General features: G+C 49.2%; 1 protein-coding gene across 4 annotated transcripts; it reads right to left on the bottom strand.

The window, feature by feature from the left end:
- Nucleotides 1-49,496: 49,496 nt before the first annotated feature.
- LOC147119685 (targeting protein for Xklp2-B-like) lies at nt 49,497-68,957 on the bottom strand. 4 transcript variants are annotated; one of them, XM_085985193.1, is made up of 8 exons: nt 68,857-68,957; nt 68,222-68,364; nt 65,978-66,083; nt 60,565-60,659; nt 57,999-58,138; nt 54,670-54,818; nt 51,065-51,242; nt 49,497-50,204 (listed from the first exon to the last, which is right to left on the bottom strand). In XM_085985193.1, the coding sequence occupies exons 5-8, from the start codon at nt 58,105-58,107 to the stop codon at nt 50,152-50,154; spliced, it is 489 nt and encodes a 162-aa protein (XP_085841319.1). In that variant the 5' UTR covers nt 58,108-58,138; nt 60,565-60,659; nt 65,978-66,083; nt 68,222-68,364; nt 68,857-68,957; the 3' UTR covers nt 49,497-50,151. The 4 variants fall into 4 exon arrangements, with proteins under 4 accessions (XP_085841319.1, XP_085841320.1, XP_085841318.1 ...); XM_085985194.1 differs by lacking the exon at nt 68,857-68,957 and adding an exon at nt 68,782-68,844 and having other exon boundaries at nt 60,565-60,725; XM_085985192.1 differs by lacking the exon at nt 68,857-68,957 and adding an exon at nt 68,782-68,844.
- Nucleotides 68,958-71,596: the final 2,639 nt, after the last annotated feature.

The raw sequence follows: 71,596 nt of genomic DNA, 5'->3' as shown, positions 1-71,596 counted from the left end.
TGGGGAGCGACTACGCGCGGGTCCTGGGGGAATGTTTGGCGACCAGGGAGATGCCCCTCTCTTGGCGCAGGGCGGTGATTGTCCTGCTGCCAAAAAGGGGCGATCTCCGCCTCCTTAAGAACTGGCGCCCGGTCTCCCTCCTCAGCACGGATTACAAAATTTTTGCCAGGTCCATGTCTGCTCGCCTTGGTGCCGTGCTGGCCCACATGATCCACCCCGACCAGTCCTACACGGTCCCGGGCCGGCCTATCCATGATAACATCCATCTGGTCCGGGACCTGGTCCACCATTCCCAGAGGGCTGGTCTGTCAGTCGCCTTCCTTTCCCTGGATCAGGAGAAGGCGTTTGACAGGGTGGATCACGAGTATCTTTTCGGGACTCTGCAAGCATTCGGATTCGGGACGCATTTTGTCGCCCGGATCAGACTTCTGTACGCTGCCGCAGAGTGTCTGATTAAAGTTAACGGGTCCTTGATGGCGCCCCTTCGCTTCGGGAGGTGGTTGCGTCAGGGATGCCCCATATCCGGCCAGTTATATGCCATTTGCGTAGAGCCTTTCCTGCGCCTCTTGCGGAAGAGGTTGACGGGACTGGCTCTGCAAGGGCCGGGCATGGAGGTGGTCCTTTCGGCTTATGCCGATGACGTGCTCCTCATGGTCACGGATCCCGTTGACTTGCGGAGGATGCGGGAATGCCAACAGATTTACTCGGACGCATCCTCCGCCAGGATCAACTGGGGGAAATGTTCTGGATTCCTGGTGGGTCAGTTGCAGGTGGACTCCCTGCCGGAGGAGTTCAGGCCCTTCGCCTGGAGCACTACGCACCTCCTCTACTTGGGAGTCTATCTCTGCCCTGCCGAGGACGCCTGGCCGGCGAACTGGCACGAGTTGGAGGCCAAAGTCGTCACTCGCTTAGGACGCTGGACATGATTGCTCCGAGTGTTCTCCTACAGGGGTCGGGCGTTGGTCATATACCAACTGGTGGCCGCCATGTTGTGTTACCGGTTGGTTACTCTGATCCCTCCCCCTGCGTTTGTCGCCAAGATACAGAAGAAGCTCGTCGATTTCTTCTGGAACAACAGGATGCACTGGGTCGCTGCCGCAGTTCTGTGTCTCCCGCTTAGGGAGGGCGGTCAGGCGCTGGTGTGCCTTCGCACCCAGGCTGCGACTTTCCGTCTTCAGGCGCTGCAAAGATACATGTACGTTGAGAATCCTCCAAGATGGTGTGCGCTGCCGACGTATTTTTTCCGCCAGCTGCGCGGCCTCAAATATGACACGCAGCTCCTGTTTGTGAAAGTGGGTGGCACGCGTGCCAGCCTGCGAGAGCTGCCTGTCTTCTATCAGGAACTGCTATGGGTTTGGAACCAGGTCGCTTCCAGGCGCAGCTCTCCCCGACAGGAATGGTGGCTGTCCTTCGGGAGCCACTGTTCAGGAATCCGCACCTCCACGTCCACAGCTTCGGGTGGCTGGCGGAGCGCAGAGCTGTGTCTGGCAAGGTGACTCGAGTCGGGGACCTGCTCGATGGCGGAGGAGCGGGCGGGATGGCGCCGGAGGAGTTGGCGAGGCGCATGTCTTGGGTCAACGTCCAGTTCGCGGCCGATGCCATCGAGTCGATAAAGGCGAAAGTGCGCCCCGGCACCACTAGGCGTATCGAGGCGGCTCAAGCGTGTGGGGCGATCCCTTCTGAGCTTTCCCCCGTTCGGACGGAATTCCTTGTCGGCGCCCAGCCCCGAACCCCCCCTCGGGAACCGGCGCCTCACAACTTGAGCCATCTCGTGGAAATACCCTCCGTGCCTTTTCAATCCGCACGGAGGGATTTCCTTTACTGGCTGCTCCTGCACACCTTCCACTTTGCCATCTTCGCCTGCCATCCGGACACGCCGTGGCGTGCCGTTTTACCTTCCAACGGAGGCGGTGATCCCCAGTGGGGGGTCTCTCTATGCGGGAGTCCTCCCTTGTTCTATTGGGGACTTGGCCTGGAGGGTGTTGCACAGGGCAGTCCCGTTCAATAAGTTCTTAAGTAGGTTTATGGACTCCCAGTCCGCCTGTTTGTTCTGCGGTCTGGAGGAGTCCGTATTTCATATATATATCGATTGTGAGAGGTTGCAGCCCCTCTTCCATTATTTGAAGGGGCTGCTCCTCAAGTTTTGGTTGCACTTCAGTCCCACGCTCTTGATCTACGGTCACCCGGTGCGGAGGGGAGTGGGCGGGTTGGAGGACCTCCTCGTGGGTCTGCTCCTGGGCCTGGATAAGAAAGCCATTAATTGGTCCAGGCAGCGGGCGGTCGAGGGGGTCGTCTGGCCGGATTGCCTCCCTCTCTTCCGTGGCCATGTTCGCGCCCGGGTGGCCCTGGAGATGGAGCACGCGGTGTCCGCCGGCGCGCTCGATCACTTCCGTGACCGGTGGGCGCCGCAGGGACTGGAGTGCATAATTGGGCTGGAGAACAACATTTTAATTTCATTCTTAAGGTTTATTTCAAGTTTTAATGGTTTTATTTACAGTTTTATTTGTCTAATTTATGTTTTCTCAAAAAGAGGATCAAACAACAATCATTGCAACAAGTGCCCGTTGGGAAGCTAGCCGCAGATTTTATAACTTTTCGGTCCTTCGGGACGGGAAGTATGTGGTGTGCTTCCTGCAAGAAACCCACACCGTTCTGGGAGACGAGGCCACGTGGCTCCTGGAGTGGCAAGGAGGGGTCAGCATGAGTCACCTCTCCAGTGTTTCCAGTGGGGTGGCTATCTTGCTGGCCCCGCATTTTCAGCCGGAGATCTTGGGGGTCAAGGAGCTCGTGCCGGGCCGCTTGCTCCAGGTCACTGTTCGCCTGGGGGGCGTGCCACTCCATCTAGTGAACGTGTACGCCCCTCAGACTGGTGCGCAGCAAGCGCGCTTCTTTGAAGAAGTGTCCACTCTTCTGGGCTCCATCGACGCGGGCGAGTGCGTCATCCTCGGGGGGGATTTTAACTGCACCCTCGAGGCAAAGGACCGCACGGGCGGCCTGCGGAGCCCGGCGGCGATGGAGAAGTTGAGAGACCTGGTCGGGTCCCTTGACTTGGTGGACGTCTGGCGAAATCTCCATCCCAACTCCAGCGCCTTCACTTGCGTGATGTCTGGGAGAGGAGCGTCCAGAATCGACCACCTCTACATTTCCTGGGCATACGTCTCCTGCATTCCGGCGGCTTCCATGCGGCCGGTGCCATGCACGGACCACCACCTGGTGTGGGTGGAGCTCGTTCCGCTGTGCGCGTGGGGGGGGCGCGTACTGGCACTTTAACAACCTGCTGCTAGAGGACGCACGGTTCCGGGATTCGTTTAGTCGGTTCTGGGCCGGCTGGAGAAGGAAGCAGGGGTCTTCCCCTCATTGAGGCTATGGTGGGACGTGGGCAAGGCTCACGTCCATCTCGTCTGTCAGGAGTATGCGAGGGGGTCGACCAAGAGGCGGGAGGCCCGGGTCGGGCGGTTGGAGAAGGAGGTGCTCAACCTGGAGTCCTGTCTCGGTCAAGGCGTTGAGGACCCGGCCCTGCGGTTGGTGCACGAAGATAAGAAGGGCGCGCTGAAGGACCTGCAGCTTGTCGGTCCTGAGGCGCGTACGTAAGGTCGTGGATCCAGTTCCTGCGGGACCTGGACCGCGGCTCCCCCTTCTTCTACTCGCTGGAAAAAAGACGGGGTGTCTGTAAGCAGCTCTTGGAGCTGCTGGCCGACGACGGATCTCTGGCCTCGGATCCGGAGGGAATCCGCACGGAGACCCGTGCCTATTACGGGGCTCTGTTCTCTCTGGATCCGTCCAGCGAGGATGCGCGCACAGTTTTGTGGGAGGAGCTGTCGAAGGTCGACCTGGAGGGCGCCGAAAAATTGGACGCTCCTCTGAGTCTGGAGGAGCTGACCGGCGCCCTCCGCCAGCTCTCTAGGGGGAAGTCCCCGGGGCTGGACGGGCTGACCGTGGAGTTCCACAGGTCGTTCTCAGACGTCTTGGGGGGCAACTACGCTCGGGTCCTGGGGGAAAGTTTGGCGACCGGGGAGATGCCCCCCACTTGGCGCAGGGCGGTGATTGTCCTGCTGCTTAAGAAGGGCGATCTCCGCCTCCTTAAGAACTGGCGCCCGGTCTCCCTCCTCAGCACGGATTACAAAATTTTTGCCAGGGCCATGTCTGCTCGCCTTGGCGCCGTGCTGGCCCACATGATCCACCCCGACCAGTCCTACACGGTCCCGGGCCAGTCTATCCATGATAACATCCATCTGGTCCGGGACCTGGTCCACCATTCCCAGAGGGCTGGTCTGTCAGTCGCCTTCCTTTCCCTGGATCAGGAGAAGGCGTTTGACAGGGTGGATCACGAGTATCTTTTCGGGACTCTGCAAGCATTCGGATTCGGGACGCATTTTGTCGCCCGGATCAGACTTCTGTACGCTGCCGCAGAGTGTCTGATTAAAGTTAACGGGTCCTTGATGGCGCCCCTTCGCTTCGGGAGGTGGTTGCGTCAGGGATGCCCCATATCCGGCCAGTTATATGCCATTTGCGTAGAGCCTTTCCTGCGCCTCTTGCGGAAGAGGTTGACGGGACTGGCTCTGCAAGGGCCGGGCATGGAGGTGGTCCTTTCGGCTTATGCCGATGACGTGCTCCTCATGGTCACGGATCCCGTTGACTTGCGGAGGATGCGGGAATGCCAACAGATTTACTCGGACGCATCCTCCGCCAGGATCAACTGGGGGAAATGTTCTGGATTCCTGGTGGGTCAGTTGCAGGTGGACTCCCTGCCGGAGGAGTTCAGGCCCTTCGCCTGGAGCACTACGCACCTCCTCTACTTGGGAGTCTATCTCTGCCCTGCCGAGGACGCCTGGCCGGCGAACTGGCACGAGTTGGAGGCCAAAGTCGTCACTCGCTTAGGACGCTGGACATGATTGCTCCGAGTGTTCTCCTACAGGGGTCGGGCGTTGGTCATATACCAACTGGTGGCCGCCATGTTGTGTTACCGGTTGGTTACTCTGATCCCTCCCCCTGCGTTTGTCGCCAAGATACAGAAGAAGCTCGTCGATTTCTTCTGGAACAACAGGATGCACTGGGTCGCTGCCGCAGTTCTGTGTCTCCCGCTTAGGGAGGGCGGTCAGGCGCTGGTGTGCCTTCGCACCCAGGCTGCGACTTTCCGTCTTCAGGCGCTGCAAAGATACATGTACGTTGAGAATCCTCCAAGATGGTGTGCGCTGCCGACGTATTTTTTCCGCCAGCTGCGCGGCCTCAAATATGACACGCAGCTCCTGTTTGTGAAAGTGGGTGGCACGCGTGCCAGCCTGCGAGAGCTGCCTGTCTTCTATCAGGAACTGCTATGGGTTTGGAACCAGGTCGCTTCCAGGCGCAGCTCTCCCCGACAGGAATGGTGGCTGTCCTTCGGGAGCCACTGTTCAGGAATCCGCACCTCCACGTCCACAGCTTCGGGTGGCTGGCGGAGCGCAGAGCTGTGTCTGGCAAGGTGACTCGAGTCGGGGACCTGCTCGATGGCGGAGGAGCGGGCAGGATGGCGCCGGAGGAGTTGGCGAGGCGCATGTCTTGGGTCAACGTCCAGTTCGCGGCCGATGCCATCGAGTCGATAAAGGCGAAAGTGCGCCCCGGCACCACTAGGCGTATCGAGGCGGCTCAAGCGTGTGGGGCGATCCCTTCTGAGCTTTCCCCCGTTCGGACGGAATTCCTTGTCGGCGCCCAGCCCCGAACCCCCCCTCGGGAACCGGCGCCTCACAACTTGAGCCATCTCGTGGAAATACCCTCCGTGCCTTTTCAATCCGCACGGAGGGATTTCCTTTACTGGCTGCTCCTGCACACCTTCCACTTTGCCATCTTCGCCTGCCATCCGGACACGCCGTGGCGTGCCGTTTTACCTTCCAACGGAGGCGGTGATCCCCAGTGGGGGGTCTCTCTATGCGGGAGTCCTCCCTTGTTCTATTGGGGACTTGGCCTGGAGGGTGTTGCACAGGGCAGTCCCGTTCAATAAGTTCTTAAGTAGGTTTACGGACTCCCAGTCCGCCTGTTTGTTCTGCGGTCTGGAGGAGTCCGTATTTCATATATATATCGATTGTGAGAGGTTGCAGCCCCTCTTCCATTATTTGAAGGGGCTGCTCCTCAAGTTTTGGTTGCACTTCAGTCCCACGCTCTTGATCTACGGTCACCCGGTGCGGAGGGGAGTGGGCGGGTTGGAGGACCTCCTCGTGGGTCTGCTCCTGGGCCTGGATAAGAAAGCCATTAATTGGTCCAGGCAGCGGGCGGTCGAGGGGGTCGTCTGGCCGGATTGCCTCCCTCTCTTCCGTGGCCATGTTCGCGCCCGGGTGGCCCTGGAGATGGAGCACGCGGTGTCCGCCGGCGCGCTCGATCACTTCCGTGACCGGTGGGCGCCGCAGGGACTGGAGTGCATAATTGGGCTGGAGAACAACATTTTAATTTCATTCTTAAGGTTTATTTCAAGTTTTAATGGTTTTATTTACAGTTTTATTTGTCTAATTTATGTTTTCTCAAAAAGAGGATCAAACAACAATCATTGCAACAAGTGCCCGTTGGGAAGCTAGCCGCAGATTTTATAACTTTTCGGTCCTTCGGGACGGGAAGTATGTGGTGTGCTTCCTGCAAGAAACCCACACCGTTCTGGGAGACGAGGCCACGTGGCTCCTGGAGTGGCAAGGAGGGGTCAGCATGAGTCACCTCTCCAGTGTTTCCAGTGGGGTGGCTATCTTGCTGGCCCCGCATTTTCAGCCGGAGATCTTGGGGGTCAAGGAGCTCGTGCCGGGCCGCTTGCTCCAGGTCACTGTTCGCCTGGGGGGCGTGCCACTCCATCTAGTGAACGTGTACGCCCCTCAGACTGGTGCGCAGCAAGCGCGCTTCTTTGAAGAAGTGTCCACTCTTCTGGGCTCCATCGACGCGGGCGAGTGCGTCATCCTCGGGGGGGATTTTAACTGCACCCTCGAGGCAAAGGACCGCACGGGCGGCCTGCGGAGCCCGGCGGCGATGGAGAAGTTGAGAGACCTGGTCGGGTCCCTTGACTTGGTGGACGTCTGGCGAAATCTCCATCCCAACTCCAGCGCCTTCACTTGCGTGATGTCTGGGAGAGGAGCGTCCAGAATCGACCACCTCTACATTTCCTGGGCATACGTCTCCTGCATTCCGGCGGCTTCCATGCGGCCGGTGCCATGCACGGACCACCACCTGGTGTGGGTGGAGCTCGTTCCGCTGTGCGCGTGGGGGGGGCGCGTACTGGCACTTTAACAACCTGCTGCTAGAGGACGCACGGTTCCGGGATTCGTTTAGTCGGTTCTGGGCCGGCTGGAGAAGGAAGCAGGGGTCTTCCCCTCATTGAGGCTATGGTGGGACGTGGGCAAGGCTCACGTCCATCTCGTCTGTCAGGAGTATGCGAGGGGGTCGACCAAGAGGCGGGAGGCCCGGGTCGGGCGGTTGGAGAAGGAGGTGCTCAACCTGGAGTCCTGTCTCGGTCAAGGCGTTGAGGACCCGGCCCTGCGGTTGGTGCACGAAGATAAGAAGGGCGCGCTGAAGGACCTGCAGCTTGTCGGTCCTGAGGCGCGTACGTAAGGTCGTGGATCCAGTTCCTGCGGGACCTGGACCGCGGCTCCCCCTTCTTCTACTCGCTGGAAAAAAGACGGGGTGTCTGTAAGCAGCTCTTGGAGCTGCTGGCCGACGACGGATCTCTGGCCTCGGATCCGGAGGGAATCCGCACGGAGACCCGTGCCTATTACGGGGCTCTGTTCTCTCTGGATCCGTCCAGCGAGGATGCGCGCACAGTTTTGTGGGAGGAGCTGTCGAAGGTCGGCCTGGAGGGCGCCGAAAAATTGGACGCTCCTCTGAGTCTGGAGGAGCTGACCGGCGCCCTCCGCCAGCTCTCTAGGGGGAAGTCCCCGGGGCTGGACGGGCTGACCGTGGAGTTCCACAGGTCGTTCTCAGACGTCTTGGGGGGCAACTACGCTCGGGTCCTGGGGGAAAGTTTGGCGACCGGGGAGATGCCCCCCACTTGGCGCAGGGCGGTGATTGTCCTGCTGCTTAAGAAGGGCGATCTCCGCCTCCTTAAGAACTGGCGCCCGGTCTCCCTCCTCAGCACGGATTACAAAATTTTTGCCAGGGCCATGTCTGCTCGCCTTGGCGCCGTGCTGGCCCACATGATCCACCCCGACCACTCCTACACGGTCCCGGGCCAGTCTATCCATGATAACATCCATCTGGTCTGCGACCTGGTCCACCATTCCCAGAGGGCTGGTCTGTCGGTCGCCTTCCTTTCCCTGGATCAGGAGAAAGCGTTCGACAGGGTGGATCACGAGTATCTTTTCGGGACTCTGCGCGCATTTGGGTTCGGGACGCATTTTGTCGCCCGGATCCAACTTCTTTACGCTGCCACGTAATGTCTGATTAAAGTTAACGGGTCCTTGATGGCGCCCCTTCGCTTCAGGAGTGGGTGCGTCAGGGATGCCCCATGTCCGGCCAGTTATATGCCATTTGCGTAGAGCCTTTCCTGCGCCTCTTGCGGAAGAGGATGGCGGGACTGGCTCTGCAAGGGCCGGGCATGGAGGTGGTCCTCTCGGCTTACGCCGATGACGTGCTCCTCATGGTCACGGATCCCGTTGACTTGTGGAGGATGCGGGAATGCCAGCAGATTTACTCGGACGCTTCCTCCGCCAGGATCAACTGGGGGAAATGTTCCGGACTCCTGGTGGGTCAGTGGCGGGTGGACTCCCTGCCGGAGGAGTTCAGGCCATTCGCCTGGAGCACTACGCACATCCTCTACTTGGGAGTCTACCTCAGCCCGGCCGAGGACGCCTGGCCGGCGAACTGGCACGAGTTGGAGGCCAAAGTCGCCACTCACTTAGGACGCTGGACAGGATTGCTCCGAGAGTTGTCCTACAGGGGTCGGACGTTGGTCATAAACCAACTGGTGGCCGCCATGTTGTTGTACCGGTTGGTTACTCTGATCCCTCCCCCTGCGTTTGTCGCCAAGATACAGAAGAAGCTCGTCGACTTCTTCTGGAACAATAGGATGCACTGGGTCTCTGCCGTGGTTCTCAGTCTCCCGCTTAGGGAGGGCGGTCAGGCGCTGGTGTGCCTTCGCACCCAGGCTGCGACTTTCCATCTTCAGATGCTGCAGAGATACCTGTACGTTGAGATTCCTCCAAGATGGTGTGCGCTGGCGACGTATTTCTTCCGCCAGCTGCGTGGCCTCAATTATGACACGCAGCTCCTGTTTGTGAATGTGGGTGGCATGCATGCCAGCCTGCGAGAGCTGCCTGTCTTCTACCAGGAACTGCTATGGGTTTGGAATCAGGTCGCTTCCAGGCGCAGCTCTCCCCCGACAGGAATGGTGGCTGTCATTCGGGAGCCACTGTTCAGGAATCCGCACATCCACGTCCGCAGGTTCGGGTGGCTGGCGGAGCACAGAGCTGTGGCTGGCAAGGTGACTCGAGTCGGGGACCTGCTCGATGGCAGAGGAGCGGGCTGGATGGAGCCGGAGGAGTTGGCGAGGCGCATGTCTTGGGTCAACGTTCAGCTCGCGGCCGATGCCATCGACTCGATAAAGGCGAAAGTGCGCCCCGGCACCACTAGGCGTATCGAGGTGGCTCAGGCGTGTGGGGTGATCCCGTCTGAGATTTCCCCCGTTCGGACAGAATTCCTTGTCGGCGCCTATCCCCGAACCCCCCCTCGGGAGCCGGCGCCTCACAACTTGAGCTGTCTCGAGGAAATACCCTCCGTGCCTTTTCATTCCGCACGGAGGGGTTTCCTGCACGGGCTGCTCCTGCACACCTTCCACTTTGCCATCTTCGCCTGCCGTCCGGACACGCCGTGGCGTGCCGTTTTACCTTCCGACGGATGTGGAGGTCCCCAATGGGGGGGCTCTCTATGCGGGAGTCCTCCCTTGTTCTATTGGGGACTTGGCCTGGAAGGTGTTGCACAGGGCAGTCCCTTGCAATAGGTTCTTAAGTAGGTTTACGGACTCCCAGACCGCCTGTTTGTTCTGCGATCTGGAGGAGTCCGTATTTCATATATATATCGAGTGTGAGAGGTTGCAGCCCCTCTTCCATTATTTGAAGGGGCTGCTCCTCAAGTTTTGGTTGCACTTCAGTCCCACGCTCTTGATCTATGGTCACCCGGTGCGGAGGGGAGCGGGCGGTTTGGAGGACCTCCTCGTGGGTCTGCTCCTGGGCCTGGCAAAGAAAGCCATTAATTGGTCCAGGCAGCGGGCGGTCGAGGGGGTCGTCCGGCCGGATTGCCTCCCTCTCTTCCGTAGCCATGTTCGCACCTGGGTGGCCCTGGAGATGGAGCAAGCGGTGTCCGCCGGCGCGCTCTATCACTTTCGTGACCGGTGGGCGCTGCGGGGACTGGAGTGCATAATTGGGTTGGAAAACCAAATTTTAATTTGATTCTTAAGGTTTATTTGAAGTTTTAATGGTTTATTTACAGTTTTTATTTGTCTAAATTTATGTTTTCACAAAAAGAGGATCAAACAACAATCATCGCAAAAAGTGCCTGTTGGGAAGCTAGCCGCAGATTTAATAACTTTTCGGTCCTTCAGGAAGGGAAGTATGCGGTGTGCTTCCTGCAAGAAACCCACACCGTTCCGGGAGATGAGGCCACGTGGCTCCTGGAGTGGCAAGGAGGGGTCAGCATGAGTCACCTCTCCAGTGTTTCCAGTGGGGTGGCTATCTTGCTGGCCCCGCATTTTCAGCCGGAGATCTTGGGGGTCAAGGAGCTCGTGCCGGGCCACTTGCTCCAGGTCACTGTTCGCCTGGGGGGCGTGCCGCTCCATCTAGTGAACGTGTATGCCCCTCAGACCGGTGCGCAGCTAGCGCGCTTCTTTGAAGAAGTGTCCACTCTTCTGGGCGCCATCGACGCGGGCGAGTGCGCCATCCTCGGGGGGGATTTTAACTGCACCCTCGAGGCAAAGGACCGCACGGGCGGCCTGCGAAATCCGGCGGCGATGGAGAAGTTGAGGGACCTGGTCGGGTCCCTCGACTTGGTGGACGTCTGGCGAAATCTCCATCCCGACTCCAGCGCCTTCACTTGCGTGAGGTCTGGGAGAGGAGCGTCCAGAATCGACCGCCTCTACATTTCCCGAGCTTACGTCTCCTGCGTTCCGGCGGCTTCCATGCGGGAGTGCCATGCGCGGACCACCACCTGGTGTGGGCGGAGCTCGTTCCGCTGCGCACGTGGGGGTGTCCGCGTACTGGCACTTTAACAACTTGCTGCTGGAGGACGCATGGTTCCGGGATTCGTTTAGTTGGTTCTGGGCCTGCTGGAGAAGGAAGCAGGGGGGCTTCCCCTCCTTGAGGCTATGGTGGGACGTGGGCAAGGCTCACTTCCGTCTCTTCTGTCAGGAGTATGCGAGGGGGTCGACCAAGAGGCGGGAGGCCCGGGTCGGGCGGTTGGAGAAGGAGGTGCTCGACCTGGAGTCCCGTCTCGATCAAGGCGTCGAGGACCCGGCCCTGCAGTTGGTGTACGAAGAGAAGAAGGGCGCGCTGAAGGACCTGCAGCTCGTCGGGTCCCGAGGGGCGTTCGTGAGGTCGCGGATCCAGTTCCTGCGGGACCTGGAACGCGGCTCCCTCTTCTTCTACTCGCTGGAAAAAAGACGGGGGGTCCGTAAGCAGCTCTTGGAGCTGCTGGCCGACGACGGATCTCTGGTCTCAGATCCGGAGGGAATCCGCGTGGAGACCCGCCCCTAATAAGGGGCTCTGTTCTCTCCGGATCCGTCCAGCGAGGGTGCGTGCAGTGTTTTATGGGAGGACCTGCCGAAGGTCGGCCTGGAGGGTGCCGAAAAATTGGACGCTCCTCTGACTCTGGAGGAGCTGACCGGCGCCCTCCACCAGCTCTCTAGGGGGAAGTCCCCGGGTCTGGACGGGCTGACCGTGGAGTTCCACAGGGCGTTCTGGGACGTCTTGGGGGGCGACCAAGCGCGGGTCCTGGGGGAATGTTTGGCGACCGGGGAGATGCCCCTCTCTTGGCGCAGGGCGGTGATTGTCCTGCTGCCTAAGAAGGGCGATCTCCGCCTCCTTAAGAACTGGCGCCCGTTCTCCCTCCTCAGCACGGATTACAAAATTTTTGCCAGGGCCATGTCTGCTCACCTTTGTGCCGTGCTGGCCCACATGATCCACCCCGACCAGTCCTACATGGTCCCGGGCCGGTCTATCCATGATAACATCCATCTGGACCGCGACCTGGTCCACCATTCCCAGAGGGCTGGTCTGTCTGTCGCCTTCCTTTCCCTGGATCAGGAGAAGGCATTCGACAGGGTGGATCACGAGTATCTTTTCGGGACTCTGTGCGCATTCGAGTTCGGGATGCATTTTTTCGCCCAGATCCGACTTCTGTACGCTGCCGCGGAGTGTCTGATTAAAGTTAACGGGTCCTTGACGGCGCCCTTTCGCTTCTGGAGGGGGTTGCATCAGGGATGCCCCATGTCCGGCCAGTTATATGCCATTTGCATAGAGCCTTTCCTGCGCCTCTTGCGGAAGAGGTTGGCGGGACTGGCTCTGCAAGGGCCGGGCGTGGAGGTGGTCCTCTCGGCTTACGCCGATGACGTGCTCCTCATGGTCACAGATCCCGTTGACTTGCGGAGGATGCGGGAATGCCAGCAGATTTACTCGGACGCATCCTCCGCCAGTATCAACTGGAGGAAATGTTCCAGACTCCTGGTGGGTCAGTGGAGGGTGGACTCCCTGCCGGAGGTGTTCAGTCCCTTCGTCTGGAGCACTACGCACCTCCTCTACTTGGGAGTCTACCTCAGCCCGGCCGAGGACGCCTGGCTGGCGAACTGGCATGAGTTGGAGGCCAAAGTCGCCACTCGCTGAGGACGCTGGACAGGATTGCTCCGAGTGTTGTCCTACAGGGGTTGGGCGTTGGTCATAAACCAACTGGTGGCCGCCATGTTGTGGTACCGGTTGGTTACTCTGATCCCTCCCCCTGCGTTTGTCGCCAAGATACAGAAGAATCTCGTCGACTTTTTCTGGAACAACAGGATGCACTGGGTCTCTGCCGCAGTTCTGAGTCTCCCGCTTTGGGAGGGTGGTCAGGCGCTGATGTGCCTTCGCACCCAGGCTGCGACTTTCCATCTTCAGACGCTGCAGAGATATCTGTATGTTGAGATTCCTCCAAGATGGTGTGCGCTGGCGACGTATTTCTTCTGCCAGCTGCGCGGCCTCAATTATGACACGCAGCTCCTGTTTGTGAATGTGGGTGGCACGTGTGCCAGCCTGCGAAAGCTGCCTGTCTTCTACCAGGAACTGCTATGGATTTGGAATCAGGTTGCTTCCAGGCGCAGCTCTCCCCCGACAGGAATGGTGGCTGTCCTTCGGGAGCCACTGTTCAGGAATCCGCACCTCCACGTCCGCAGGTTCGGGTGGCTGGTGGAGCGTAGAGCTGTGGCTGGCAAGGTGACTCGAGTCGGGGACCTGCTCGATGGCGGAGGAGCAGGCTGGATGGCGCCGGAGGAGTTGGCGAGGCGCATGTCTTGGGTCAACGTCCAGCTCGCGGCCGATGCCATCGAGTCGATAAATGTGAAAGTGCGCCCCGGCACCACTAGGCGTATCGAGGCGGCTCAGGCGCATGGGGTGATCCCATCTGAGCTTTCCCCCGTTCGGACGGTATTCCTTGTCGGCGCCCAGCCCCGAACCCCCCTCGGGAGCCGGCGCCTCACAACTTGAGCCGTCTCGAGGAAATACCCTCCGTGCCTTTTCATTCCGCACGGAGGGGTTTCCTGTACGGGCTGCTCCTGCACACCTTCCACTTTGCCATCTTTGCCTGCCGTCCGGACACGCCGTGGCGTGCCGTTTTACCTTCCGACGGAGGCGGAGGTCCCCAATGGGGGGCTCTCTATGCGGGAGTCCTCCCTTGTTCTATTGGGGACTTGGCCTGGAGGGTGTTGCACAGGGCAGTCCCGTGCAATAGGTTCTTAAGTAGGTTCACAGACTCCAGACCACCTGTTTATTCTGCGGTCTGGAGGAGTCCGTGTTTCATGTATACATTGAGTGTGAGAGGTTGCAGCTCCTCTTTCATTATTTGAAGGGGCTGCTCCTCAAGTTTTGGCTGCACTTCAGCCCCACGCTCTTGATCTACGCTCACCCGGTGTGGAGGGGAGCGCGCAGGTTGGAGGACCTCCTCGTGGGTCTGCTCCTGGGCCTGGCTAAGAAAGTCATTAATTGGCCCAGGCAGCGGGCGGTCGAGGGGGTCGTCTGGCCGGATTGCCTCCCTTTCTTCCGCGGCTATGTTCGCGCCCGGGTGGCCCTGGAGATGGAGCACGCGGTGTCCGCCGGCGCGCTCGATCACTTCCGTGACCGGTCGGCGCCGCGGGGACTGGAGTGCATAATTGGGCTGGAGAACCAAATTTTAATTTGATTTCCAAGGGTTTATTTGAAGTTTTTTTTTAACGGTTTATTTACAGTTTTATTGTTGATATTACTTGGTTCTTTAAAAAGAGGAACAAGTGCCCGTTTTAGGGCACTCTTTTAGTTTGGACCAAAAAAAGCCCAAATTGGACTGTAAATGAACAAAATTTCAACTAAAACTTAACAAATCAAATTAAAATTTGGTTTGTCCGTTTTAGGGCAACACTTATATTTTGTTTAATTTGTTTATGGGCTGTGGGCGTCACCGACAAGGCCAGCATTTATTGCCCATCCCTAGTTGCTATTGAGAAGGTGGTAGTGAGCCGCCTGCTTGAACCGCTGCAGTCTGTGTGGTGAAGGTACTCCCACAGTGCTGTTCCTCTTTTGATTGGACCAAGCAAAATAAACTGTAACGAATAAAACTTTAAATAAACCTTAACAAATCAAATTAAAATTTGGTTGTCCAAATCAATTATGCACTCCAGTCCCCGTGGCGCCCACCGGTCGCGGAAGCCCACAGTGCTGTTAGGGAGGGAGTTCCAAGATTTTAACCCAGCAACGATAAAGGTTCGGCGATATAATTCTCTGCCTGTTTAAAGGGGCAGTGTCTCTGTGCCTGTTTAAAGGGAGAGTGTCTCTGTGTCTGTTTAAAGGGGCAGTGTCTCTGTGTCTGTTTAAAGGGTAAGTGTCTCTGTGTCTGTTTAAAGGGGCAGTGTCTCTGTGTCTGTTTAAAGGGGCAGTGTCTCTGTGTCTGTTTAAAGGGGCAGTGTCTCTGTGTCTGTTTAAAGGGGCAGTGTCTCTGTGTCTGTTTAAAGGGGCAGTATCTCTGTGTCTGTTTAAAGGGAAAGTGTCTCTGTGTCTGTTTAAAGGGTCAGTGTCTCTGTGTCTGTTTAAAGGGGCAGTGTCTCTGTGACTGTTTAAAGGGGCAGTATCTCTGTGTCTGTTTAAAGGGGCAGTGTCTCTGTGTCTGTTTAAAGGGGCAGTGTCTCTGTGTCTGTTTAAAGGGGCAGTGTCTCTGTGTCTGTTTAAAGGGGCAGTGTCTCTGTGTCTCTTTAAAGGGACAATGTCATAGGGCCATAGAGACATAATGGCACAGAAAGAGGCCATTCGGCCCATCGAGTCCATGCCGGCTCTCTGTACAGCAGTCCAGTCAGTCCCATTCCCCCGCTCTATCACCGTAGCCCTGCAAGTTTATTTCCCTCAAGTGCCTATCCAGTCCCCCCTTGAAAACATTGGGTGTCTCCGCTTCCACCACTTCCGTCGGCAGCGAGTTCCAGGATCTCATCACTCGCTGCATAAAAAAGTTTTCCCTCACATCCCGACTGTAACTCTTGCCAAAACCTTAAATCTGTGTCCCCTAGTCTTTGTACCATCAGCTAGTGGGAACAGCCTATCCAAACCCATCATAATCTTGTACACCTCTATCAAATCACCCCTCAACCTCCTTTGCTCTAATGAAAACAAATCCCGCTTTTCCGACCTGTCCTTGTAGCTAACATCCCCATCCCCGGAACCATTCTGGTAAATCTCCTCTGCACCCTCTCAAGTTCATTCATGTCCTCCCGAAATTGTGGTGACCAGAACTGGACACAATACTCCAGTTGTGGCCTAACCAGCGTTTTATAAAGATTCAGCATAACTTCTCTACTTTTCTACTCAATACCTCTATTTATTAAGCCCAAGATCCCATATGCTTTGTTAACCACTCTCTCAATATGTCCTGCCACCTTCAGGGGCCTATGCACATGAACTCCCAGGTCCCTCTGTCCCTGCACACTCTTTAAAACTGTGCCATTAAGTGTATATTGCCTCTCCCTGTTCTTTCTGCCAAAATGCATCACCTCACACTTCTCTGTATTAAATTCCATATGCCACGTGTCTGCCCATTCTGCTAGCCTTTCTATGTCCTGATGCAGTCGATTGTTATTATCCTCACTGTTTGCCACACCCCCAAGTTTGGTGTCATCAGCAAATTTAGAAATTCTACTCTGTATTCCAATATCCAGATCATTAATTTATATCAAAAAAGCAGTGGTCCCATTTCTGACCCTTGGGGAACACCACTGTCTACCTTCCTCAAGTCTGAAAGACAGCTATTTACCACAACTAGCTATTTTCTGTCCTTAAGCCAATTCCTTATGCAAGCTGCCACTGACCTACCTATTCCATGAGCCTCAATTTTGTTAACCAGCCTTCTATTTGGTACTTTGTCAAACGCCTTCCGAAAATCCATGTAGACAACATCCACTGCATTCCCTTCAACGATCCTCCCTGTTACTTCATCAAAAAATTCAATTAGTGTAGTCAAACACGATCTTCCTTTTACAAACCCGTGTTGACTCTCCTTAAGTAGCTTAAACCTCTCCAAGTGCCCGTTAATATTTTCCTTGATTATTGTTTCTAAAACTTTACCCACTACTGATGTTAAACTGACTGGCCTGCAGTTACTAGGATTGTTCTTACACCCTTTCTTGAAGAATGGTGTCACATTTGCCAGGTTCCAATCCTCAGGCACCTCCCCCACATCCAGGGAAAATTGGAAAATTATAGCAAGCACTTCCGTTCTCCACTCCCCCAATTCCCTTAGCATTCTGAGATGCAAGCCATCTGGACCAGGCGACTTATCCACTCTAAGCATACCCAGCCCTTCTAGTACATCCTGTCTGTCAATTTTCACAATTATAAGGCACAGAAGCAGGCCATTCGATCCAACCAGTCCATTTCATTGTTTGTGCTCCACTAGAGCCTCCTCCCGCCTTTCCTCATCTAAATCTATCTGCATAACCCTCTGCTCCCCTCTCACTCATATATATGTCTGCTTCACTATCTGAGGAGTTGTGAATGGAGCTGAGTACTACAACTATGAGTGAACAGGCCCATTCCTGACGTTATGATGGAGGGAACATATGAGCCGGAGCAGGCTGCTTAGCCCCACGAGCCTGTTCCTCCATTCAATGAGATCATGGCTGACCTGTGACCTAACGCTGTCGACCTGCCTTTACCCCATATCCCTTAATAGTTTTGGTTAACAAAAATATATCAATCTCAGTTTAAACTTAACAAATAACCTAGTAACAATTGCTGATTGTGGAAGGGAGTTCCTAATTCCTACAACCTTTGCATGTAGAAATGTTTCCTAACTTCCCACCTTGAAAGGCTTGGCTTTAATTTTTAGGCTATAACCTTTTTCTATTACCTAGAACCTTAACAAATTAAATTAAAATTTCATTGGCCGGGGTGATAATGCACTCAACTGGTCCAGACAGTGGGCGGTCGAGGGGGCCCGACTGCCTGCCTCTCTCTTCCACAGCCATGTTCGCGCCCGGGTGGCCTTGGAGATGGAGCACGTGGTGTCCACCGGCATGCTTGAGGCCTTCCATGACCGGTGGGTGCCACGGGGACTGGAGTGCAACATCCCCTCGGCCAATTACATTTTAATTTAATTTGTTAAGGTACTTTTAAAGTTTTATTAGTTACAGTCTATTGGTTTTAATGTACCCATCAGAAGAGTACACACACCTCAGACACATCTCACAGCTCCTCAACCATGTGAGGCATCACACACACACACAAACACACACACACACACACACACACACACACACACACACACACACACACAAAAACACGCCTGCCAATACACTCCTTCACAATCGCCAGTCTTTTTCTGTTCCAGGAAAAGCAAGCACATGGCAAGCAACAGCAGGAGCCGACCGGGAGAGGGGAAGCAAGACTCCAGAGATCACTTCCTTTGAGGAGGCAGTGCTGGACGTGATCGGGAGGGGCTTGGCAGGCATTGGGGCCAGAGGCAGAGCAGAGGGCATCTCGCAGAGAGGTAGGTGGCCACTGCAGCTTCCTTGCAGATGCAAGCGTATTCCTTAACTCTAATCGCCCAAAAGAGATCCTCGCTTCCCGCTTTACATTGTAGATTCCCAGGAATCTCACACCCCCAATCTCTGTCTCTCTCACTCCCAGTCTCTCTCTCTCTCACTCCCAATCCCTCTCTCTCTCACACTCCCAATCTCTCTGTCACACTCCCAATCTCTCTCTCTGATACTCCCAATCTCTCTCTCTCTCTCACACTCCCAATCTCTCTCTCTCACACTCCCAATCTCTCTCTCTCACACTCCCAATCTCTCTCTCTCTCACACTCCCAATCTCTAACTCACTCACACTCCCAATCTCTCTCTCTCACACTCCCAATCTCTCTCTCTCTCACTCCCAGTCTCTCTCTCTCACACTCCCAATCTCTCTCTCTCACTCCCAATCTCTCTCTCTCTCTCACTCCCAATCTCTCTCTCTCTCACACTCCCAATCTCTCTCTCTCACACTCCCAATCTCTCTCTCTCTCACACTCCCTATCTCTCTCTCTCTCACACTCCCAATCTCTCTCTCTCACACTCCCAGTCTCTCTCTCTCTCACACTCCCAAGCTCTCTCTCACACTCCCATTCTCCCTCTCTCTCTCACACACCCAATCTCTCTCTCTCTCTCACACTCCCAGTCTCTCTCTCTCTCACATTCCTAATCTCTCTCTCTCACACCCCCAATCTCTCTCTCCCTCACTCCCAGTCTCTCTCTCTCTCACTCCCAATCTCTCTCTCTCTCACACTCGCAATCTCTCTGTCACACTCCCAATCTCTCTCTCTCACACTCCCAATCTCTCTCCCTCTCACACACCCAATCTCTCTCTCTCTCACACTCTCAATCTCTCTCTCTAACTCCCAGTCTCTCTCCCTCACACTCCCAATCTCTCTCTCTCTCACACTCCCAATCTCTCTCTCACACTCCCAGTCTCTCTCTCTCACACTCCCAATCTCTCTCTCTCACACTCCCAATCTCTCTCTCTCACACCCCCAATCTCACTCTCTCTCTCTCAATCCCAATCTCTCTCTCTCTCACACTCCCAATCTCTCTCTCTGACACTCCCAATCTCTCTCTCTCTCACACTCCCAATCTCTCTCTCTGACACTCCCAATCTCTCTCTCTCTCTCACACTCCCAATCTCTCTCTCTCACACTCCCAATCTCTCTCTCTCACACTCCCAATCTCTCTCTCTCTCACACTCCCAATCTCTAACTCTCTTACACTCCCAACCTCTCTCTCTCACACTCCCAATCCCTCTCTCTCTCACACCCAGTCTCTTTCACTCACACTCCCAATCTCTCTCTCTCACTCCCAATCTCTCTCTCTCTCACACTCCGAATCTCTCTCTCTCTCTCACACTCACAATCTCTCTCTCTCTCATACTCCCAATCTCTCTCTCTCTCTCACTCCCAGTCTCTCTCTCTCACACACCCAATCTCTCTCTCTCACTCCCAATCTCTCTCTCTCTCACACTCCCAATCTCTCTCTCTCTCACTTCCAGTCTCTGTCTCTCTCACACTCCCAATCCCTCCCTCTCAATCCCAGTCTCTCTCTCTCTCACACTCCCAATCTCTCTCTCTCTCACTCCCAATCTCTCTTTCTCTCACACTCCCAAACTCTCTCTCTCTCACACTCCCAATCTCTCTCTCACACTCCCAATCTCTCTCTCTCTCACACTACTATTCTCTCTCTCTCTCACACTCCCAGCCTCTCTCTCTCTCACACTCCCAATGTCTCTCTCTCACACTCCCAATCTCTCTCTCTCACACTCCCATTCTCTCTCTCTCTCACACTCCCATTTTCTCTCTCTCTCACACACTCCCAATCTCTCTCACTCACACCCCCAATCTCTCTCTCTCTCACTCCCAGTCTCTCTCTCTGTCACTCCCAATCTCTCTCTCTCTCACACTCCCAATCTCTCTGTCAAACTCCCAATCTCTCTCTCTCACACTCCCAATCTCTCTCTCTCTCACACACCAATCTCTCTCTCTCTCACACTCCCAATCTCTCTCCCTCTCACACACCCAATCTCTCTCTCTCTCACACTCCCAATCTCTCTCTCTCACTCCCAGTCTCTCTTCCTCACACTCCCAATCTCTCTCTCTCTCACACTCCCAATCTTTCTCTCACAATCCCAGTCTCTCTCTCTCACACTCCCAATCTCTCTCTCTCACACTCCCAATCACTCTCTCTCACACCCCCAATCTCACTCTATCTCTCTCAATCCCAGTCTCTCTCTCTCTCACACTCCCAATCTCTCTCTCTGACACTCCCAACCTCTCTCTCTCTCACACTCCCAATCTCTCTCTCTGACACTCCCAATCTCTCTCTCTCTCTCACACTCCCAATCTCTCTCTCTCACACTCCCAATCTCCCTCTCTCACACTCCCAATCTCTCTCTCTCTCACACTCCCAATCTCATATCTCTTACACTCCCAACCTCTCTCTCTCACACTCCCAATCCCTCTCTCTCTCACACCCACTCTTTCACTCACACTCCCAATCTCTCTCTCTCACTCCGAATCTCTCTCTCTCTCACACTCCGAATCTCTCTCTCTCTCTCTCACTCCCAATCTCTCTCTCTCTCACACTCCCAATCTCTCTCTTTCTCATACTCCCAATCTCTCTCTCTCTCTCACTCCCAGTCTCTCTCTCACACTCCCAATCTCTCTCTCTCACTCCCAATCTCTCTCTCTCTCACACTCCCAATCTCTCTCTCTCTCACTCCCAGTCTCTGTCTCTCTCACACTCCCAATCCCTCCCTCTCACTCCCAGTCTCTCTCTCTCTCACACTCCCAATCTCTCTCTCTCTCACTCCCAATCTCTCTCTCTCTCACATTCCCAATCTCTCTCTCTCTCACACTCCCAATCTCTCTCTCACACTCCCAATCTCTCTCTCTCTCACACTACTATTCTCTCTCTCTCTCACACTCCCAGCCTCTCTCTCTCTCACACTCCCAATGTCTCTCTCTCACACTCCCATTCTCTCTCTCTCTCACACTCCCATTCTCTCTCTCTCTCACACACTCCCAATCTCTCTCTCTCACACCCCCAATCTCTCTCTCTCTCACTCCCAGTCTCTCTCTCTGTCACTCCCAATCTCTCTCTCTCTCACGCTCCCAATCTCTCTGTCAAACTCCCAATCTCTCTCTCTCACACTCCCAATCTCTCTCTCTCACACTCCCAATCTCTCTCTCTCTCACACTCCCAATCTCTCTCTCTCACTCCCAGTCTCTCTCCCTCACACTCCCAATCTCTCTCTCTCACACTCCCAATCTCGCTCTCTCACACCCCCAATCTCTCTGTCTCGCTCTCACTCCCATTCTCTCTCTCTCTCTCATACTCCCAATCTCTCTCTCTGACACTCCCAATCTCTCTCCCTCTCACACTCCCAATCTCTCTCTCTGACACTCAAATCACTCTCTCTCTCTCACACTCCCAATCTCTCTCTCTCTCACTCCCAGTCTCTCTCTCTCTCACACTCCCAATGTCTCTCTCTCTCACTCCTAAACTCTCTCTCTCTCACACTCCCAATCTCTCTCTCGCTCACACTCCCAATCTCTCTCTCTCACACTCCCAATCTCTCTCTCTCTCACACTCCCATTCTCTCTCTCTCTCTCTCTCACACTCCCAATCACTCTCTCTCTCTCACACTCCCAATCTCTTTCGCTCTCACTCCCAGTCTCTCTCTCTCTCACACTCCCAGTCTCTCTCTCACACTCCCAATCTCTCTCTCTCACACCCCCAATCTCTCTCTCATTCATTCCCAGTCTCTCTCTCTCTCACTCCCAGGGTTATAAACCCCATGTACAGTCTCAGGGTTAGAATCCCCATGTACAGTCCCAGGTTTAGAATCCCCATATACAGTCCCAGGGTTGGAATCCCCATGTACAGTCCCAGGGCTGGAATCCCCATGTAGTGTCCCAGGGTTGGAATCCCCATGTACAGTCCCAGAGTTAGAATCTCCATGTGCAGTCCCATGTTTGGAATCCCCATGTACAGTCCCAGGGTTGGATCCCCATGTACAGTCCCAGGTTTGGAATCCCCATGTACAGTCCCAGGGTTAGAATCCCCATGTACAGTCCCAGGGTTAGAATCCCCATGTACAGTCCCAGGTTTAGAATCCCCATGTACAGTCCCAGGGTTAGAATCCCCATGTACAGTCCCAGGGCTGGAATCCCCATGTGCAGTCCCCGGGCTGGAATCCCCATGGACAATCCCAGGGTTAGAATCCCCATGTACAATCCCAGGGTTAGAATCCCCATGTACAGTCCCAGGGTTGAAATCCCCATGTACAGTCCCAGGGTTGGAATCCCTCAGCAACACTGATTGTGGTTCTCAGGCCCCGAGTCAGAGCCAGCGGATGTGTGCCCAGGATACTGGCACCATTTACCCCAGGGTGCAGCGCCTCCCCCAGACAAGAAACATGACAACTTGCATTTATACAGCAGAGGGAGCAATTCAGAGCCAGTTAGCATCACAGTGGGTGGTGGATGTGGAACTCGGTCCCTGGCCTCCTTTGTGGGGCTTTCTTGTTGCAGCAGTTTGAGCTGGAGTGGAGAGGGGGGAGAATCTGCTGGGTTTAACCCCCAGTACCTCTGAGCCCAGTGGGACCCAACAATTTCCAATGTGAGACTGTAAAGGGAGTTGGATTCTAGGGGAGATTAATTTGCTAAACAGACATTGTCTGTGCAGTGTAAAAGATTATCGTTTTAGGAACAAGTATTTCTGTAGAGGCCTTCAATCCATTTTATATGTACAGATTTTTAAAATTAATTCGATGTGGGTGTCACTAGCAGGGCCAGCAGATATTGCCAGTCCCCAGTTGCCCGTTGAGAAGGTGATGCTGGGCCTTCTTCTTGAACCTCTGCAGTCCGTGTGGTGAAGGTACTCTCAGAATGCTGTTCGGTGAGGAGTTCCAGTATTTTCACCCAGCGACGATGTAGGAACGGCGATATATGCCCAAATCAGGACAGTGTGTGACTTGGAGGGGAACTGGGAGATGATGATGTTCTCATGCACCTGGTGGCCTTGTCCTTCTGGGTGGTGGAGGTCACGTGTTTGGGCGGGTCTGTCAAAGTTCTAGTCGAGTTGCAGATTTATAAAGTCACTCTCCTTCACCCCTCCCCCTCCCACCTCACTCTCTCTCCTCCCATAGAGGCCAGAGTCTTGTGTAGGCCCAGACCGGGTGGCGGGTTCCCTTCCCTGAAGGGCATTAGTGAACCAGTTGGGTTTTTACGACAATCCGGCAGCTTTCAATATCACTTTTTTCTAATGCCGGACCCACAAATTCCCAGATGCATTGAGCTCAATTTCACAACTTGCGTTTGTGTTTTTGTGGATTCTCTCCCACCCTCCCTTTTTCCTCTTTGAAATTAATTCTACAGGGTATTAGAAGAGGTGGCTTTTCAGATGGGAAACTCAAACCAAACTTCATTTTAAGATCTGACAGAGTCGCTTAATTCATCAGGACCTTTGAGCATGGAAGCAGAAAGCACCGTTCAGAGCAGGGAGAAACTGTACACGTGTTCTGTGTGTGGACGAGGCTTCAGCCGATCCTCCGGCCTGTCGAGACACAAGCGCAGTCACACCGGGGAGAAACCATGTAAATGTGGTTCCATGGGAAGCAATTCAACTACCCGTCTGAGCTGAATACACCAGGGAGAGGCCATTCACCTGCACTGAGTGTGGGAAGGGATTCACTAATTCATCCCACCTGCTGCAGCACTGGCGAGTTCACACTGACGAGAGACCTTTTAAATGCCCGGACTGTGGGAAGTGCTATAAAAGTTCCGGGGAACTGATGTGCCATCAACATGTTCACACTGATGAGAGACCGTTCAGGTGCTCTCACTGCGGAACTGGGTTCAGGCGATCATCTGACCTCACTGTACACCAGCGCACTCATACTGGGGAGAGACCGTTCACCTGCTCCGAGTGTGGAAAGGGATTCACTCAGTCATCCTCCCTGGTGACACACCAGCGAGTTCACATTGGGGAGAGGCCGTTCACCTGCACTGATGTGGGAAGGGATTCACTCAGTCATCCAACCTGCTGAAACACCAGCGAGTTCACAAGTGACTGCAGGGGTTGGATTCTGATGTTTTTGCAGCTGTTAATCACATCCAGGACTGAACCATGTTCATTCTGACAGTCGGGGTTTCTTTCTGCTGATATTAAACTCCAGCCCAGTTACAGGGGTTATTAATATTCTGGAATATGTCAAATAAATCAGCTTTGCTTTAAACACATTGTTGTAGATTTTTGTCATTCCCACCTGAGTGTTTAGCATCACCTGGCTGGTGCTCAGAAAGGACAATCTGGGGGTAGGATCGTACGGCGGGAACAGAACTACAGCTTGGACAGAGTCCTTCAGGGCCACACTGAGAGGGGCAAACGGCACTTTGGTCTTTCTCGTCTCTCTTCACTGACAGCAATGTCCCTGTGTGGGTTAATCTTGAGGCCTGTAATGAATGTGTCATTGTTCCATTACTGTTTTGCTGCTAATCTTTGATTCCAGTTTACCCAGGCCAGATCCGTTCACATCCCACTGAAATAGGCCTTCCCCCAGTTAAACATTTTTACTCTAGATTGCTCCCTATCCTTTTCAACAGCTAATCTAAACCTTATGATACTCTGATCACTGTTCCCTAAATATTCACCTACTGACACTTGCTCCACTTGACCCACCTCATTCCCCAGAACCAGATCCAGCAATGCCTCCTCCCTCATTGGGCCAGAAACATACTGATGAAGAAAGTTCTCCTGAACACACTTCAGAAATTCTTCCCCTTCTCTGCCCTTAACACTATTATGATCCCAGTCTATATTAGGATAGTTGAAGTCCCCCATTATCACTGCTCTATAGTTGTTGCACCTCTCTGTATTTTCTCTGCAAATTTGCTCCTACATATCTTTCCCACTATTTGGTGGTCTATAGAATACACCTAGTAGTGTAATGGCACCTCTATTTCTTCTTAACTCCAGCCATATAGATTATGTCCTTGACCCCTCCAGGACATCCTCCCTCTCCAGCAGTGTAACATTCTCCTTAACCAATACTGCCACACCAGCAAACCTTCCCACGAGGATATTGGTCCCGGCTCTGTTGAGCTGCATCCTGTCCGGCCTGTACAGATCCCACCTCCTCCAGAATCGGCCGCAATTCCTCAGGAATCTGAAGCCCTCCATCCTGCACTGTCTCTCCAGCCACACATTCATCTGCCCTATCCTCCTATTTCTATACTCACTCACGCGTGGCACTGGGAGTAATCCAGAGATTACTACCTTTGAGATTCTGCTTTTTAATCTCTTTCCCAGCTCCCTAAAATCTATCTGCAGGATCTCATCCCTCTTTCTACCTACGTTGTTGGTACTGATATGGACAACAACCTCTGGGTGTTCACACTCCCCCCCTCAGAGTGTCCTGCATCCACTCAGTGACATCCTTAACCCTGGCACCAGGGAGGCAACATACCATACTGGAGTCAGGTCTGCAGCTGCAGAAACGCCTGTCTGCTCCGCTAACTATTGAATCCCCTCCCACTATTGCTTTCCCTGTCTTCCTCCTCCACCCCTGTGCAGCTGAGACACCTGTGGTGCCATGGACTTGGCTCTGGCTGTACTCCACAGAGGAACCATCGCCCTCAACAGTACTCAGCACAGAATACTGGTTGGAGAGCGAGATGCACTCCAGGGACTCCTGCACTACCTGCCTGGTCCTCCTCTTCTGTTTAGCAGTCACCCATTCCCTCTCTGCCTGCAGACTCATTAGCTGCGGGGTGACCACCTGCTGAAACATGCTATCCACACAGCTCTCAGCCTCATGGATGCACCGCAGTGACCCCAGCTGCTGCTCATGCTCCGAAACCCAGAGCTCGATCTCCTCCAGCTGATGACACCTCCTGCACACGTGGTTGTCCAGGACATGGGAAGCATCCTGGAGTTCCCACTATTTTGTTTTATTCGTTCATAAGATGTGGGCTGCGCTTGCAAGGCCAGCATTTATTGCTCATCCCTAGTTGCCCTTGAGAAGGTGGTGGTGAGCCACCTTCTTGAACCGCTGCAGTCCGTGTGGTGAAGGTACTCCCACAGTGCTGTTAGGGAGGGAGTTCCAGGATTTTGAAACAGTGACGATGAAGGATCGGCCGATATACTTCTAATTCAGGATGGTGTGTGACTTGGAGGGTAACTTGGAGGTGGTGGTGTTCCCATGCACCTGCTGCCCTTGTCCTTCTAGGTGGAAGCGGTTGCGGGTTTGGGAGGTACTGCCAAAGAAGCCTTGGCGAGTTGCTGCAGTGCATCTTGTAGATGGTACACACTGCAGCCACGGTACGCCAGTGGTGGAGGGAGTGAATGTTTAAGGTGGTGGATAGGGTGCCAATCAAGTGGGCTGCTTTGGTGTCGAGCTTCTTGAGTGTTGTTGGAGCTGCACTCATCCAGGCAAGTGGAGAGTATTCCAGCACACTCCTGAATTGTGCCTTTTAGATGGTGGAAAGGCACAGGATGTGCATCCGCTGGACCAAGTTACTCTGCCGTGCCTTTAATTATTCGACTATTAACTAACTTTTTTTAAGTAACTTAACAGTGGAAAGGGTTAACTCCTTTGCAGGCTTTTGAAGGTGGAGCAAAACATTATCAGCCTTACGCAATTGCGTCACTTCACGTAAATAAAAAAAAAACTTTCCCGATCGAATAAGACAGTTGTGTTTTCACACTTTAACTAAACACGAACACCTGGGCTTCATTGGTCAGATTCCCTTTCTCAGCTGCCCGCTTGGCTGCCTCGTCTGCCCATGCATTGCCCTGTTCCTTGGATTGCTTTAATGTACGGTTCATGCGTTCCACCATGCCCGAACTTTGCGGACGATAGGGTATGTGGAACTTTTGTTTAATTCCCATTAGTTTACATATATCCTTCAGTATTTTGCCCGTGAAGTGCGTTCCTTGGTCGGAATCTATTTGTAAGGGCATCCCCCTTTGATCAAATCCTGTATAGTCGGGCCATTTCTGCATATTCTAGGATAAAGTTCTGGCAATTATTAAATAGCCCTAATACCTACTTGACCCCCCTCCCCTCTCTGGCGCGGTCCCTTCCTGCTGCCATCTCTAGCTGCTTGTAAGTACGGGATATTAATTGTACCATGGAGGCCTTAGAGGCGGATTTAAAACCCACTCAAGTGGCATACGCCGGAAAGGGTGAATATTGCGTTACAACTAATTTGAAAATGTTTAAATATGCCAATCTAACTTGTGATATTCCAAGTTCAGAGTTCTGCTCCACTCCGGAAATCCCGGTACGGATTGGACACGAGGAATTGGTGGAGATACACCAGCATAACCTCACCACCTTACAAGTTTCTGAAGATATCAAGAAAGACTTAAAAGACTATCAGAACACATTTGGGTATCCGATACCCTGTTGCCCGAACACTTGAAAGTATTGAAAATGGAGATATGCCTCTCCCAGAAGGTTTATTATAACCTACAACAGAACAATAAAAACATTAAGCATGACATTGATCAAATTAAAGTCACCGCTTGGTGGGATGACCTTTGGAGTTGGGGGCTGAATATACAGATCCATCCTTGGATTAGATTAATCTCACATGTATTAGTAGTAGTGCAGTTTGTTATAATGTGCTTCTTGATTTTCAAGGCCTGTAATAAATGTCATAGGCAGAGGATGAAAAGTTTGGCTAAGGCAGTAAAGCAGAGACTGGGTGAGAATGTCCCCAGTGCCTCTTTGATGTCAACAAAGGACACGTCTGAGTGGTACCGGGAGTAGTATATACCGGGGTAAGGTGCATATAAAAGGGGAGACAATCATAGTTTGATAGGACTTTCAGATGTTCTGTCTCTCTTCCACCCGGACTGGTGGCCACCATGAAGGGAATCTGGTTAAGATGAGGTACAGCATCCTGCATATAGGTGACAGATAGGGGTTGGCTACCTTGGGCTTAGCCAAGGGCCAAAAGAGGGGATTGTTAGGATAAAATTTGGTTTAAAAGATATAAAGGGGTCCTCAATATTCAACCGGTATAAAACTGTCTGAAAGGTAACATTTAGTCTTGTTAGCTGGAAAACAAAATGCAAAGCACCATGGGATACTTGGCTATATTAATTTTTTTTAAACTAACAAGTAGATGACCAAGGACATTCCAAAGCTCCGCTCGTAAATTACTCCGAGTACATGCTTGGAGGAGGCCTCTTGAAAGAGATAAGGCACAAAGGCACATTGATGAGACCTTTGCAGACAGGTCTTAGAGAATAGTCAGCTGGCCCTTTTTGACGAGGGCTTTGTTCAGCAAGGCCATGTCGTGCTGAAGATGCCTGCCTCCCTATTTTGATAACAAGAATAAGAGATAAGCTAATGAATGCGAAGTTAGAATGATGCCTTTGCAGCCCATAAGCTTTTTACTGATGTATTCAGGGGGTACTCGAGTTCGAAGGACAGGCTTAGTAGTTGATTGATTAACCATGTAAACCAATGAAGTATCAATATTCCCATGTATACGCCCCCCATTAGTAATAAGTGGGTGTTGTCTAATAAACTGTATAAACTAAGCTGTATTGTCACTTTTCCTCTGAGAACGGAGCCTCCAGCTGGGGTTGGCTGAGGTGGTTCTCCCATGTGCACTCGTAATAAACTGGGTAACACCTGAATCTGTTAGTTCTGTTTTACCATCCAGATTTTCCTCACTTACACTAGGGTAAAGGGAAAGGAGGGGGAGGGAATTTCTGAAATGTGTTCATGAGAATTTCCTGGAACAGTATGTTCTTGGCCCAACTAGGAAGGAGGCATCGCTGGATCTGGTGCTGGGGAATGAGGTGGGCCAGGTCGACCAAGTGTCTGTGGGAGAACACTTGGGTACGAGTGATCATCGTATCATAAGATTTAGATTAGCAATGGAGAGGAGCAAGGAACAATCTGGAGTGGAATAGGGCTAACTTTAATGGGATGCGAAAGGATCTAGCCAGGGTAAAATGGAACTAAAGAGTGACAGGAAAAACTGTAATGGAACAATGGGTGGTCTTTAATGAGGAGATGTTCCAAGTACAATTTCAAAATGCACATCATTATAAAATACATTTCCTGATTCAATTACTTCTAGTCCATATAATCAATTTTAATTTCACAAACAAATTATGCCCAGACTATGTGATTTTACAAAGAAGACAAAAGTAACAATTGTGTTTGGATGCGAGTCATTTATCCTCCCCTTCGAGCAATGTGTCTTGGAAAATAGGATTACACAGGATATACGGCACAGAAACACACCATTCGGCCCAACCAGTCCATGCCGGCTTTTATTCTCCACTCGAGCCTCCTCCCGTCTTTCCCCATCTAACTCTATCAGCATAACCCTCTATTCCCTTCTCCCTCATATACTTGTCTCGCCTCCCCTTAAATGCATCTATACTATTCGCCTCAACCACTCCCTGTGGTAGCGAGTTCCACATTCTCCCCACTCTCTGGGTAAAGAAGTTTCTCCTGAATTCCCTATTTGATTTCTTGGTGACTATCTTATATTGATGGCCTCTAGTTATGCTCTTCCCCACAAGTGGAAACACTCTCTCTCTATCTACTCTAGCAAAACCTTTCATAATTTTAAAGACCTTTCATGAAATTAGGTCACCCCTCAGTCTTTTTTCAAGAGAAAAGAGACCCAGCCTGCCCATCCTTTCCTGACAGGTATACCCTCTCATTTCTGGTATTACCCTTGTAAATCCTCTCTGCACCCTCTCCAGTGCCTCTATATCCTTTTTATAATATGGCGACCAGAATTGTACGCAGTGCTCCAAGTGTGGTCTAACCAAGGTTCGATACAAGTTTAGCATAACTTCACTACTTTTCCATTCTATAACAATTCAATTCTATAACAATCGATCCCAATAATTTAACCCAATAGGTTAAAGTCTTAAGTCCAATTTTGTCAGCATGCTGCAACATTCGATGTCTGCAGATAACGAGAGATAAATTCTTAAAACTGCTGGATCTCTTGCTCTGCCATCAACCTCTTATCAAACTGGAGCTGGCATTGCCTAATATCGTCGTCTCTGGCTACTGCACAGTCCAGAGACACAAGTCTGCATTTTCTTCAACACACATCAACAACATTAGAAGCAGGTAAAAACACTGGCCTTCCTGGGGCAGCACAAACCACTAGTCTCCAGACTTTTCTTATCCCAACATCATATTTCTGATTGAAATATTCTATGATGAAAATATCCAAGGCCAGTTGGTTGCAAACACCAGCTGTTGCTCAGTGAAATCTCTCTCTCTCTCTGATGATACCAACCACATTTTCCCCAATATCAAATGAACTAAACATGAACACCTTCCAGAAGTTGAATTAACCGAGGTCCATATGTCAACACCCCTCTCATCATCCATTCACTTCAGTTGAAAGGAAACCGACGGATTGGACCAGTCAGGATTTGAAAGATATTTACAACAGATTCTAGATGTTCTTAGAGTTGGGATCTTTCTCTATTCTGTCCACTCGAGGAGTTAGATAACAGACTTTCTCCTGTGAATATAGAGCTGGGGTATTGTGCCATGAGGTGTTCACTTGTTCATCTTGTTGACTCTAAATCTTTGCCAATTATTTGATGTGATCTGTTTAATTGTACGTAATTTTTAAAAATACACTTACTGAGAGGATTCAAATTTAAATTGAAAGCAGGCTTGCAGGCGTGATACTCTATTCACACATCAAAGGTGAGAGAGATGCTGTTGGACACACGCTAAGTCCAGTAGCTGAACGTGATTAACAGACTGGGTTTTGTGTTTAGTAATCTCGGGCGTGTTACCGAGACCTTCCCTGGATACCAAGGCTGGAGAGGCACTCTGGAAGGTATGGGGAGCTGGGACTTGTCCATGAGAGTAACCGAAGGTAGGAGAACTGAAATAATCTCGAGTTAGAAAGGAGAAAAGGCCCAAAAATGGAGCAGTTGGTAACAGGACATCAATTAGTCTCCTCTTGGAGACATCAAATATCGCCACACTGTGTTATTTGAAATATCAAAATACTAAACTCCAGCCCAGTTATAGGGGTTATTAACAGCAGCAGAAACAAACTCCAACTGTCAGAATGGACATGATTCAGTCGGATGTGATTGAAAGCAGCAATAACAGCAGAATCCAACCCCGGTCACTTGTGAACTCGCTGGTTTCTCAGTAGGTGGGATGAAGTAGTGAATCCTTTCCCACAGTTGGAGCAGGTGAACGGCCTCTCCCCAGCGTGACTGCGCCAATGAATTTCCAGATTAGACGACAAATGAATTCCTTCCCACAGTGCCCACATTTCCACGGTTTCTCCGTGGTGCGGGTGTCCTTGTGTCTCTCCAGGTTGGACTATCAATTGAAGGCTCGTCCACACACAGAGCGTGTGAACGGTTTCTCCCCGCTGTGAACGGTGCGATGTTTTTCCAGGCTGTGTAACTGGTTAAAGCTCTTTCTACAGTCAGTGCACTGGAACACTCTCACTCGGGTGTGTGTGTCTCGGTGCTTTTCCAGTCACATTGATGTTTGAAATCTTTTCCCAGACAGAACAGACAAACAATTCTCCTTCCAAATTCAAAGGCCGACGATATTCAGGTCCTGATGAATCGAGTGACTGCCAGATCTTGACATGATGTTTGGTTCAAGATTCCGTCTGCAAATCCTCCCCTTCTAATACCCTGTAAAAGGAGTTTACAACACTCATCACTGTAAGTGCAGGGCAGAAATTCAGAACAGACAATTCTAGTTTCTATGGAACATTCTTTCCTCTCTTGTTCCCCCAAAGCTGTAAATCCCCGTCCCACACATTGTCCCTCCGCCCTGTGCTAAAATACAAAACAATCACACATCTCAGGACAGTTTGTCTTTTGCTCCCCACTCTCTCCTCGCCTGAAGGTGCTGACTCTGGCTGGGTTCAGTTCTTCACTCACTGGTTCCCTTCCCTCTCCTCCCCTGAAGGTGCTGACTCTGGCTGGGTTCAGTTCTACAGTCACTGAGTCCCCTCTCTCCCTCTGGTTAACAAAATGGAGGCTCTTGGAACAGGTTGGTTAGTGGCAGCTTGGATAAGGAATTGGCTTAAGGACAGAAAACAGCGAGTTGTGGTAAATGGCTGCTTTTCAGCCTGGAGGATGGTAGACAGTGATGTTCCCCAATGGTCAGTACTATATATAAATGACCTGGATATTGGAATACAAAGTAGAATTTCTAAATTTGCCAATGACACCAAACATGGGGGGTCTGGCAAACAGTGAGGGTGATACCAATCGACTGCAACGGACATACATAGAAAGGGTAACAGAATGGGCAGACAAGTGGCAGATGGAATTTAATACAGAGAAGTGCGAGGTGATGCACTTTGGTAGCAGGAACAGGGAGAGGCAATATACACTTAATGGCACAATTTTAACGAGTGTGCAGGGACAGAGGGACCTGGGAGTTAATGTGCATAGGTCCCTGAAGGTGACAGGACATATTCAGAGAGTGGTTAACAAAGCATATGGGATCTTGGGTTTCATAAATAGAGGTATTGAGTACAAAAGTAGAGAAGTTATGGTGAATCTGTATCTTTATAAAGTGCTGGTTAGGCCACAACTGGAGTATTGCATTCAGTTCTGGTCACCACACTTTAGGAAGGATGTGAAGGCCCTTGAGAGGGTGCAGACGAGATTTACCAGAATGGTTCCGGGGATGGGGTATGTTAGCTACAAGGACAGGTTGGAGAAGCTGGATTTGTTTTAACTGGAGCAAAGGAAGTTGAGGGGTGATTTGATAGAGGTGTACAAGATTATGACGGGTTTGGATAGGCTAGACGGGGAAAGGCTGTTCCCACTAGTTGATGGTACAAGGACTAGGGAAGACAGATTTAAGGTTTTGGGCAAGAGATACAGGGGGGACGTGAGGAAAAACTTTTTACGTAGAAAGTGGTGATGATCTGGAACTCGCTGCCAATGAAAGTGGTGGAAGCAGACACACTCAATGTTTTCAAGGGGAGACTGGATAGACACTAGAGGGAAATAAACTTGCAGGGCTACAGGGATAGAGCAGGGCAAAGGGACTGCTCTACAGAGAGCCGGCACGGACTCGATGGGCCGAATGGCCTCATTCTGCGCCGTTATAACATTACTCCACCCCTGAAGGTGCTGGATCTGGCTGTGTTCAGTTCTGCACTCACTGGTTCCCCCCCTCACCTCCCCGAAGGCAGATTATTATCTGAACGGCAATAGATTGGGGGAAGGGGAAGTGCAACGAGACCTGGGTGTCCTTGTGCGCCAGTCGGTGAAGGGAAGCATGCAGGTGCAGCAGGCGGTTAAGAAGGCAAATGGTATGTTGGCCTTCGTAGCGAGAGGGTTCGAGTACAGGAACAAGGATGACTTGCTACAGTTGTACAGGGCCTTGGTGAGACCACATCTTGAGTATTGTGTGCAGTTTTGGTCGCCTTATCTGAGGAAGGAAGTTCTTGCCATGGAGGGAGTGCAGTGAAGATTCACCAGGCTGATACCTGCGATGGCAGGGATGACGTATGAGGAGAGATTGGGTCGAGTGGGCTTATACTCGCTGGAGCTTAGAAGAATGACAAGGGATCTCATTGAAACTTATAAAATACTAACAGGACTAGACAGACTAGATGCAGGAAGGATGTTCCCGATGGTCGGGGAGTCCAGAACCAGGGGTCACAGTCTAAGGATAAGGGGTTAGCCATTTAGGACAGAGATGAGGAGGAATTTCTGCACCCAGAGAGTGGTGAACCTCTGGAATTCTCTGCTACAGAAGGCAGTAGAGGCCAATGCATTAAATATATTCAAGAAGGAGTTGGATATATTTCTTAAGGCTAAAGGGATCAAGGGATATGGAGAGAAGGCAGGAACGGGGTACTGAATTTGGTCAGCCATAATCTCATTGAATGGCGGAGCAGGCTCGAGGGGCCGAATGGCCTACTCTTTTTCCTATCTTCTATGTTTCTATGAAGGTTATGACTCTGGCTGGGTTCAGTTCTACACTCAGTGATTCCCCTCCCTCTCCTCCCCTGAAGGTGCTGCCTCTGGCTGGGTTCAGTTCACTAAGTGGGATGCTGAAGCCCCGTCCACTAATGGGTCCTTTACAAAAATGGCCGCGCACACACTCTACCGCTTGATGAAGCAAGTCTGCGACAAACACATCTGCAGCTTTCCTTTACAAAGATGGCCGCAATCAGCCTCGGCCTATTAGCAGGAAAAAGCCCCGGAGTTGCCGCCTACACCAGGTGTTTATGAAGCCCTCCCACCGAGTGCGTTACCTCCCTGCGCCCCACTGAATCGTAATCGACGCAAAAATCGCATCTCCCGCCTTTGTCCACTTCTGTACCCGCACAGCTCGTCTCAGTGACACTGCGCATGCGCCGAATATTGGCGGGTAGTGCGCCTGCGCACTGTGCTCTTCCAGTTGTTATCAGGCACATTCTCCCCCGAAGGGCATGCTGGGGACAAGCCCCGCCATTGAAAGTGCCAATTCGTGAATGGAGAATGAGTTTCCGTGATCCGAGAGAGAGAAAATTAATCAGTAATTCACACAGAAACCCACTTTGCCATGGTTCTGTCCTGGATGTGATTAACAGAATCCAAACCCCTGCAGTCACCTGTGAACTCACTGGAGTCTCAGCAGGTGGGGTGAATTTCTTCCCACACACAGGCTATTGAAACCGCCTCTCTCCAGCATCAATGCGCTGATCGTGCATCAGCTTCTTTGAACTTTGAAAGCTTTTCTCACATTCAGAGTATTTACAGCAACAGTTCTCAATGTGGACACTCTGGAGTGTCAACAGGTGGGACAACGGAGTGAATCCCTTCCCACACGTGACATTTCTAAACGGTCTCGCTCAGGTGTGACTGTGCTGGTGTGTCAGTAAATGGGATGGTCGATGGAATCACTTTCCACATACAGAGCAGTGAATAGATTCTCCCCCTTATGAACATGTTAGTGTTGGAATGGATGAGATAAGTGAATGACTAAAGATGCTGAGGAGAAAAGACAAGGAAGCAGTGCAGGAAAGTGATTGGGGTAAGGATAACCAGATTGTGTCAGGAAGGGACAGTGCGTACAGACAAAGGAGTGCATTAACAAATAGGGTCCGGGTAAGAAAAAATACTAATAAGACAAATAGGGGCATAGTACAAAAAAATGTTAAGATGTCTAAAAATGTTAAAAGGACAAATTTAAAGGCACTATATCTGAATGCACGAAGCATTCGTAATAAGGTAGACGAATTAACAGCGCAAACAGATACAATATAATTGCGATTATGGAGACATAGCTGCAGGGTTACCAAGGCTGGGAGCTGAATATCCAAGGATATTCGATATTTAGGAAGGATAGGCGAAAAGGAAAAGGAGGTGGGGTGGCCTTGTTAGTAAAGGATGAATTCAGAGCACTAGTGAGAAAGGATATTGGCACAGAAAATCAAGATGTAGAATCAGTCTGGGTGGAGCTAAGAAGCAGCAAGGGGCAGAAAACATTGGTGGGAGTTGTCTATAGGCCTCCAAACAGTAGTGGTAATGTAGGGGATGGCATAAAACAGGAAATGAGAGATGCATGTAACAAGGGTACTACAGTAATCAGCGTGACTTTAATCTACATCGAGACTGGCCAAACCAAATTAGCAATACTACTGTAGAGGATGAATTCCTGGAGTGTGTACGAGATGTTTTTTTAGACTAGTACATTGAGGAGCCAACTAGGGAACAGGCAATCCAAGATTGGGTATTGTGCAATGAAAAGGGGTTGATTAATAATCTTGTTGTGCGGGGTCCTTTAGGGAAGAGTGACCATAACATGATAGAATTCTTCATTAAGATGGAAAGTGAAGAGGTCCAATCCGAAACTAGGGTCCTAAATCTAAACAAAGGAAACTACGAAGGTATGAGGAGTGAGTTGGCTATGATAGATTGGGGAGCTTCATTAAAAAGCATGATGGTGGATAGGCAATGGCTAACATTTAGGAACGAATGCATGAATTGCAACAGTTATACATTCCTTTCTGGCGCAAAATCACAAAAGGAAAAGTGGCCCAACCATGGCTAACAAAAGAAATTAAGGATGGTATTAGATCCAAAGAGAAGTCATATAAAGCTGCCAGAAAAAGTAGCAAGCCTGAGGATTGGGGACAGTTTAGAGTTCAGCAAAAAAGGAACAAGAGATTGACTGAGAGGGGAAAGATAGAGTATAAGAGTAAACTTGCAAGGAACATAAAAGCAGACTGTAAAAGCTTCTACACGTATGTAAAAAGAGAAAGATTAGTGAAGACAAATGTAGGCCCCTTACAGTCAGAAACTGGAGAATTTATAATGGGGAACAAGGAAATGTAGGAACAATTAAACAAATACTTTGGTTCGGTCTTCACAGAAGAGGACACAAATAACTTCCCAGAAATGCTAGGGAACCAAGGGTTTAGTGAAATGGAGGAATTAAAGGAAATTAGTATTAGTAAAAAAAGTGTGCTGGAGAAATTAATGGGACTGAAAGCTGATAAATCCCCAGGGCATGATAATCCACACCCCAGAGTACCAAAAGAGGTAGCCATGGAAATACTGGATACATTGGTTGTCCTCTTCCAAAATTCCATAGATTATGGAACAGTTCCTGCAGGTTGCAGGGTGGCAAATGTAACCCCACTATTTAAAAAAGGAAGAGAGAAAACAGGGAACTACAGACCGGTTAGCCTAACATCAGTAGTAGGGAATGGCTAGAGTCTATTATAAAGCATGTGATAACAGTACACTTAAAAAATATCAGCAGGATTAGACAAAGTCAACATGGATATATGAAAGGGAAATCTTGTTTGACAAACCTACTGGAGATTTTTGAAGATGTAACTGGTAGAATAGATAAGGGAGAACCAGTGGATGTGGTGTATTTGGATTTTCAGAAGGCCTTTGATAAAGTCCCACATAAGAAGTTAGTGTGCAAAACTAAACACCTCGGATTGGGGTTAATATACTGGCATGGATTGAAAATTGGTTAACAGACAGGAAACAGAGAGTAGGAATAAATGGGTCTTTTTCAGGGTGGCAGGCGGTGACTAGTGGGGTACCGCAGGGATCAGTGCTTGGGCCCCAGCTATTCACAATACATATCAATGATTTGGATGAGGGAACCAAATGTAATATTTCCAAGTTTGCTGATGACACGAAACTAGGTGGGATTATAAGTTGTGAGGAGGTTGAAGAGAGGCTGCAATGTGATTTAGACAAGTTGAGTGAGTGGGAAATTACAAGGCAAATGCAGTATAACGTGGATAAATGTGAAGTTATCCACTTCGGTAGGAAAAACAGAAAGGCAGAGTTTTATTTAAATGGTGCTAGATTGGGAAATGCTGATGGAGAAAGGGACCTGGGTGTCTTTGTACACCAGTCACTGAAAGCAAACACAGGTTCAGCAAGCAGTTAGGAAGGCAAATGGTATGTTGGCCTTCATTACAAGAGGATGAGAGTACAGGAGCAAGGATGTCTTACTACAGTTATACAGGGCCTTGGTAAGACCACACCTGGAGTACTGTGTGCAGTTTTGGTCTCCTGACCTAAGAAAGGATATAATTGCCATAGAGAGAGTGCAGCGAAGGTTCACCAGACTGATTCCTGGGATGGCAGGACTGTCGTATGAGGAGAGATTGGGTCGACTAGGCCTGTATTCACTAGAGTTTAGAAGAATGAAAGGGGATCTCACTGAAACGTATACAATTCTGACAGGGCTAGACAGACAGGATGCAGGGAGGATGTTTCTCCTGGCTGGGGGGTCTAGAACGAGGGGTCACGGTCTCAGGATACGGGGTAGGACATTTAGGACATGAGATGAGGAGAAATGTCTTCACTCAGAGGTGGTGAACCTGTGGAATTCTCTACCACAGAAGGGTGTGGAGGCCAAGTCACTGAATATATTTCAGAAGGAGATAGATAGATTTCTAGACACAAAAGGCATCAAGGGGTATGGGGAGTGAGCGGGAATATGGTATTAGACAGAGGATCAGCCATGATCATAGTGAATGGCAGAGCAGGCTCGAAGGACCGAATGGCCTACTCCTGCTCCTAATTTTCTGTTACATGTCAAGCTTTAATTTGAGTGTCCATTTACCAAATACACTAACCATGATGACAGAAGGCTATTATAAAATTGACAAATGCGTTTCTTTCACCCATTCCAGGACTCCCCAGATGAGCCATGGGGGATTTCCTGCTCTTTATTACAGGGGGTCACGGCTGCTAGCTGCCGGTGCAAAGATGAGGTCAAGGCCCACCTTGATATTCGGCTCCCTTGTGCACATGACAATCCATCCTCCCGCAAGAAGCGAGACTCCCTCCTTAGCCAACCCCCGAAGGGATATTGTAAACGATTGAAAATTGACTACACAGGCGAGCTGCCCCAGACGGCATGGGCAAATAAATATTTTCTAGTTACTGTTGATTATTTCCTTTCGTGGGTCGAAGCTATTCCTTTTCGTCACTGTACTGCTTTAGCGACTGCGAAAGCACTTCTTGAACAAGCTCTTTCGCGGTGATGTATAACACAGGCAACAGACAGCGACTGAAATAAAACTGAGAGCTGGGAGACTCGCCATCTTCTGGAAGGACCTGTAAATGACTTGTAGGGACACGTACACCTAAAAGATTTATCGGGTGGATTGAAACTCCCGATTATTCCTACTGTTAAGCTTTTCTTCTGTATCTTTGCCTTTCTATTTATGTACTTGAATGTGTGTTGAATTTGTAGTCTGCGGTGCTAAGAGAAATGATACACGATTTTACTAATCACAAGTCAGGTTATTTAGATGAATTAACAGCGACAGTGCGGGAAGATGATAGGACGGTGCGGGAAGATGATGGGACGGTGCGGGAAGATGATGGGACAGTGCTCGAACAATTACAGGGCTGGCCTAAAAGAATAAACAGGCAGACAGGGGATGGTGCTACAGAACAAGCAGGGTCAGTGACTGAACTGGCAGAAGGGGTCGGGCAGATTAGCAATAAAATTAATACAGTATGAATATCTGGAAATCAGATGGGGATATGGATCGGGGCAATGTGCGAAGATTCAGATCGGTGTATGATACCATGGAGCCTTGCAAGAGGAATGACATTATTTTGGGACTGAATCCTGGGACAACAGCAATACATAGAATTAGAAAGAACAGAAACAGACCATTCGGCCCAACTAGTCTGTGCTGCTGTTTATGATTCACACCAGTCTCCTCCCATTGCATCGACCTCATCTCAACCTCTCAGCATATCTTTCTATTCCTGTTTCGCTCGTGTACTCGTCTCTTTCCCTTTGAAAGCATTTAAGCTATTTGTCTCAACGTCTTCCTGTGGCAGCGAGTTCCACTTTCTAACCACACAGTAAAGATATTTCTCCTTATTTCCCTATTTGATTTATTAGCTCTTTTATTTATGGCCCCTTGTTTTGTATTCTCCCACAAGTGGAAGCGTTCTCTCCACCTCTCACCAAGCCATTCATAATTTAAAGACGTCGATCAGGTCTCTTCTGAAGAGAAAACCACAACCTGTTCATTCTTTCCAATAGCTAATCTCAGTTCTGGTGCCAACCTTGCAAATGTTTTTGGCACTTCCTGAAGCGAGGAACATAAGAAATAGGAGCAGGAGTTGGTCATTTGACCCTTGGAGCCTGGTCCGCCATTCAATAAGGTCATGGCTGATCATCTACCTCATCGCCACTTTCCTTCACTATCCGCATATCCCTCGATTCCATTAATACTCAAAAATCTATCGATCTCGGTCTTGAATCTACTCAATGATGAGCCTTCACAGCCCTCTGGGTTAGAGATTCCCAAAGATTCACCACCCTGAGTGAAGACATTTCTCCGCATCTCAGTCTCCGAATAAAGGGTCAGCCATTTAGGACTGTGACCCCTGGTTCTAGAGTCCCCAGCCAGGGGGAAGATCCTCCTGCATCTACCCTGTCAGACTTCAATGAGATCACCTGTGATTACAGCTTATGAGAAACTCTACACGCACGGGGCCCTTCATGTGGTCAACATTCTCGCTTACACCAACCAGAATGACTAAAATTGGAGATTAGATATTGCTGCCTGCAAGGGCCCACAATGTCACAGAAATTCAAGTAAACATTGCCCCCGACAGAAGCAGACTGTTGTAAGTGACGGGAATGTTAGCACGGACAGGAAACTAGGCTTCGAGAATGCAACCAGGTTATTTTGGAGCCTCAAGTTGGGAAATGCAAGTATAGGTGTAGAAAGTAGAAAACCCATGGTGAGCTTTGTAAATATGTCCACATATTAACACGAATCAGCTGCCGGTTATACAGGGACAGGCCTGGAAAAGGTGGAAACATTCTCATTAGCCATCCAATAGAAAATATAGCAAATCAGACAGAGACAGGAGAACTTATAATGGGGAATGAGGAAATGGCAGAGGAATTAAATACTTTGTTTGTCTTCAGTGGAAGACAAAAAAAACTCCCAGAAATACGAGAAAACCACAGGTATAGCAAGAATGAAGAAGTTAAAGAAATTAGTAAAAAAAAAATAGTACTAGCAAAATTAATGGGACTAAAAATCGATAAATCCCAAGGACCGGATGACCTACATCCTAGGGTTTTGAAAGAGGTGGCCGTTAGTATAGTGGACGCATTAGTTGTCATCTTCCAAAATTCTATAGATACTGGAACGATTCCTGCAGATTGGAGGATAGCAAATGTAACCCCGCTATTTACAAAAGGAGGGAGAGAGAAAACGGGGGAACTACAGACCTGTTAGCCTCACATCAGTAGTTGGGAAAATGCTGGAATCGGTCATAAAGGATGCAATATCTGTGCACTTAGAAACTAATAGTAAGATTGGGCAGAGTCAACATGGATTTATGAAAGGGAAGTCCTGTTTGACAAACCTATTGGAGGATGTAACTAGTGGAGTAGACAAAGGGGAACCGGTAGATGTGGCATATTTGGATTTTCAAAAGGCCTTCGATAAGGTCACAAGAGGTTGGTGAACAACATTAGGGCACATGGATTTGGGGGTAATATACTAGCATGGATTGAAAATTGGTTAACAGACAAAACAAAGTAGGGATAAATGGGTCTTTCAGGATGGCAGGCTGTGAATAGTGGGGTACCGCATGGAGCGGTGCTTGGGCCCCAGCTATTACAATCTATCAATGATTTGGATGAGGGGGACAATCTGTATCAATGATTTGGATGAGGGGGACTAAGTGTAACAATTCCAAATTTGCTGCTGATGAAGTTAGGTGGCAGTGTCAGTTGAGGATGTGAAGAGGCTTCAAGGGGATCTCGACAGGCTCAGTGAGTGGGCAAAAACATGGCAGATGGAATATAATGTGGATAAACCTTGGTAGAAAAAAAAAGGCACAGTATTTCCTAAATGGCAAAAGATTGGGAAATGCAGATGCTCAAAAGGGACCTGGCTGTCCTTGTACATGAGTCACTGAAAGTGAATGTGCAGGTGCAGCAAGCCATTAGGAAGGCAAATGATATGCTGGCCTTCATTACAAGAGGATTTGTGTACAAGAGTAAAGAAGTCTTACTCCAATTAGATAGGGCCTTGGTGAGACCACACCTGGAGTACTGTCTATAATTTTGGTCTCCTTACCCAAGGAAGGATCTACTTGCCCGAGGAAGTGCAACGAAGGTTCACGAAATTGATTCCTGGGATGGTGGGACTGTCGTATTAGAAGAGATTGAGTAAACGAGGCTTGTATTCTCTTGAATTCAGAAGAATGAGGGGGGATCTCATTGAAGTGTACAAAATTATTACAGGGCTTGATAGGGTGGATGCTGGGAGAATGTTTCCCTTGGCTGGAGAGTCTAGAACCAGGGGCCACTCAGGACTGAGATGAGAAAACATTTCTTCAGAGGGTGGTGAATCTTTGGAATTCTCGGGAGGCTCAGTCATGTGTATATTCAAAACAGAAGTCGATAGATTTCTGACTAGTAAGAGCATCAAGGGATATGGCGATAGGGCCGGTGAATGGAATTGAGGCAGATCAGCCATGATCTCATTGAATGGCAGAGCAGGCTCGAAGGGCTGAATAGCCTACTCCTGCTCCTATTTCTTCTCTTGTGACTGTGATGTGGGATGAATAGGCTTGTTTTAGGAATTTACTGGGAAGAGATAAAATGGACATAACCCATCCACGGTTACTCGTTAGTGATTAAACAGAGGTCACTGTGCAGGCGACATTGCATTTCCTACATTGCAACAGTGACTAGACGTCAAAAAGTGTTTCATTGGCTGTGAAATTCTTTAGGACGTCCCCCGGTCGTGAAAGGCGCGATACAAGTGCAAATCTTTAGGCCTGTTGGAGAGAAAGTACACTGACATAATAGCGTTAACCCAGGACCAAATTAACCATATACAAAAGGTAGAGCTCCTGGGGGGGTGGGACTGTGTTAGTCTTAGCAGTTAATGACGACACACTGTCTAGCTGCTGACGGGAGTCACTGGTATGTGATTTATAATGTTAGAACTGGTATTTACCTCATACACGGCGTATAATGGGTTAGGTTATTATCTCAGTGACGATTTAATATACGGTGCTCACTAGAGTTTCAATGTTTCCTATTAGAGGTAAAGTATGTACAGCAATACTCCCCCCAATCTCTCCCATTGTGACATTTTATTTGGAGGAAGTAAGTGGGAAGGAGACTGGTTGGGCTGCTGATCAACCTGGAGACAAATGGATGTGGAGAGGGACTGTACGTTCTGACACCGCTCTCATTTACAGACGCTCCCTGAACCATAATTTCTGCTTTCCAAGTGTTTATCTTAAAAAAACTGCATTGAAAGCCAGTGTGCTGTTCGGCAGTGTCGTGGTCATGTCACTAATAATCCAGATAACGGGTTTAAAATCGCACTAGGCTTGTGAATTTGAGTCCAGTTTATAATAAAAGTTGACATCCGAAAAAAACTGACCACGATGCTGTCAGATTGTCGTAACTACCCAAATGGTTCGCTAATGTCTTTTAGGAAAAGGAAGCTGCCGTCCTTACCTGGTCTGGCCTATGTGATTCCAGTCTCAGCAACACGGCTGGTCTCGGAAGTGCCCCAGCAAGCCATTCAGTTGCATCACATCGCGGCAAATACCACCGTCACTGGGTCAAACAGCGCTGTGGGAGCACCTTCACCACAGGGACTGCAGCGGTTCAAGGCGGCAGCCCATCACCACCTGCTCAGGGCAACAATTACCTGCCTTGCTTGTGACACCCTTATCCCGAGAATGACACGAACATAAGAAATAAGGGTAGGAATAGGCCATTCGGCCCCCGAGCCTGCTCCGCCATTCAATAAGATCATGGCTGATCGGATCTTAGCCTCAACTCCACTTCCCAGCCCCAACTCCCCATAACCCTCGACTCCCTTCCTATTCAGAAATCTGTATCTCCACTTGAAAAGAAATCCACCAACTCCACCACCACAGCTCTCTGGGGTAGAGAATGCCAAAGATTTGCGACCCTCAGAAATCCCTCCTCAGTTTTAAATGGGCGACTCCTTATTCTGAAACTATGCCCCCTAGTTCTGGATTCCCCACGAGGGGAGCATCCTCGCTGCATCTACCTTGTCAAGCCCTCAGAATCTTACGTTTTAATAAGATCATGTAGGAACGGGCGTTCCTATCTGAATAAGGTATTCGACTCGATGAATCAAATCAACAGTTTTTAATGAATGAAGTTAACAGGGAAACTACAGAAGAAACGGTACACAGGTCTATTCAGCTTGCTGGGCACTCGACGACGACTGGAAGATTCTGGAAGCTGACGTCATGAGGTCATCGCGTTCTTCGCGCCACTGGTGGTCACGTGATCAGCGTCATGACGTCATCACGGAGTGCAGGAAAACAATACAGTAGTTAACAGGCAGTTTGAAGGTGCAGTCCGCAGCTGCAGTACACTGTAGTTAAAGGGATTATTACTAATTGTAACAGGCGCCCCCCCCAGAATCCACTTTAATGGACATTGTCAACCGAGTAGGAGGCTTAATGATCCTGGCTGAACGGCGATAAAACTCCGGCAGCGGAAACGGGACGTTAGTAGAAGAAGCAGTGCCGGATTGCGGCAGAAACGGTGTCTCGGGCGGGGCAGAAATGGTAGGCTGGGGTGCAGCTGCATCAGAGGCCGGATCGGGCTGTCCGACAGCGGGCTGGTGCACGGCTGGTCTGGCGGCCGGCCGCGGTGAGGCAGCCACGACAGGCTCACTCTGATCCAGGTGGGCTGGTTTGAGCCGGTCGATAGAGACGGTATCAGACTTTCCGACTTCGACTGAAAAACTTTTCCCCCGATGAGATGACACGAAAAGGTCCGATATACTGTGGCTTGAGTGGGTCTCTGTGACCATCCTGTCGAATAAAGACAGACATAGTCCGAACTCATGAGCTCTGTCGGGATGCGAGGCCTCTGTGTCAGGCTGTGAGGTTGGGATGGGCAGGAAATTCCTAGCCGCCGCCTGATGAAGTAGGAGCTGTTGAGCTGCGGACCATGGTTCGGTGTGCGGAGGGAGAAAATCACCTGGCACCCAGAGTGTCTGGCCATAAACCAGTTCAGCCGATGAAGACTGAAAATCCTCCTTTGGTGCTATCCGGAGGCCTAGCATCACCCATGGGAGCCTGTCCACCTAGTTGGGGCCCTCAAGTTGGCTGGATTGACAATAAGGCAGTGTTGGCTGAGTCGGGCGAAAAGTGTACGTAAATGTGCCATGTGAGCTGTCGTATCCTTGCTGGCTATTAGGATGTCATCCAAATATACAAAAATGAAGGGCAGGTCCCGTAATGGAGTCCATCAAACGCTGGAATGCTTGCGCTGCGTTTTTCAGACCGAATGGCATGCGGAGGAACTCAAAAAGGCCGAACAGAGTGATGACTGCTGTTTTGGGGACGTGTGGAGGGTGCACCGGAACTTGGCGATATCCACGAACTAGATCCACTTTAGAAAATAGTGTTACCAGCCAGATGTGCCGAAAATCTTGGATGTGGGGAATAGGGTACCTGTCCGGTGTCATGGCGTCATTTAAGAGTCTGTAATCCCTGCAAGGTCGCCATCCGCCACCTGGTTTGGGTAAAATATGCAGTGGGGAGGACCAAGGGCTGTCCGAACGCTGGATGATCCAGAGGTGCTCCATGGTCTGGAACTCAGCCTGTGCAGCTGCCAGCTTCTAATCACCATGCCTGAGCATAAACGGATGCTCCGGTCGTGGAGATATGGTGCTCCACCCTGTGCCGTGTGCTTGCAGCCCAAAAAAAGTGGGCCTGGTGAGCTCCGGGAATTCGCCGAGCAGACGCGTAAACCTGTCTTGCGATAGAACCGCACAGGCCACGGCGGTGCTGCGGTGGCAGGGCACTGCGTGGAAAGTGGATGCATTAATGAGTCAGCAGTGTTGGACGTCGACCAGCAGACGGTTGGCACAGAAAAAAAATCAGCCCCCAGGATGGCCTGCGAGACCTTAGCTGTAATAAAGTCGCAGACAAAACGCTGACCGGCGAAGGTTAAGTTTACCGTCCCTTTCCCGAACGTACGCATGGCAGCGCCATTTATTGCCACGAGGGAAGGCCCCTGGCCACCAGATAGTAGGTCCAGCTTTGAAGCTGGGAGGATGCTGCACTGTGAACCAGTGTTGCACAGGAATCGTTGGCCCATAACGGAATCCATAACATAAATGAGTTTGCCCGCTGAGCCCGCCCCCATAACTAACTTGCTGTGCTTTAGACCTTGTCGTCCATCCGGGAGGACGCGGGCTTGTTGGAGTGGTTTTTTTTTTCTTGAGGGAAACTGCAAGGAGGCCGGCAGCATCGAGCATTGGCGCCAAAACGGGCGTGGTACGCGCACCATCCTGCTGGGGGAGGGCTGGGCTTCGCTCGCATGGGGGACAGGCACCTCGTGGCTCCACAACATTGCTGAGTAACAGTAAATATCTTGTCCGCCTCTGCAGCGAGTTCAGCACCGTCTGTGATGGCAGTGTTGGCCAAGGCCACCTGAACCGGTTCGGGAAGCTGGCAGAGGAAAAGCTCACGGAATAAAAAATATTGGAGTTCCATGCCCAACAGCGTGAGCATTTGACTCATCAGCTCTGACGGTTTTGAGTCCGAGGCCGGGCATGGAAATAAGCTTGCGTGCCCGCTCCGACTCAAGATCAAATACCTGTAGCAAACGGGCTTCAAGCACTTCGTACTTGCCCTCCTCCGGTGGGCTTCCAAGGATGCTGATGACCCGCGAGGCCGTGGCACTGTCGAGAGCGGCGGCACTGTCGAGAGCGGCAACCACATAACGGGTCACATCCGCTGTGACCTCCCTGAGAGCGCACGGTGCTTCTGCCTGGAAAAACCATGCTGTTGGATGCTGTTCCCAGAACTGCAGCAGTTTAAGGGCGATGGCGTTCGTGTTCATCCTCGACTAAATTTGTCCGCCGAGATCGGGGTCACCAATGTAGGAACAGAGGTTCCTATCTGAATAAAGGTATTCGACTCGATGAATCAAATCAACAGGTTTTAATGAACAGCGAAGTTAACAGGGAAACTACAGGAGAAACAGTACACAGGTCTAGTCAGCTTGCTGGGTACTCGACGACTACTGGAAGATTCTGGAAGCTGACGTCATGACGTTCTTCACGCCACTGGCGGTCACGTGATTGGCGTCATCACGTGGAGTGCAGGAAAACACAATACAGTAGTTAACAGGCAGTTTAAAGGTGCAGTCCGCAGCTGCACTACACTAGTTAAAGGGATTATTACTAATTGTTCTGAGACCCTTGGTGGCGCCGCCACAATCACATCTTTCTTGTAAACTCCAACGATTATAGGCCCAAACCGCTCAAATTTCTCAAGACAACCCCTTCAACTCAGGAATTAACTTAAAGAACCTTCTCTGAACTGCCTCCAATGCAAATATATCCCTCCTTAAATAAAGAGACCCAAATGCCATTAAAGTCAAAACAATTTGCCTTTATATAGCGCACATAACAGTCAAAGGTCCCAAGGCGCTTCACATGAGTGGCATCAAACAATTTGACTTCGAGCCACAGAAATATTAGGACATGTGAGAAAAGCTTGGTCAAAGAGGTAGGTTTTACGGAGCCGCTTAATCAATGAGAAATAACCAGAAAGGTGGAGGGGATTAGGGAGGGTGTTCCAAAGCTTAGGGCCTAGGCAACTGAAGGCACGTCCGCCAATTGTGGAAGGATAAAAATTGGGTGTACAAGAGCGCACAGATCTCAGGGTAGCAGAGGGGTTTTAATAAACAAGGGTGAGAATTTTAAATCGAGGCGTTGCCAGACCGGGAGCCAATGCAGATCAGAGGTCACAGGGGCGATGAGTGAAGGGGGCTTGCTGAGAGTTGGGATAGTCAAAAGATTGTGGGTTCAAATCTAGGCTGCTACTCTAGTGCAGGACTGAGGCATTGCTGCACTGTTGGAGGTGCTGTTCATCTGAGAGCGGGCCTGGCCTCAGTTTGACGGAAAATGATCCTATGGCACCATTTTGAAGAACGAGGGAGTAATCCGCGGTGTCCTGGTCAATATTTCTCAGTCAAGATCACTTACGGATTATCTTGTAATTATCACATTGCGGTGCGCAAATTGACTGCCGCATTTTCTACAATACAACAGCTCAAAAGCGCTTTTAGACTGTCCCGAGGTAGCGGAAGGCGCTATATGAAATGAAAGTCAAATAAGGCGCCGAGATTGCGAACGGTTTGGTTCCGCCTCATTCAAAGCCGTCAGGGGGAGTGATGGAGTGGGTTGGCAACCGCAGATTGGGGATTCAGTCTGGCCAGTATTACAGGAAAAATGTTTGAGCATATGCTTGATGTCAGACAAGCAGCGTGACAGCTCAGTCAGGAAGGTTCGAGGGGTACCACTGCGTATCGTCAGGGTAAATGCGATACCGGCACATTTGACTGGGTTTTGAATCTGGCGGTGCTGGGCCGGCAGGGGTCCACCTGCATAAAGGCCCACGCACACCAGGGGGCGCAGGAGGTTCGCAAGCGTCTCTGGGGTCACGTGGGCCAGGCCAACCATTGACAAAGGGGGATTCCCATTGCGCTCATGGGAATCCATTTACATAGGGAACCCTCCACAAGCAAACAGAAATCCTCAAAAATAATTAAACACTGAAATAAAAGTAAATCGGGTTCAAAATGTATTACCATGTAAACAGAAAAAAACTAACCAGGAAAAAATTGACCTAATTTTAAATGTAAGCAAATGTAAATAGTTATAAAATTTGTATTTAACAATTATTTAAAGCCTTATGCAGTTGCAAGAAGGCGCAAGGGTTTTGTGGGTATTGGCTGGGCCGTTGTTGGGCGAATCAGAAAGTTACAGCACGGAAAGAGGCCATTTCAGCCCATCGTGTCCGTGCCGGCCAACAAAGAGCTATCCAGCCTAATCCCACTTCCCAGCTCTTGGTCCGTAGCCCTGCAGGTTACAGCATTCCAAGTGCACATCCAAGTACTTTTTAAAAAGTGTGTTTAGTGTTCCTGTCTCTACCACCCTTTCAGGCAGTGAGTTCCAGACCCCCACGACCCTCTGGGCGAAGACATTTCCCCTCAAATCCCCTCTAAGCCTTCCCCCAATTACTTTAAAACTGTCTCCCCTGGTTTCTGACCCCTCTTCTATCCACTTTTAGGCCCCTCAATTTTATACACCTCAATAAATGCCCAACCCTGTCCCAGCGTAAGTGAATTTCTAGCAGATGGGCACCATTGCATGTGGAAAGCTGGAACTTGTGGGGCGCTTATGACACCATACGCACGCTGCCAGCCCTGTGAAACCCTGCAACATAATGAGAAGGAGCGGGGGGCCGGGGGGGGGGGGGTGGGGGTGTGTGGGAGAAGGAGGTCCAGCACTCGAGGTAATAATGCTTTGTTATTAAAGGTTAAAGGCAGGTGGCAGCAGCGGTTCAGACTGATGATTGAATATGGAACACTGACCGTGCTGGGACTGGGGACCCGAGTCCTGAGTTAGCCCATTAAACTCGGTGAATCGGCTGGGCCTCCATTGCCAGCGGGGCGAGTCCGTGAACAGGAGGAGCGGCCTAATGAGGCCAGGTCCGCAGGAAAGGAGGGAGGGGGGGCAGGAAAAAAAGTCACATTATTCCAAAACTGGACATTCCCGAAATCTGTTAATGCACCACCGGATATTCGCAATACAACACGATCTAACTCAGAGTTTAACCAGCTCCGGCCCAGTCTCATTTGCTATTCCTGCGACAGCGAATTTCACTTCACCCGGAATAAGCTCGGCTGTCCAAGATCCAAACACCGGAGACCAGAACCTTACGTGGAAGGTCTTTATTAAGTACAGACAAGTATTAAACATTAAAACCACATCCATACATGTACCGAGTTTGACAATCCCTGGCCACTTACTGCCCGGCTCCCCTGGGACCACAGTCCCGCAGTAACGGCCATCAGCATCTTCGAAACCAGATACAGGGAAAGGAGATTTGGATTGGGGAAGATTCCCCTCTGGGGGTCAGGAAGAGCAAATCTTGCAGATTAGAGACTCGTGCATCACTATTCAAACAAAGTTAAACATTTCTGATCCAATAAGGTCAGCGACTGACGAATCGGCCGGGTGAGCGCCAGCGGAGGGCGGATCGGTCTGAAGAATGAATAAAATTTCACTGACCCGCTGAGACCCCGCGTGACCTTGGAGCAGTGAAATAAACCCCGGTCTTAAAATGTTACCTCTCGGGCGCTGCCCCGTTTTCAAAATTTCAGCTTAGAAAAAACAGTTCCGCTGCCTGGTTGGGTTTTGACGAGACACTAAACCGGACCGGAATCATTCACTGACCGCAAGATGAGGATTATACCGGCGGCAGTAGTAAAACTAAAACATGGAAGAGTTTTCACAAAGGAGGCCCTTGGATAAGACCGGACTGAGCAACGACAAACGGACACTGATCAGGAAATTCCGGCTCTCGACTGCTCACTGATCCCGGTTTTCACAGTCTCCCTTTAGCCTCAACCCGCCTTGTTCATCTGTAAAGTGCAGAGGGAAAGAGAAACGCGGAATTCAGTCTCAAGACAGTGACTTCTGACTAGCTGGACTCACCCCGGCCCCGCTCTAATAGTTGGTGTCCCGGACAGCCCGCGATAGACCGTGTCAGTCAGCAGGACCCGAGATCTTCCCGTTCATGTCGCAACCCGCTGGGAGAAGGGATATAAATCCAGGGTTTGATGGTTAACCGCGCCCACCCAGTTATTTCAGTCCAGTTTAAACAAGCTTCCCTTTATCCCGTTCTTTGTACGTTAATAGCACAAAGAGAGCAGATTGACAATGAGGAAGCGTGCGGGCCCGTTCATCCCCGACCTCCCTCCAATAACCCGTCAGGGAACGAAACTCCAATCCCCCAGTCCTGTTGGGAAACAAACGGACGATTCCTGGGTCTCAATGTCCAGAGCCGGGAGCCATTAGTTGGCAGAGTCTCACAGCTCAGACGCTGTCAGTTTACCTCTGGGGTCAGATTCAAATCCAGCCCGGAGTTGGCGAGGCCCCTCCCGGCTCTAAAAATACTTGGGCCTCAAGCCATTTCTTAACAGGCACAGCCCCGCCGTGGGCCCTGGTCAGAGCGGCAGATTCTGATACTAGCTCGGGCACCGCGTTGTTCGGGTCGGGCAGCAAGAGCTGGGCGTGTCCAGAGATGCTCGAACAGGCCAGTGTTTTTTTTTTTTGGGGGGGGGGGGGGGGGGGGATCAACGTTTAAATCGGTTCTCAAGGTTTCTGAATTGAAGACTATGGGCAGAGAGCGCGGAGAAGGCAGTGTGTGTGTGTGGGGGGGGGGTGGAGGCGAAGATAGAGGGCCTCCGAGAATGGTCGGGAGAAGAGCCGACTGTAGTACCTGGTGTCTCCTGGCGCCTGGCCCGCTTGCCGCCTCTCGCTTGTGTGCGATGTTCAAACACGTCAATGTACTCTGCCATCGAGATATACTGCCCGAGAGCCGCATCGTTGCACTCCCTTTTCCTGGGGCAAGACAAGTTGAACGGCCTTGGCACGGTGCATCCTCTGGTTGTGTGTGTCTGGAATGACAGTAGCGTTAGTGCAGAATCTCAATCTACTCTGCCAATCCCAGGATTGATATCAATGCATACAATGTCTTGCACCTTCTCCAAGCCCAATACATCCTTCCCGAGGCGCGTTGCCCAGAACTGAACCAAGTTCTCCAGAGGTGGTCCAAACAGAGCTCTGTACAACCAAGTACTTCCACTGATGGCCTTCACTCGAGGAAGCCCAACATCCCATAGCCTTGTAAAGTTATTTTGTACCTGTCCACTAGTTTAATGATCTGCTCATGTGCCTCAATCTCTACTCCTTCAGTTCCTAGCTGACCATTTATAAAAATACTCGGATCAAAGTTCCTCAGGGTCTAAAGTGGATGACCTCACTTCCCTACATTAAACTCCATCTGGCCACAGTTTTGCTCGATCAGCGGCCTTTTGAAAATTGCTGCTAACACCTACACTACTAACTGCACCATTAAACTTGCTCTCGTCAACAAACTTGGATATACGGATCTCTATTCCTTCATCCAACTCATTGTAAGTGAAAAGCTGACGCCCCAGTACGGATTCCCTAGGGGAACCGCCAGTCACAACCTGCCAATTGGAGTACATGTCCAGTAGCCCGACTGTTTCCTGCCTGCTAACCAATGTCAAATGGCTGCCTCCTTTTCCATGTGCTTTCATTTATGCCAACGGTCTATTTCGTGAAACCGTAAACCAACGCCTTCTGAAGTCCATATAAATAACATCCGTAGAATTACATAGAATCCCCAACACAGGAACAGGCCGCTCGGTCCTACTGCTGTAAGCTACACAAGAGCTTCCTTCCAACCCTAGTTCATCAACTCCATGGGTAGAACCTTGTATTCCTTTCTCCCTCGTTAATGTAGCTGCTCCTTAAATGCATCTATACTATTTGCCTCAACTACCCTCGTGGTATCCAGTTCCACATTCTATCAAGTAGTTCTTGAAATCTTAGGGACGATCTTATGATCTAGTTTTGGGTTCTCTACAAGCAGACACATCTGTCACCTCAGCCCCAGCCAGCTAGTCTTTCCTGATCCGTGCAATTTCTTGCACCATGAGCCTTCTCCAGTGCCTCATTTTTCAATTGAGATCACGTGTACAGTACAAGAAGTCCTATACAAATTAACCAGAACTTCTGCTCTTCAATTCTTTGCTTCTAGTAAAACCCACTGTTTGGTTTGTATGCGCTCTTAAACCGACCGTGCTGTTGCTACTTTTGATTTGAGAATCTGTTCGAGAAATTCTCCTCTACTGCATTTCAATTCTTGTTTACCAAGGATTGTGGACTCATTTCCTTACCAAGATGCACCAACTCCTTTAAATTAATTTCCATTTAAATACATCTACAACGTGACCAAGAAAAATAGGCAAATCAATTACCCTTTACAACGCTATGCTGGCTCCGTGTTCCAAGTGCTCAGTCAATCTACCACTAATGCCGTGGAGATTTGTCAATCTTCAGCCCCCATCACCATTCTTAGATTTAAAGCCAATTAATTCTACAGTTTCCTCTTATTATTTCGCAAGTCTGCCATTTCCTTATACTCAATTACAGCATGGGCTTCATCTGCTCAGAGTATGGCACCAATCAATTATTTACATTTATATTAGGAAAAAGCGGGTGGTCGTGAGTGACATGCGCCCCCTTGAAAATCGATAAGTGAAAATACGGAAATGGTGGCCATGTTGAATAATGCCAGACATCAACGAAATATGGACTCAATGAAAGCAAACAGTAATGGCACTATGTGACCCAATGGCTCCCATCCCAGGGATTTAAAGGGAGCAGATAAGAACATGCCAGATGCGCCAACTATGATGTTCCAAATTGTTCTCGATTCAACAACTATTCCTTTAGTGGGAAAACTGCATGATACTCGCTATTCAAGGAGTGTGAAACCAGGAATTAGAGCAGTTAGCCTAACACCTGTTGTGAAATTACTAGAGTCCAAGAATGCAGAGACTAAACATTTGAAAAGTGGCAGCTGATCAGAAAGCCTACATGGATCTGTGAAAGGCAGGTCATGCCTGACGGAGGTGGAGTCGGAGGAGGGTCTATGGAATTCCAAAAGGCATTCGATAAATTCCTCAAGACTGTTAGCTAAAAGTTCAAGCTCATGGAATTAAAGGCAAATCATTAACCTTGTTAGGAAATTGGATGAGTGGCAGGAGACAGTAGGGATAATTGGCAGGATGTAACTAGTGGTGTCCCACAGGAATGTGTTGGGCCTCAACTATTCACACTTTATTAACTAAATGAGATAGAAAGGCACATGGGCAAAACTGTGGCAAATGGATTTCAAAGCAAGTGAGGTCATCCACTTTTGGATGCAGGATAGATCAGAGTACTTTCCAAATGGTGAAAAGCTAGTAAAAGTAGAAGATAAAGAGAGAAAGGCCTCCCGCCATGTACATAGATCATTAAAATTTCACGGACAGCTACAGAAAATCAAAAATAGCTAATGAATGCTGGTCTTATATCTCGAGGATTAACCAAGGGGGAAGAGGTAGAAGTTATGCTACTGTTAGACAAAGCCCTGGTTAGACTACACCTGGAGAACTGAGCAGTTCTGGGCACCACACCTTAAGGATATCAAATCAACTTTTATTGTCATTGTTAGTGCACAAGTGCAGTACAAATAAATATAGGCTTGTGGTTCCCGAGAGAGTGTACATTTAGATTAAGACATTTAAACATTCAACATACATTTGGCTTGTAATACATTAACATAAGCATAATCATAACAAAGTGCATTGGCAGATGTGCAGGCTTTAGAGTTTATTTGTGGAGTTCAGTAGGATGACAGCCCTGGGAAAGAAGCTGTTCCTAAATCTGGTACGTACGGGTACGTATATTGGCTTGGCCTTGGAGGGAGTGCAGTGTAGGTTTACCAGAATACCTGACTGCCAAGGGTTAACTTACGCGGAGAAATTATACAAACAGGAGTGGTATTAGCTGGCATTTAAGGTTAAGTGGATTTGGTCGAAGTTAAAAGCGAACTGAAGGTAAAGAGAAACTATTACTCCTGGTTGGAGTCTAGGACTAGGGGACATAGCCTATTGGAACCACACCATTCAGGGGTGAAGTTAGTAAACGCTTCGACATAAAATAGTGTTAGAAGTTTGACACTTCTGTAAACGGCAATTAATGCTGGGATCAATTGTTAATTTTAAATCTAAGATGGATAGATCGTTAGCCAAAAGGTACTAAGGAATATGGGGCAAAAGCGAATATAATGCAGTTAGGTCAGAGATCAGCCATGATCTCATACCAGAACAGGTTCGAGAGGCTAAATAGCCTGCTCCTGTTTATGTAGGCATCAGGGCTTTTAATGAGAAACGGCTCAAGGTATCTTGGGATTCCTCTCAGCGTTAAATGGATGGTGAAATGTTACCGTGGTTCTCGGTGTTCACTCACCGAGGCCGGTACTTGCGGAGATCCTTGATGAAGTGCGACAGTTTGTACTCTTGGTCTGATCCGAACTCCCGGTGGCCTTCGGCTGGCCTGTGTGTGGAGCTGTATATTGATCGGCCTGGTGAGCAGGATGGAATTCCTCATGTTCTGACCTGAGGAGATCACAAGATTGAAGGCGGCATCGGATAGCTCAGTCCGCTTAAAGACCCAACACGCATTTGCCATATCCACACTACCGATAGGTACTTAACAGACACTGCTCCATCCAAATTCCCTCCGGTTTCCCCCCCCCCCCACACACACACAAGCACCTCTTTACCCGGTCCCAGCTTCAGCTACAAATTTGCCATTTTTACATTGAATTGATGAATCCAATGTCTTCCTGTAGATTAACTCAAGATGGGAAAGGCATCAGGCCTTCCCCAGTCTGCCCACAAGACCCGATGCTCACCTTTGACCCTCAGCCTGACTAGCAAGTGCCCACTGTATCCTTCACCCAAGCTCGCAGTCTCGAGATTCTGCTAAAAGACAAACTGAACACTAATGAGATATCATGGATGATTAAAGCCACAAGGGAAAAATGAGGGTAAGGAAAGAGGCATACATTACGTGGACCGCAAGGGGAGAGCATAAGGGAGAATACGACGAGATTAGGAGAGAAGTCAACAATTAGGAAGGCAAAGAGGGACTATGAAATTAAATCAAGGCACATGTAGTGAAATATTTTAGACAAGCTAAAAGAGGGAGGTCGGAATGGGAATAGGGCCACTAAGATGGACAGGATAATACCACAGGCAGTGATAGAGAGATGGCAGAAATTAAATAATTACTTGGCTTCTATATTTACCAGGGAGATAGAACAGGTGGACATGATGCTAGAAGGCAAAATTAGAAATGTGCATTGAGATATTAAATAAACTAATCAAACTAAGGAAAAACCTGGTTCAGATGGGTTACATCTGCACATTTTAAAATAATCTAGGGAAGAGATAGGCTCATACTACATATTTAGTAATTCGTTAAAAATGGTGGTGCCAGAGGACTGGTGGTTAGCTAATATACCTATATTTAAGGAGAGATAGAACATGTCCAGGGAACTATAGACCAGTCAGCTTAATGGTGGTAGGAAATATAAATGGAATACCTACTAAAGGAGAAAACAGAAAATCTAGAAACGCCAAAAAAGGAATAGTCAACATTGATTTCAAAAGGGAAAGCTTGTTTGTTCAACCTCTGAATTTTTTTGAAGAGGCAACAGGGAGAGCAGACAAGGGTGATGCAGTAGGTGTAATTTATCTAGATTTGCAGAAGGCCTTCAAATAAGGTACTACATAAGAGACTGATGAACAAAGTCAGAGAATGCAGAACAAGGCCAGAGAATGCAGAGTCAGGGGACAAGTAGCAAAATGGATAACTAGCTGGCTTGAGGAAAGGATGGACAGGCTGGGTCTCCTTTCTCTTGAAAGAGACAGCTGAGTAGTGACCCAAGAGGTCTTTAAAATTAAAGGCCATCAATATAAGAGAGTCACCAAGAAATCAAATAGGGAATTCAGGAGAAACTTCTTTACTCAGTGGTGAGAATGTGGAACGCGCTACCACAGGGAGTGGTTGAAGCAAATAGTATGGATGTACTTAAGGGAGAAGGGAATAGAGGGCTACAGATAGAGTTAGATGACGAAAGACAGGGGGAGGCTCAAGTTGAGCACAAATGCCAGCATGGACTGGTTGGGCCGAATAGCCTGTTTGCTCCACAGCCTATAATGCAATCTCAACCTTTTTTAGTCAACCTATAGTTTGTCATGTGGAATCTTAGATGCATATTGGAAATCTGGGTGTCTCTCCTCATGGATCTCCCTGCTTCCCACTTGGGATATCACTTCTCCAGTCACCCCCAAAATTTAAAAGTTGCGGGATTATCACTTTCTGAACACTTAACGGAAAGTCCACAGCAGGAGCTGAAGAGGTTGCTGTAGTGCAAGTGAAGGCGAACAGCAAGAAACATTCTATAAAACTGGATACATCAGCAGAGCAAGGGGACCATTTCAGAATTAACAGGAGGGCGTTTGAAGTGACGCAGCTCAGAAGGGCACAAGGTCAATATTCAAGTTCTCCCAGAACTTGAGAAACGGGCCACCTATGTGGTGCTGATTAAGGCCCAGGACAGTCTCACGCCTTGGGGCAGAGTTGCTGGACTCTGGCAGAGCATCAACGACAGCAATTCACTGGCCATCATCCATCTCAGAAGAGGGAAACACGAGGGACACCACTTGACATGTCAGCAGCTCTACATTGGAATATGGCGATGATCAGGCTCAGTGATGTGCCCGCTCCTGCATAGAACTGCCTCACAAACATAACCACTTGGGCAAGATCCTGGGGGCCATTGATAGTGGGAGCCCCCACCCAATGTTTTCTCGTGGACGATCATTTATCCTAATAGATTTACCGTGATCCGATGGTCCAAGTGTACTGCATGCCACCAGCCAGAAGATGGACCTGGATTAATCATATTCTGTATTCCTGACAAAGATCCTAAACAAATGTGGAGCTGGACGCAACCCAACAGGGATGCAGCTGAAGTGAACTTGAAAGGATGAGCTGGAGTTAAAAGCCCAAGACAAAATGGAGCGGTGTCGTTTGGCTACTGCCTTATTTATCGGCACAGGAAGAATGATCCAGGGCCCCAGAAGGAATTGAGGCCATTCTGAAGTCACTCAGTGCCAGTGAAAGCATTCAGCGCTATCCATCCCCGGGATGCTCAGTAGGGATCTGGTGCCACGCCATCCTGCTGGGAAGAAACTTCCGAGTGGAAGAGACAATACAGATACAGACGACTGGTGACTCCAAACTCAGATTAAAGAAGCCGATCTTCAAACGGACCCAATTATTAGCCTTGCCGCTGTGTTAAATACTGACCATCAGCCTCTGATCAACTAACTGATGGAATTGGCTAATGGTCCGGGATTCTTTCCCTTGTAGAACAGACTCAGATGAAACTGGTGACAGTGGCAATCATGAAAAATGAGCTTTTAGAATGGACAATGTTGGGAATCAAATTGAACTCTGTACATGATCGCAGGTAGAGCTCCAGTTGTAGAAACATAATCTGAATTACTTAGAAGGCAATACAACCTACGCACCCCATACACACCAGCCTTCTCCCCATAGTTCAGTGGGTTACAAATAGCCTGTGGGCTATCTAAAGTCAGCCTCACGAAATAGCATTAATGAAACTTGCATTTCATCTCTCCAACACTGGCTATAGACACCTCCCTACAAAAGGGACACCTGGAATCTCTTCCAAATCAGCCACGCGCAGTCAACCAGTTTACTTGTGCCAGCAATCGCGAGATGCATCATTGCTTCGTTGAGCCGCCTGTGCTCTGCCGTCTCCCTTTGTAATCGAGCGATTGTCGACATTTCCCGCTCCTCCGAGCTCATTGGCCTCCAGTATACATGGCTCCTGGACCGCCTAGGGGGTAAAGGGAAGCACAGATGTGGTTAGTTCACCCAGAAAAGCGGAGTTGGCAGTTAGTTCACGCAGGCTGGCCAACACTACAAATTAGACAGTCTATTCTTCATGAACTTGATTCGCACCAACAATTCAAGCTCTCCAAAGAAAAAGAAAGCAAGTTTATTTTAAGACCTGTTTTATATAGCTCACGTCCCAAAATGCTTTAAAACTTGGAAGTGTAGTCACTGTCGTAATGTAGGAAACGTGCCAGCCAATCTGAACACAAGCTCCCACAAATAGACGAGATAATGTTTAATCTGATACTTTGTTTAACTTGTCCCATTACCACCTCCTTTTGCCTTGAATATCTGAACATCTCCTGCCTTGTATCCCATCACAGACCTTCCCCTTTGTTCTTTCATCCCCTCCCCACTTTCCCAGCCCCTGCAGTTGCTTAAAAATCTTTTCCATTTCCTGCTTTTTTCCAGTACTGACGGAAGGTCATCGACATGAAACGTTAAATCTGTTTCTCAGATGCTACCTGACCTCCAGCATTGTTTTTATTTTAGATTTCCAGCATCTGCAGTATTTTTAGATATCTGTTTCACTGACGTTGATTGATGGAATATTGGCCAGCACACCGCAGATAACTCCTGCTGCTTTAGTGCCATGGGAGATTTTACGTCCATCTGAGAACAGACAGGGCCTGGGTTTAATGTCTCATCTGAAAGGTGAGCACCAGCAACAGTGCAGCACTCCCTCAGTACTGCACTGGAGTGTCAGCCTCGATTATTGTACAGGTTTTTGCAGTGAGACTTGAAACCACAACCTTCTCACTCAGGCGAGGTTGCTCCCAACTGAGCAGCAGCTGTCTCCTCCCTGCCTCACTCCCACAAAGGTGGCGAATTCCTAAGAAAATCCAGGTTCAATTTGCAACCCAACCCCAGTAATTTACAAGGTGAGCAGGAATTGGGACAGGTGCCAGGACCTGAACTATAGGGGGCTTCACTGGAGTCATGAGTCAGCTGGTGATCATCCTCTAGCCAGGTCTCGGGCTGTTTAAGTTCAGGGTTATTCGGAGGGAAAATGCCCTCCAGCATCGAGTGAAGGCTCAAACCTTCGGGGTGAGCGAGACCAGCTCGGAGTCCTGTCGGCTTCCTTAGCACAAGTCACCCATTAGCGGGGCTGCGATAGCTAATCTGGCTCTGAACTTCAAAAATCACCAGGTCTGCAATGGTCACTTCTATTCCCAGTCCTACTTCCCCTCGGCCCCAGAGTCACTGGAGGGTCGCTAGTTCCTGGTTAGATAATTGAACTGCGCGGGTTTGAGCCTCACGCACGGACAACAGACAGGGAGCCAACGCCTCAGATTTAGATTTACAAGACCAGAGGTGACACTACACTGCAGCCATTCCCCATCCCCACCTCTTATTCAAAATGGATAGTGGGGACACCTGATGGTCCAACACTCCGCTGAAGCGGTAGAAATCAGGTCCAGACTACGGAATTAAGCTTCGATCGGTTTTAATTATTAAGTGGTGCGTTTAACCCAGGGAATCACTGCAAGAAGCAGCGTGAATTTAGAATTCACAGGTCTCAGAAGGCGATATCCGGACACTGACTTTTGGGCGGCATGACTTCACTTAACTAATCCTGATGAATCCGAGGCAAATACGAAACTCGAGGTTTGATTTGACAGGAGAGCAGTTAGCACGGGTGACAACAGCAGATAGAGGCTCAATGTGGTCAATCGGGATTGATGGAAATCACAATCGGAAGTTTACGGTACAGAAGGATGCCATTCGTCCCATCATGTCGAAATAGCCATCTAGTCTAATCCCACTTTCCATCTTTTGGTTCGTATCGTTACAGGTTACTACACTTTGTGCATATCCAAGTACTATGTAATGCGATGAGGGTCTCTGCCTCTACCACCCTCAGGTAGCGAGTTCTAGGCCCCCCCACCCCACCACCCTCGGTGAACATTTCTAAACACCTCTAAAGACGACTTTCAATCTGTTCTAGTTATTGACCTCCAACTGAAATAGGTCCGTCCTATCCACTACCTAGACCCCAGTTTATACACCTCAATGCAAACCACCCCAGCCCATCCAATCATTCCTCATTGCTAAAGTTCTCCAGTCCTGTCAACATCCTGGTAAATCCCCTTGTACCTTCTCTAGTGCAATCACATTTCCTTTAATGGCGACCCCAAAGCTGTATGCAGGGCTCTAGCCCAACTATTACCAAGGGATACAAGGCAATCTTTCCCTGGCCCCCATCAGACCCGCGACCGTGAGAAAGAACAGTTGCAACAGGAGCTATGCATTTATCCCACTGATTCGGATTCTCGGTTAAAAGGCACCGCCCTAAAAAGTCAAGTCATGGGGAAGCTGGACACTGAAGGAACAAGCCCAGTTCGGACCGACGTGTTTGCAACTTACTTGAGAACTGTGGGAGTTCGAGGCAGAGTCAGCTTGGGTCTCCGGGGATCACCACGTGACCTCGAGCACCTCCCGATTGTTGGGCTGCAGCAAGCCTGCCGGAAGAGAAGGCGATTCGTTTAACATCCAATTATCTTTATCAGAGGGAGACCATCTTCAGGCTGAAATAAGGAAGCGTTATATGGAACCAAGTGAAACCTGTTGGTTATTAATACCACATTAAGTTAGTCCTGACTGTGGGAGTTAACTACCTGGTGAATCGGCCACTGTTCTGGAAAGGAACTCGAGCTTAAATTTACCGGACAATTTGCTGGTGATGTCTAGATATGAGCAACTGGCGGTGGGAGAAATTACGACCAAGACCAGCCAGTTCTCAAAAGGAGACCAAATTGGGCAGGTGGGAGAAGCCAGCCGATTTCTGGCCACAGTTTAAAGAGGCTCAATGAACCATAGCCCCGGCTCCCGGGATGTAACCAGGCTGAATGAACAAGGCGAGTCTTCAAACAGCATTCGAGCTGACTGTTCCACTTGCAGCCAGTGAAATGTGAAGTGAGGAGCCGCCAGAGCAAGGCCGACAGTCACGATATCCAGAGAGTAGTGAGAGTCTGCGCCTGTTCTTTCGGCGTGCAATCCATGCACTTTTATCCCCTGCAAGCATTTATTCAGTTCCCTTTAAGGCTACTGTTCAGTCGGCATCCACCATCACAGCAGGCAGTGCATGCCAAAGACTAACCACTCGTAAAGTTTCTCATGTCGCCTTTGGTTCTTTTGCCAATCACCTTAAATCTGTGCCCTCGTGAGCTACCCTTCAGCCATTGTAAGAAGTTCTCTAAACCCTTTGATTTTAAACACTATTAAACAGCCGATTAGCCTCCTCGGCTCCAAGGAGAACCGCCCCAGCTTCGCTATCCACGTAACTGCAATTACTCATCCCGGTAAATCTCGTCTGTACATAACATAAGAAATAAGAGCAGGAGTAGGCCAATCAGCCCCACGAGCCTGCTCCGCCATTCAATAAGATCATGGCTGGTCTTATCCTAACCACCAATCCACTATCACAGAACCATCTCCTGAATCGAACAGAATTAGACACGAAATAGGAGCAGGATCAGGCTACACGGCCCCTGGGCCCGCTCCGCTACCCACAGGGCCATGACCGATCCGAACCTAGACTATGTCCAAATTCTTGCCCGCTCCCCATAACCCTTAATTCACTTTACTGCTAGGAAACTATTTCTGTTTTTATTTATGTAATGTAGCTTCTACAGCTTTTTGGGGCAGCATATTCCACAGACCTACCACCCTGAGTGAAGTAGTTCCTCCTCAGTTTTGAAAGAGCAGCCCCTTATTCTAAGACTATGCCCCCTCGTTCTAGTTTCACCCATCGGGAACATCTTCCCTGCATCCACCCGATCCAAACCCTTCACAATCTGATATGTTTCAATAAGATCGCCTCTCATTCTTCTGAACTCCAATGAGTAGAGTCCCAATCTACTCAACCTCTCCTCATATGACCACCCCCTCATCCCCGGGATTAACCGAGTGAACCTTCTTTGCACAGACTCGAGCGCAAGTATGTCCTTTCTTAAGTATGGACACCAAAACTGTACGCAGTATTCCAGGTGCGGTCTCACCAATACCTTGTACAACTGAAGCAATACCTCCCTATTTTTATATTCTATCCCCCTAGCAATGAAAGCCAACATTCCATTGGCCGCCTTAATCACTTGCTGCACCTGCATACTAACCTTTTGAGTTTCGTGCACCAGGACCCCCAGATCCCTTTGTACTACAGTACTTTCCAGTTTCTTGCCATTAAGATAATAACTTGCTCTATGATTTTTCTTGCCAAAGTGCATAACCTCACACTTTGCAGTATTGTATTCCATCTGCCAAATCTCTGCCCATTTACTTAGCCTGTCGATGTCCCCTTGCAGGTTTTTTATGTCCTCCTCACACTACTTTCCCTCCCATCTTAGTATCATCTGCAAACTTTGATATGTTACACTCGGTCCCCTCCTCCAAATCGTTAATATAGATTGTAAAGAGTTGGGGACCCAGCACTGACCCCTGTGGAACACCACTAGTTACTGATTGCCAGTCTGAGAATGAACCATTTATCCAACTCTGCCTTCTGTTAGATAGCCAATCCTCTATCCATGCCAGAATATTACCCCCAATCCCGTGATTTTTTATCTTAAGCAATAATCTTGTGTGGCACCTTGTCAAATGCCTTTGAAGTCTAAATACACTACGTCCACTGGTTGCCCTTTATCCACCCTATACGTTACTTCCTCAATGAACTCCAGCAAATTTGTCAAACATGACTTCCCCTTCATAAAACCATGCTGACTTTGTCCTATTAAATGATGATTATCCAAATGTCCTGTTACTGTCCCCTTAATAATGGACTCCAAAATTTTACCTACCACAGATGTTAGGCTAACCAGTCTATAATTTCCAGCCTTCTGTCTACTGCCCTTTTTAAATAAGGGTGTTACATTAGCAGTTTTCCAGTCTGCCGGGACCTTTGCCGAGTCCAAGGAGTTTGGAAAATTATTACCAATGCATCCACAATCCCTACCGCCACTTCCCTCAAGACCCTAGGATGTAAGCCATCAGGTCCAGGTGATTTATCCGCCTTGAGTCCCATTATTTTACCGAGTACCACTTCCTTAGTGATTTTGATCGTGTTTAGCTCCTCCCCCCCCCCTTTAGTCCCCTGTTTGTCCAGTGTTAGAATATTCATAGTGTCTTCTACTGTAAAATATTCATTGTGTTTTTGCCATCTCCATATTTCCCACCATTAATTTCCTGGTCTCATCCTCTAAGGGACCAACATTTACTTTAGCCACCCTTTTTCTTTTTATATAACTATAAAAACTCTTACTATCTGTTTATATTTTTTGCTAAATTACTTTCATAATCTATCTTCCCTTTCTTAATCAGTGTTATTTTTTGCTGTCTTCTAAAGTATTCCCAATCCTCCCACTAGATTTGGCTATGTTATATGCCCTTGTTTTTTTGTCGACTATCCTTAATTTCTTTACTTAGCCACGGATGGCTGTCTTTTCTTTTACACCCTTTTCTTCAGTGGAATATATATTTTTTGGAAGTTGTAAAATAACTCCTTAAATGTAAACCGCTGATCATGTATCCTCTTACCCTTTAATCAATTTTCCCAATCCACTCTACTCAATTCCGCTCTCATACCTTCATAGTCTCCTTTATTCAAGCTTAGCACGCTTGTTTGAGATCCAACCTTCTCACCCTCTAATTGAATATGGAATTCAACCATGTTATGGTCACTCATTCCAAGGGGATCCTTTACTAGGACATTTTTAATTAAGCCTGTCTCGTTACACAGGACCAGATCTAAGGTTGCTTGCCCCCTGGTCGGTTCAGTTACATACTGCTCAAGAAACCCATTCCTAATACACTCAATGAACTCATCCTCAAGGCAGCCCTGCCCAATTTGATTTGTCCAATTAATATGATAGTTAAAATCCCCCATAATTAAAGATGTTCCCTTATTACAACCCTCAACTATTTCCTGATTGATACTCCATCCAACAGAGTTGCCATTGTTCGGAGGCCTATAGACTACACCCACTAGTGTTTTTTCCCCCCCTTATTATTCCTTACCTCCACCCAAACTGTTTCATTATCCTGATCTTTTGACCCAATATCATTTCTCTATTAGTGATTCCTTCCTTTATTAACAGCCACCCCACCTCCCCTTCCTTCAATACTTTCATATCCTTCCTAAAATGTGGTGACCAGAACTGGATGCAATACTCCCGTTGTGGCCTAACCAGTGCTTTATAAAGGCCGAGCATAACTTCTTCACTTCTGTACTGAATACCTCTATTAAGCCCAAGATCTCATGTGTCCTGCCACCTGCACGGACCTATGCACATTAACTCCCAGGTCACCCTGTCCCTGCATGCTTTAAAGTTGCGCCCTTAAGTGTATATTGCCGCTCCCTGTTCCTTCTGCCAAAATGCATCACCTCACTTAAATTCCATCTGCCACTTGCCAGCCTATTCTGCTAGCCTTTCTATCTCTTGTTGCAGTCGATTGGTTTCACCCTCATGGTTTGTCATGTCTGACATCAAGTCTTGCAACTCCAATTTACCCGGGCCAGATCCTAATCAATTCACTGAAAATAGCCCTCCATAACTGGACTAAATCTTACCATACTATGATAAATATTCGAGATGCTCTCCAAATGTTACATTGCCAATTGATCGAGTTAGTTCCAGGACTACATCCAGCAATGCCTCCTTTCCTCTTTGGCTAATAACCTACTGATCAATAAATTTCTCTTGAGCACACCCGAATTCCCTCCTTGAAAAATCACAGCCCCATTTCATAGAGGGAGTTAATGTCTCCCATTATCACTACTATCGTTCATGCATCTCTAGTTTTTGAAAAATCTGCCCATGTATCTCCTTCACTATTTAATGGCCTATAAAATACCCCAAGTAGCCCAATATCTCCACACTTTCTCAACTACAAATCAAAGATTCTGCCTTTGATCCTCAAGGACATTTAGAATATTTCCCTCGATCAAAACCGCTACCCCTCGTGCTTGGTCCCCTCCCCATCTCCTGAAGACTTTGGAACCACCATATGAAGCATCCAATCCTCATTGAGCCAGTTCTCGTTAGTGCCACATCATATTCGCGGTTTTTTGCGCCTGCAGCTCACCAACCTGTGCACACATGCACTCCAAATCGAACTTGGACTTTATTGTCTATGATCCCACCCAATTCTGTATTTCTAACTAGAACTCAGTCGTGTACATCTTATTTCTACTTTATAAATACTACATATTGGTACCCAACCATCCTGCCGAATTAGTTTAAACCTTCCCAACATTGACTAACTTGTCCAGAAGTATTGGTCCCAGCTTTGTTCTGGTGCAAGCCGGCCTTCTTGAACAGGCCCCTCCCGCTACAGAACTGCTCCCAATGTCCCAGGGATCTGAAGCCCTCCCTCCTGCACCATGTCGCTAGCCATTCATTCACTTCCCATTTCTGCTCACTAGGACGTGGCACTGGGAATAATCCAGAGATTACTACCTTGGAGGGTCTGCTTTTTAAATTAATGCTATGTTACATTTCTGGCAGCAACAATCCCCCTAAAATCTATGTTGAAACTAGTTCGAACCCCAATTCAACGAAGCTAATCACCAATCCTTCGGTAGTCACCGGTCGGCGGAGAGGGAGCACAGACAAGCCGGATCGTATCAGGCAGGGTCTTCAGAGATGCTGGATAATTCCTGGAAACCCGAACTCATTCCTCACTTTGAGCCTGGTCTTCACGGCCAACGCGGAGCCTGAATGGTGACACGGCCAATCTAAAGGACTCCGCCACTGGAGGTTGAGGGAGACTCGGCATTACTTACCCCAGAGGCTGGGCCAGACCCTCAGCAGCGGACCGTCTCCTGGCCGCCAGCGAATTTACCGTGTTCGGGGGATTGGTGGAGATTCCAGCGCTCGACGCTCCGCCCTCTGCAGAGACAGGAGGAGAAAGGCAGGAGTTTAGGAGGTGGGGCGGTCAGAGCTCTTAAATTGTGATACTGAGGCCAAGCCGGTATTCTAAGCAGTCTACAGCCATTTTCACACAAACTCCAGGATCCGAGTCTGGATTGAGCCCTCGATCCCACAAGAGACACTCCCCGGAGTAGGAATTCGCAGCCCTTCCTTGTACAGAGGGGGAGCGGTTAATAAAGGAACGGGGTAAATCCTCGGCCCCCAAACCTTGAAAATCACTCCCTCGGGTTCGCTTGATTTTAGGAGCATGTATACAAGCACCAAACAGACCCATTCCTAACTCGTTATTAGGTTTAAACGGCGGGCGCTCACGGGGCATCTCAGGTTGTCGGTCACAAGAGCAGAAGTTGCGCTGTAAGAGGATTCTACGATAGACACATCCTGCATCACAAGCCTTGAAAGGGATCCCAGCCCAGCGTCAGAGAGACAATAACCCGAGTCAGAACAGTTCCTCATTCTCTCCCAAACCACTTCAGCAAAGGATGACATTTCATTCTAACCCAGCCGGTTATAATCCTCCGGGAACTTCCAGCCCAGAGACTGCGGCAGGCAGTGGGTTAGGTCCCAGTGAGAAGTTGAACACTCTCCGGGCTCGGTCTGTTCACGGCAGTAATTTGAACCCAGCCTGGCGGTTGTGAGCCCAGACTCCCGAGAGCCTGGATTGGAAAGATCACTCGAGTGGCCCACGTGAATAGCCGGGTCGGTCACCGACACAGAGGCGGGGCAAAGTTTGAAAAGTAAACTTCACATCGAAAGTGTCTAATCCGGCAGTACCAGATTCGGTGCAAAAAGTGAAACATTATTCGGAGAGATGACAGTACACAGGGCGGTAGAATTTGGGAACTCATCCGCAAACAATTGATAGCGCAAATGTTAAATTTAACTCAGATGTGTTAATCAAAAGGTATTCGGGGATAAGGGGCAAAGGCGGGAATGAGTTAGGTCACAGATCAGCTATGATCTCATTGAACGGCAGAATATTGCTCGAGGGGCTAAATTGCCTCCTCCTCTTCCTGTTGTCCTATAGCATCGGTTCTGGTCAAAGTTCAGATTTTCTTCTGAAATAAAGACTTGCATCAGTATAGCGCCTCTTCGACCGCCAAACGTCTCAAAGCGCTTTACAGCCAAAGCAGTACTTTTGAAGTGGAGTCACTGTCGTAGTGTGGGAAACGCAGCAGCCAATTTGCACACAGCAAGCTCCCACAATGATAGTGCCCAAATAATCTGCTTTAGTGATACTGATTGAGGATAAATATTGGCCAGGACATCAGGAAGAAGTCCCTGCTCTTCAACCACTGTTAGAATCTTTTAAATCTCCGAGAGCAGACAGGGCCTCGGTTCAACATCTCACCCTCCAGCCAATGCAGCACTCAGTCCTGCGCTGGAGTCTCAGCCTAGATTTTTTTATGCTCAAGTGTCTAACGGGAATTAACCCATAACCTTCAGGTGTGGGTGGTTCCAGCAGAACCACAGCTCGACACAAGTTGATCAGTAAAGTGGGCATTAAACTCCACCCATCATGACCGAGTTGCAGATGGACCGGGTTTAATTTGTTTTCTAATTCCTCTGACCCAGTTTGATTAAAAATTAAATGGTACAATACCTTGATATATTTCACAGAAGTTTGCAAAGTATTTTCCAAATTTAACAAACCGTTAAGGCCCAGCAAGTGAACTAGTGCCCCGTCACAGCTCGAGAGCAAGGGCCCCTCCAACACCCAACTGGCAAGGTAAAAATTCTACTCACATCTAGTTCATCTCTACAAACCCAGAGTAAGATTAGAGACTGGAAAGATGTGGGGCAAGCCATTAGATCTGGACAGATTAATCTCCACGCTCACATCACAACTTAAGTGACTACACTTAATGTCTTATTGGGCACAAGGTGCTTTGGGACGTCGAGGTCATGAAAGACGCTACATGAATGAAAGTTTAAGATTCTTAACACCATTACAAAAGAGATCATTTTAAATAGTCAAGAGACATGAAACATCCAGGAAACCGAGTGAACCTTCTCCAGACTCGGCCGCTAAACCAGGGATCTCCCAAACATCTGGATTTCAGAGACCGAGTGAGTAGAAAGAAAAAGCAACTTACCGGAATCGCAGAGTTCTTCCCGTTCAATCAGCGGGCTCACCACAGCCTTTGGAACGCCACATCTCCAAGGTTTACAAGGTAAATTGATTTTGGCACCACTCCATATCTGCTAGTTTTACACCGAATGACAGATTTAATCGGATCTGCATCAGAAGGAGACAATCAGCTGAGTTAGGAATGGCCATTAACATATCTTGAAGACACGGTAATGTGGCAGCAAATAAAGGAAAGTGTGAAGGAGGTTCAGAAATGGCAGAGGAGGCTCGAGGGGCCAAGTGACCTTTTTATGTTCTTCTGATTGCAGCGCTGAACTCCCGGCCGCGTAGCTTGCAAAAAGAGGCTTAGCCTAAATCAGAAGGAATCAAGCAGCCGAGACCAGGAAAACCAAACACGCCGGTTAACCAGCGGCTTATAAATAATTAAATAAGAGATTACAGCAACTATCTCAAACATCATCAGCACAGAAACTGCTCCAGCTTCAACCCGAAACTTTTTGGTTCCCAACTAAAGACAGAAGGAAAACAAACAGAGCAGGGAGAGAGAAACAATCGCCCGCTCACGAAAACTTGCTCTTCTGTAACCCCAGAAACTACTTCCAGAGAACATCAAATCAAACCTTGCTGAGCATCTCTTACCTCTCTTCAGCCCACAGCTCTGCTTTATACGGGACTCTAACCGTGCGTTGACCAATCAAACCTCAGCTTTAATCAAATCCTTGTGACCAGTGACGTCAGCATTTTTCTCGTCCAATGGGTGTCCGTGCTGATTGAGAGACAGCATCTTGTCACCTCTTTTATATAAACCCAAAAATAAACCCTTAAACAAATAAACCCTTTAAATAACCCGATTAATCAAATTAAAATTTGGCCTCTTAAATCGACTACGCAGTCCAGTCCCCGTGGTGCCCACCGGTCGCGGAAGCCCACAGTGCTGTTAGGGAGGGAGTTCCAGGATTTTAACCCAGCAACGATAAAGGATCGGCGATATAATTCTCTGCCTGTTTAAAGGGGCAGTGTCTCTGTGCCTGTTTAAAGGGGCAGTGTCTCTGTGTCTGTTTAAAGGGAAAGTGTCTCTGTGTCTGTTTAAAGGGGCAGTGTCTCTGTGTCTGTTTAAAGGGGCAGTGTCTCTGTGTCTGTTTAAAGGGGCAGTGTCTCTGTGTCTGTTTAAAGGGGCAGTGTCTCTGTGTCTGTTTAAAGGGGCAGTATCTCTGTGTCTGTTTAAAGGGGCAGTGTCTCTGTGTCTGTTTAAAGGGGCGGTGTCTCTGTGTCTGTTTAAAGGGGCAGTGTCTCTGTGTCTCTTTAAAGGGACAATGTCATAGGGCCATAGAGACATAATGGCACAGAAAGAGCCCATTCGGCCCATCGAGTCCATGCCGGCTCTCTGTACAGCAGTCCAGTCAGTCCCATTCCCCCGCTCTATCACCGTAGCCCTGCAAGTTTATTTCCCTCAAGTGCCTATCCAGCCCCCCCTTGAAAACATTCGGTGTCTCCGCTTCCACCACTTCCGTTGGCAGCGAGTTCCAGGATCTCATCACTCGCTGCATAAAAAAGTTTTTCCTCACATCCCGACTGTAACTCTTGCCAAAACCTTAAATCTGTGTCCCCTAGTCTTTGTACCATCAGCTAGTGGGAACAGCCTATCCAAACCCATCATAATCTTGTACACCTCTATCAAATCACCCCTCAACCTCCTTTGCTCTAATGAAAACAAATCCCGCTTTTCCGACCTGTCCTTGTAGCTAACATCCCCATCCCCGGAACCATTCTGGTAAATCTCCTCTGCACCCTCTCAAGTGCATTCATGTCCTCCCGAAATTGTGGTGACCAGAACTGGACACAATACTCCAGTTGTGGCCTAACCAGCGTTTTATAAAGATTCAGCATAACTTCTCTACTTTTCTACTCAATACCTCTATTTATTAAGCCCAAGATCCCATATGCTTTGTTAACCACTCTCTCAATATGTCCTGCCACCTTCAGGGGCCTATGCACATTAACTCCCAGGTCCCTCTGTCCCTGCACACTCTTTAAAACTGTGCCATTAAGTGTATATTGCCTCTCCCTGTTCATTCTGCCAAAATGCATCACCTCACACTTCTCTGTATTAAATTCCATCTGCCACGTGTCTGCCCATTCTGCTAGCCTTTCTATGTCCTGATGCAGTCGATTGTTATTATCCTCACTGTTTGCCACACCCCCAAGTTTGGTGTCATCAGCAAATTTAGAAATTCTACTCTGTAGTCCAATATCCAGATCATTTATTTATATCAAGAAAGCAGTGGCCCCAGTTCTGACCCTTAGGGAACACCACTGTCTACCCTCCTCCAGTCTGAAAGACAGCTATTTACCACAACTAGCTATTTTCTGTCCTTAAGCCAATTCCTTATGCAAGCTGCCACTGACCTACCTATTCCATGAGCCTCAATTTTGTTAACCAGCCTTCTATTTGGTACTTTGTCAAACGCCTTCCGAAAATCCATGTAGACAACTTCCAATGCATTCCCTTCAACGATCCTCCCTGTTACTTCATCAAAAAATTCAATTAGTGTAGTCAAACACGATCTTCCTTTTACAAACCCGTGTTGACTCTCCTTAAGTAGCTTAAACCTCTCCAAGTGCCCGTTAATATTTTCCTTGATTATTGTTTCTAAAACTTTACCCACTACTGATGTTAAACTGACTGGCCTGCAGTTACTAGGATTGTCCTTACACCCTTTCTTGAAGAATGGTGTCACATTTGCCAGGTTCCAATCCTCAGGCACCTCCCCCACATCCAGGGAAGATTGGAAAATTAAAGCAAGCACTTCCATTCTCCACTCCCCCAATTCCCTTAGCATTCTGAGATGCAAGCCATCTGGACCAGGCGACTTATCCACTCTAAGCATACCCAGCCCTTCTAGTACATCCTGTCTGTCAGTTTTCACAATTATAAGGCACAGAAACAGGCCATTCGATCCAACCAGTCCATTTCATTGTTTGTGCTCCACAAGAGCCTCCCCCCGCTTTTCCTCATCTAAATCTATCTGCATAATCCTCTGCTCCCCTCTCACTCATATATATGTCTGCTTCACTATCTGAGGAGTTGCGAATGGAGCTGAGTACTACAACTATTAGCGAACAGGCCCATTCCTGACGTTATGATGGAGGGAACATAGGAGCCGGAGCAGGCTGCTTAGCCCCACGAGCCTGTTCCTCCATTCAATGAGATCATGGCTGACCTGTGACCTAACGCTATAGACCTGCCTTTACCCCATACCCCTTAATAGCTTTGGTTAACAGAAATATATCAATCTCAGTTTAAACTTAACAAATAACCTAGTATCAATTGCTGACTGTGGAAGGGAGTTCCTAATTCCTACAACCTTTGCATGTAGAA

This window comes from Somniosus microcephalus, chromosome 4, assembly GCF_052327205.1.
Source record: "Somniosus microcephalus isolate GS21.2 chromosome 4, FLI_Smic_1.0, whole genome shotgun sequence".
Classification (NCBI taxonomy): domain Eukaryota; kingdom Metazoa; phylum Chordata; class Chondrichthyes; order Squaliformes; family Somniosidae; genus Somniosus; species Somniosus microcephalus.
This window is presented reverse-complemented; position numbering and strand designations above follow the sequence as displayed.

Excerpts from the sequence above, each read along its gene's own strand:
- LOC147119685 (XM_085985193.1), bottom strand. The coding sequence starts at position 58,107 with ATGAGCTCGGAGGAGCGGGAAATGTCGACAATCGCTCGATTACAAAGG. Across the intron at positions 51,243-54,669 it reads CTCCGCAAGTACCGGCCTCG|ACACACACAACCAGAGGATG; the intron begins GTGAGTGAACAC and ends CTGTCATTCCAG. Across the intron at positions 50,205-51,064 it reads CAGGCGCCAGGAGACACCAG|ATGAACAAGGCGGGTTGAGG; the intron begins GTACTACAGTCG and ends TGCACTTTACAG.